Here is a 66,018-nt window from a genome sequence, read left to right as displayed (position 1 = left end):
ACACAATTGAACACTTATGGTAGATTCTGGAACGGCACCCGAGACAGCGTTTCCCAGCACCATCAACAAAACACCTAATGATGGAATTTCTCGTGGAAGAATGGTATCGCATCCCTCTAATAGAGTTCCAGACACTTGTAGAATCTAAGCCAATGCCTGTGGTGGCCCAACACCCTAGTAAGACACTCTATGTTGGTGTTTCCTTTAATTTGGCAATTACCTGTACATTCTAATGAACCAACAGACGCTTCTTTAAGGGTCACACAAAACCCTTTCAAGAATTTCATTTTAAACCACCAAGACAGAGAAATACAGTATCTTCCATTTATTTCAATATTTCCAGGAACATACAGATAAACACTTGTTCATCAGTTTTCTCAGAGTTCTCCATAGACTTCATTGTGTGGTGGTGGTGAAGCTTTAGCTGCTAAGCACATTTCTGGAGAGTTAGGTCAGTGGGCTCTCCGCTCTACTTGTGGTTTAACACGAGAATTCCGCAGCATTCTTGTCGTCGGTAGTCATGTGCTACATCCCAAATAGAACCCTATTCCCTACATGGTGAGATAATGATTGGGCCCCTGGTCAAAAGTAGTGCACTATATAGGGAATAGGGTGCCATTTGACATTCAGACATGGCTTTCTTCAGATGCTACCTCTGGTTCAGTCCTCTACCGCTATTAGCTAAGCTGCTAAAATTGCTCTAATTGTAAGTAGAGCTTTGATGTTGCTGAGAGCAGTTCCACCCGTCTTTCCCCATTTAAATCATTTGCCCCCCAGCGACCCCTTCAAAGCCAAAGTCATCTCAAAGTTACCTGTTTTATCCCCTAAACTCACTTTAACTGTAAACATTCCATTGAACAATTCTACTACAGCAGAATTAGCTCGAACGTACTCAAACGTACTAGAACACAGCAGTAAGTTGCATAATGATGACGTCTATTTTAGCAGTAATCTGTCACACTATACATTGACATAGGATATCGCTCGAGCACTTTTACAGATACGGGACACCTATGGGTACGGCGTTAGGGCATAACGTCAGGGGTTAAGGCATGATGTAATTGGATTGAAGTTGATACCTTTGTTACCCTTCTAGAAGTCTCGTTCCCATCCGATGCCTGTGTGTAAGTCTGGTCAAGTGAGACTACCTTTTCGGACCAGTCAGTCAAACACCATTTTGAGAAGGGCACCATCATGAGTTTGACATGGTCAACACGAGGCAGAGGGAAACATATTTGGTGAAAATAGAGCCTGCATCAAAGAGAGAGAGAGGAGAGAGGAGGAGAGAGGAGGAGAGAGGAGGAGAGAGAAAAAGTTAGTTGTCAATACACTCCCTATTCAACTCAAACAAACACCTAAACAAACTACTGAAATACATATTTACGTAATCATCAACAGCATGACTGATGCATTCCTTAGGAAAAAGCCATTTTAATCTTAATTGGTTTAGCAACAGTGGAATTCAATGCATCTGGCCAATATCTCTTGGAGATCCATTCCTCCTGAAAGTGGCAGAAGGGGGAGGGAGAGAGAGGGGCGGAGAGAGAGAGAGAGAGAGAGAGAGAGAGAGAGAGAGAGAGAGAGAGAGAGAGAGAGAGAGAGAGAGAGAGAGTGAGTGTGTGCCTACTACAGCAGGAAGATGTGTGACCTGTTGCCACAAGAAAATGGCAACCAGTGAAGAACAAACATCATTGTAAATACAACCCATATTTATGTTTATTTATTTTTCCTTTTGTACTTTAATTAAAGGGAAGTAGAAATACATTAAAACACAATAATGTTGAAGTAAAGACCCCTGCCAACTAATATCAACCCATATTGAGTTTGGGATAAATTATTTGCCGTCTGCAAGTTTAAGAAACAATGCCTTGTGCTTCGAAATTCCTTTCAAAAACCCACATACAGTATCTTTAAGATATTTTCTCATTTCAAGGCACAAGGCAAAGTTCACAGAAGTAACAAGTAAAGATAGACATACCAATTAGTTCGTGTTTTTACTGATATACATTTATGTTTATGAATTATTAAGTGATTAAAACGTGCAATTATTGAATTGGCTACAATGAGAAATCATAGTAGTCACAAACCATAGCTAGGTCACTTGCTACTGTCTTCCCTTCCACTGGCATACTGTTATGTTCAGATCCAGTTCATTTGACCTCTCCCGGAACTTACCAACGCCCACCCTCGCTTTCCATTTACTGTAACCAGCATCTGCACCCACTGAGCACCGACCGACACGGACATCCATGGACGTTGAAAAGTAGGTGAAATTTGGTCAGTCCACCCTGGCCTTAATTTCATTTCGACATCATTTTTTTGGTCCGGACCCGCCTTGATTTCAACGTCCACAGACGTAGAATGGTTTAGACCAAATCTGAACCAATCATGTACATCTATGTTTAATAATGGGAATTGATGGGAAATGATGTAAATATATCACTAGCCACTTTAAACAATGCTACCTTATATAATGTTACTTACCCTACATTATTCATCTCATATGCATATGTATATACTGTACTCTACATCATCGACTGCATCCTTATGTAACACATGTATCACTAGCCACTTTAACTATGCCACTTTGTTTACTTTGTCTACACACTCATCTCATATGTATATACTGTACTCGATACCATCTACTGTATGCTGCTCTGTACCATCACTCATTCATATATCCTTATGTACATGTTCCTTATCCCCTTACACTGTGTATAAGACAGTAGTTTTGGAATTGTTAGTTAGATTACTTGTTGGTTATCACTGCATTGTCGGAACTAGAAGCACAAGCATTTCGCTACACTCGCATTAACATCTGCTAACCATGTGTATGTGACAAATAAAATTTGATTTGATTTGATTTTTGATTTGATTTCATAAGTTTGGAAAGCACAATACAGTACAGTACAGGGAAGCACAGTGGAGTACAGTAGAGTGCAATACAGTAAAATAAGGAACAGTAGAGTGTAGTTCAGTGCAGTAGGCCTACAGTAAAGTAGAGTTCATTACAGTACAGTAGAGCACAATAGAGTACAGCATAATGTATTGTACTGTACTCTACTATACTCTACTTCAGTGGTTCCCAACCAGGGGTACTAGGACCCCTAAGGGTACTTGGCCTATCCACAGGGGGTACTTGAGAAGACTCATGAGACCATAGGCCTACTGGTAAAATGCACATGAGGGGGTAAATCAGGGGTACTCCAGGCAGAGCAAAATAGTTGGTGGTACAGTAACCGAAAAGGTTGGGAACCACTGCTCTACTCTACTGTCCTGTACTGAATTCTTCTATACTGTTTTTTTTATTTTATTTTATTTTTATTTCACCTTTATTTAACTAGGCAAGTCAGTTAAGAACAAATTATTTTTTACCATGAAGGCACACAGATTTGGTTGGTCCGGACCAGATCAAATCTGAACCAATCATAGACGTCTATGTTTCACAAGTTTGGACATCACAGCACAGCACAGTAGCTTCAAACATCAACTATCTGAGCAGCTAACCGATCGCTACAGCTGTACATAGTCCATCTGTAAATAGCCCACCCAATCTATCTACCTCATCCCCATACTGTTTTTATTTTGTTTACTTTTCTGCTCTTTTGCACACCAGTGTCTCTACTTGCACATCATCATCTGCTCATGTATCACTCCAGTGTTAATCTGCTAAATTGTAACTATTCGCTCCTATTTATTGCCTACCTCCTCATGCTTTTTGCACACACTGTATATAGACTTTATTTGCTTTGCTTTATCTTGGCCATTTCGAAGTTGCAAATTAAGAAATAGTTCTCAACTAGCCTACCTGGTTAAATAAAGGTTCAAAATAAAATAAAACAAATGTGGTCTTGTTTGGGGGCAGAACTCATTAGAACAATAGCATGTTTCTGGAATAATACCCATATATGCAAAGGAAGATATTGCATATTTCTCCCTTTGTGTACCTATTCAGGATACATCACCACTCCAAATTCCCAATCTGGTCTTCATACTGTACCATCATGGCCACCTAATCATCCCCAGTTTACAATTTGCTGATTCATCCCCCCTCCTCTCCCCTGTAACTATTCCCCAGGTCGTTGCTGTAAATGAGAACGTGTTCTCAGTCAACTTACCTGGTAAAATAAGGGTAAAATAAAATGCAGAGAATTCTATAATTAGGAATTTCTGTGTAGTACAGATCTGGGACCCATGATGTAATTCTGTTACCGTAATTCAGTTACCAAGTGAAATCCACTTCACTTACTTTACCAAGTATTTTCCCAGGTAAGATGAATCAGTTCAATAACCAAAATATATTTTTTCAAACTCAAGGTGTCATGTCATATAGCTGACACCCCATTCTTTCTGCAGACATCTTTGAATCTTAATTCAGGGCAGATATTTAACAACGTTTTTGGAAAACTAAGCCACATAGAACAAGGAGCTAGCTGTGTGACTGTGTGTGTCATCACAGAGAGTCAGAGGTGTGTGGCTGTGTGTGTCCTCACAGAGAGTCAGAGGTGTGTGGCTGTGTGTGTCCTCACAGAGAGTCAGAGGTGTGTGGCTGTGTGTGTCGTCACAGAGAGTCAGAGGTGTGTGGCTGTGTGTGTCCTCACAGAGAGTCAGAGGTGTGTGGCTGTGTGTGTCCTCACAGAGAGTCAGAGGTGTGTGGCTGTGTGTGTCCTCACAGAGAGTCAGAGGTGTGTGGCTGTGTGTGTCCTCACAGAGAGTCAGAGGTGTGTGACTGTGTGTGTCGTCACAGAGAGTCAGAGGTGTGTGGCTGTGTGTGTCCTCACAGAGAGTCAGAGGTGTGTGGCTGTGTGTGTCCTCACAGAGAGTCAGAGGTGTGTGGCTGTGTGTGTCCTCACAGAGAGTCAGAGGTGTGTGGCTGTGTGTGTCCTCACAGAGAGTCAGAGGTGTGTGACTGTGTGTGTCCTCACAGAGAGTCAGAGGTGTGTGGCTGTGTGTCCTCACAGAGAGTCAGAGGTGTGTGGCTGTGTGTGTCCTCACAGAGAGTCAGAGGTGTGTGGCTGTGTGTGTCGTCACAGAGAGTCAGAGGTGTTACTGTAACTGTTCTTCCCTGATGCAGATGTAAAATTCGGTAACAGAATTATGGTACAATCTCCTTTATTTTAATCTGTGGTTTTAGTAAAACACATGACTGCCACGTAGTGGCGGGGAGGAGGATATATTCTGTCACTCACTTAACTGTTTTTGGTCCTATGCAGCTTCAGCTTCAGTTTACAGTGGCAGAGAGTACACACATTCCGCAGGTTTTACATATTGTCCACATTGGAAGGCTAACTGTAGTTTGACGCGCTCTACAGATGTTCGTTCAACAAGACAACTACGTGGATTTACACATTCCCTATCATAGGCTGGTGGTTGGACCACGTGACATTTTCAAGCGCGGGAGATTTTCATGCCTTGTGTCTTGTCCTGTGACGCGGTATGCCAGTATCAGCAAGGCGACACATCACATGCAGCTTGCCAGCACAGAAGCAAAGATGAGCCATGAAATTAAGAACGAGACATCTCAACTGAATGGGTAACTTTTTTTGTTTTGTTTTTACTTTTCATTCTGAAGTTAGCAGCGAATTGTCAGTTGTTTGGTTGCGTGCGTTTCACGGTAGGACTAGCTAGCTAGGCTAAGTAGTAGTATCTAGCTAGCCAACTCTTTCAGTTCTTTGATAACACACAACGCTACAACGTCAATATATAAACATAGCTCGCGTTTGTTTTTAGCAGCATTTTCAGAAAGTCATTAATATAATAATAATAATATATGCCATTTAGCAGACGCTTTTATCCAAAGCGACTTACAGTCATGTGTGCATACATTCTACGTATGGGTGGTCCCGGGGATCGAACCCACTACCCTGGCGTTACAAGCGCCATGCTCTACCAACTGAGCTACAGAAGGACCTTATTAGACATGTAAGATAGATAGCTAGCTAAGTTACTGTACAGTGTATTGAAATAAGGTCACATTCAAGCTAGGCATTTAATGTATACATGCCAAAAAACTAATAACTGCATTGGGAACGTGTGTGTGTGTGTGTGTGTGTGTGTGTGTGTGTGTGTGTGTGTGTGTGTGTGTGTGTGTGTGTGTGTGTGTGTGTGTGTGTGTGTGTGTGTGTGTGTGTGTGTGTGTGTGTGTGTGTGTGTGTGTGTGTGAGACAGACTGGGGAGGGTTGGCAACTTCAACAGTCATCACATTCCGTGTGTGTGTCTCGACGCAAAGTCAGAAAAGGACTTCACACCTTAGAAACCACTGTAGCCATTCTCAGGATAAAATATCATCCTCTATCCTCTTCAGACATGATTATCACTTAGCCCCCCCTCCTGTGTCTGTTTTGTATTTAGCGTCAGGTAATATTCTATCTACTCCCCTTAGTTCCCTATGCCATCTTGGTGAAAGACATGGGGGCGGGATGTGTAAGATGTAGAATATGGATACTGCATAAGCTGTGACACACATACAGTTTCTCTTCAGCTGAAACGAGTGCAATATGAATCAGTGGCCCTCAAAAAGGGAGGACGTGTCTCCCCCCACTGTTGAGTGTGTGCCCATGGAATGGCAGCAGTGTTGGCACAGGGAATAAGCTAACGCGCAGGAGGGCAATGAGGACACAAACACACATCCCACACACTACTCCTAGTCCCAACCACACTGTCACTCTGACTCTGTGTCAAATGTCAAACACAAGGAGCACTCTAGCTCCACCCGTAACATGCCCTCAATCGTCTCGCACACACCTGGAGGGATTCCCGACACCCAGCAGAGTGCCAGGAGCCCAGAAAGGTGAAGAGGACCTGGGCCAACCCCTGTGGCCCCTGGCCCTCTTCACCACCACTTTAAGCTGGCTGAGGGCCCACTTTGGCTGTTTTGATCGCCCAAAATGAGCTGGTGCCTCCCAGGGCCTAGCTCGATAAGTCTCTTTCCACCGTGATTTCATGCTGTTATGAAGGCTTGAGTTCCGGATGTGGTTGATTGAAATCTGGATGGCATTTTGAGACTGGTTGCATCATGTTTAGCCTTCATCATAAATATTTTTTGTGTACGGCACACAGCTGTTCTCTTTTTACTAGTTCAGCCTTCAAATGTTTTCGGCTCTCTGCTCTGCTTACACTTGTATCACCTTCATTGATGTGAAGAATGCTTCGGCTAAAGGCCTATACCTTTTCCATGTCAACCCTCAGCCTGAACTCTTTAGGCTGCCTTCAGAGTAACTGTTGCTTGCCATCGAGTTGACAGTTTGGTCATGTTCTTCTGACCAAGCTCTGAGTTTGCATTCTCATCATTGCTGTGAAGAATGCTGGTGCTGAAGGCTAGGCATATAGGCCTGTCTATTCCATATCAACTCTGAACTGGTTGCAACCATAAATGTCCTTTTTAAATGCCTAATTCTATGGTAGCAAGCATAGGGTGCATGTATTCAGTTAGGTCGCGTACCTCTGACATTTCCATCCCCGTGCAACATGCATGTTGGCAAACTTGGCATTCTGAAGGGCCTTCCTGCCTTCCCTAATACGAATCACTATGTCGAGCGTCCCTTTCTGACCGGCTTTGTGCACTTTCACTAAACTAGGTAGCCTAATGCCTTAATTTTCTAAATTCTGTTCCCAGATAGAGCCTACGATATAGGGCCGAGTATAGCCAGGAAAAGTCCTATTTTGACGTGCTGCTTGGAAGTGTGATAATAGCCTAATCCTCCAGCTCATTAAGCCAATAAGGAATAGGCATTTGCGGGAATAATAAACCCCAGAAGGGAGAACGCCCAGGAAGAATTACCCCATGTCATGTTATCTCTTCTCCCAGCAGCTGTACGGTTGAAAATCCTGTTTTGGAAGGCCGACCACCGTTCTGCAGAGTGTAGGACCTCTATGACAATCTGGTGCTTGGGAAAGCCTGTGGAGCCCAGGGGAGCGAACACACTCATCTGTGTTTCATTAAAGGACTAATGTCCTGGGTGACACTGAGACCACAGCAGCAGCTGCCATTAGAGCAGTATAGGATATAATTAATATAACCATATAATTACAATGAATTGAACTTGAGCGGCATGCAATTGGGGAATGGAATGTCTGACTGTTTTAGTCATTGTAATTCTATGTCAGCATTTGAACATATGACAGCAGGAAGATTCCAGGCTTCTGAATGACCGTGTGAACACCACCAGGTGTCAGGTCTCCGGTGGGGAGATATTAAGGTTTGCGGCTGGTTCAGTGATGCTTTAATGAATAATGAGAAGGAAGGCCCTTCTGCACAAATTGATAACAGAAGACGTTTAAGCTACCAAAGCTTCCCCGGAGACCAATGCTTAATTAGATGTATCAAGGAAGAGTCAGACACTCCCTAAAAAGCTGGATCAAATTGAAGGTCTGTATTGGAATGTGGAGGCCTACTCAACCGAATGTGTTTCAATTCATGTTTTATTCCTCTCATCTTGTTATTAAACAGTTTGAACAAATCAAATCTACATCAACTGTAAATAATTTTACAACAGCCTCTCTAACTAGATCCTTTAGGCCTAATTAAATGCAATATGCCACATTTGATCAAGCCACAATGAAAAACAAACAAGCAGTTTCTTTGTCTTTTGCGCAACGACGGCCCCTCTGCCCTATGATGTGCACCACTTAATGCGTCCGAACGCCTGAATGTCACTTCGCTTTAAAGTTTGTCCCCGTTTGGCAGTCTTGCTCCGCATGCTGTCAACCATTAGCCAATTTTGAAACGTAGGGACGAGAGATCTCACAGTCCGAGCTGTGGAGGAGTTCAAAGGGTCGGACTCCAAACGCATCCCTCTTTCTCCCTCTCTCTTTGATCCCTTCATTTCTTTCTAGTCCAGTCGTGTCTGCAGGGGTATAGGCGAAAGACGTCACCGATCTTGTCTTTGTAGACAGGCAGTCGTCGTGCATTGCCGGACAACAATGGGTCTCGGTTGCCAACCTAGGGCAATAGGGCCACTTTCATTTCTTTGTCATGTGACAGCCAAGTGGGTAGGGTTTAATTGCCAGGTCAAACGCACGGCCGAGAGATCACACTCCAAACTGTGGAGGAGTTCAAAGTATCCCTTCCTCTTCTGCCGTCACTGTGTCTTTGGATCCACTCTAGAGAGTGCTTTGTAGACAGGCAGACGTGGCATCTAGGCCTAGATCTATGGCACGATCCGCCCTAGGTTGGTGTGACAGCCAGATGGGTAGGATTTAATTGCTGGGTACTGCTGCTTCAGTTTCCAAGGTGCTCCAGCCTGGCCCAGTGGGACTTTCTGCCACTGTACCCATAATAGCTCCCGGTTCCTGTGTCTGGATCTGTAATGGTGGGTGAGTGGCCTGGAGCACAGCAGTAAAGAGAGGATATAATGGTTTTCAAAACACAAAGAATGTATGCTGAGATAGTGAGGTCTCTAGATAGGGGTGTTGTAATTATAGGGAGTGGGCGTCTATTCTCTGTGGGGTTAAGACCCAGGTTTGAAGCCCTTTGAATCATCGCACTGGTGGCCTTGTGAGGATGTGTGTGTGTGTGTGTGAAGTGTCTGACTGAACTTGTGTTTGCGTTCACGCCAGCACGTGTTTTCCTTTGTAAAGCAAGAGGACGGAGACCGAGACTACATCATGCTGACCTCAAGTGAAACACGTGACCAATGCCACTGACTGCTCCTTTTTGACAAACGAGCCTTTTGAAGGTTCTATTTTTGTTTATACGCCATCCCTCACTACCTTGTCACTTTCCTTCTATTCTGTCTTGTCTCTCTGACTCCCCTGTTCTCCTTCCCTCCTCAACCTCTAACGCTACCCTCCTTTTCTCTTTCCCACTATTCTTTTGCCCATTTTTCTGACCTCCATTTTCTTTTGTTTTCATGTTTGTCTCTCTCCTTCTATCCTCCCGTTCTGACCTTTCTCCATTTTCTTTTCCTCTGTCCTTTCTTCCTCTCCTCTTTTCCCTCCATCAGGACCCCGGCCTCTGATCCTGCTCAGACGAAAAAGCGTGAGGACTACCTGGAGTGGCCTGAATATTTCATGGCTGTAGCTTTCCTTTCAGCTCAGAGAAGCAAGGATCCCAGCTCACAGGTAAACTCATATATATAACACACACACACACACACACACACACACACACACACACACACACACACACACACACACACACACACACACACACACACACACACACAACTCAAAGAAGCATTCAAGATCCTAGGTAACATCACCACCCCCTACACCCCTCTTCATTGACCCTGACCCTCCAACCACCTTTCTTTCCATTTCTCTCTCTACCACGGCTGTGTAAGGCGTCCACAGCCCCACCTGTTGTTACATATTAATCCAGATGCCAGGCCCTTCGCCCTCAATAAGGCCTCCCTGCCTTTCTGATCAGGCCCTGGCACGGACTCCTCTCTTTGACACTGCCGGTCAAGGCGGCGGCGGGTATTTGATTGAGTTCCCAGAGTTCCCGGCTGTGGGGCGAGCACCTGGTTTGGGTGGTGTGTTTCAAGCAGTTGGAGGCCTTAGCCCTTGTCTGCCTTAGTCAGGGATTGGTTTTCTGGTGTAGGCCTGTAAGCGCCAAGTTGGATGTCTGTTTTGATTTGTTTCGACACCTATACCCCCTGTCTGCACTGCGCTGTCTAGTTTGATGATCAACCTAGAGCTTGTTTTGAAATGGATTTCTGACTCACAGAAGTGGATGGATGGAGTGAGGGATATCAGTGAAATGGAGGGGGGGAAATGGCTACAGGTTTTCAATCCTAAAAATATTTGGTCAAAAAGAGATGTCTTGAGGGAAGTCTGGACTATGCAGGGTTTATTAGGGAATTTAAATCAATAAATTATTTGATCCAGATGTGTGTATGTGCACTTTAGTGTGTGAGTAAATCTAAAAGTCTCTCTCACCCTAGCCCCGCCCCCTGTCACTCAAGGAGTGCTTTTGTTGTTGCTCGACTACGACACTTGCATTCAGTAATATAAATCTTCAAACAGCTTGTCTCTCTTAGCAAGTTGTCACTAAATCGTGTTAACCGCTAATGCTAATCGCTAGTTATAGCTAGCTAATAAATGTACTGAGTCAGAGCAAAACTAGCTAGCTATACAAGCCTGATACCACGGTTTAGGCCTAAATCAGCATGTTCGTGCAACCAAAGAGTATTAGACAAAGCATGAGTATGTAAGCTACATGAAGTAGGTAAGATAAAAAATGTAATGTAGCAACTTTGGTTTCTACCCTGTCACAATAACTCCTCCCTGGCATTTTCATTCGTTGTCATGTAAAACACTATGCCCACTATTATATTCTAACTATTGATTTAAAATAATAATAATATTTATATGATTCCAACAGTTCACCCAAGTGTTTAAATCGCAAGTCAAATTGCAATTGCAACATTTGGTTAAAAAACACAATTGCAACATTTGCCAATAGAGTGCAGCGCTATGTGGAGTGTGGATATGATCTCAAATTAGTGCAGGAAAGGCAGACATTTATGAAAAATTCAGAGTTGAAGTTTAATTGAACAGTATAAAACAATCAAAATGGAGAGACTCATTGAAATCACTTGTTTCCACCCTTGGGTCATGCACTACTCATAAATAAATACAAATATTTATATTATTCAAAACTATAAAATAACGTATGAACCACAGCTAATGAAATCACTGAAACCCTTAAAGAGCTGCAATCTGTTTTGGAATGGGTGGCCAGTAATAAACTGGCCCTGAATATCTCTACAACTAAGAGCATTGTATTTGGTACAAATCATTCCCTAAGTTCTAGACCTGAATCTGGTAATGAATGTTGTGGCTGTTGAAGAAGTTGATTACTAAATTACTTGGTGTTACCTTAGATAGTTTACAATCACGGTCAAAACGTATCGATTCAATGGTTGTAAAGATGGGGGAGAGGTTTGTACGTGATAGAGATGTCCTGCAGGCTCTAGTTTTATCTAATCTTAATTATTGTCCAGTCGAGTGCTGTAAAGAAAGACTTAGTTAAGCTGCAGCTGGCCCAGAACAGAGCGGCACGTTCTGCTCTTCATTGTAATCAGAAGGCTTATATAAATACTATGCATGCCAGTCTCTCTTGGCTATGAATTGAATCACTTCTTTTTATTTAAAAAAAATGTCGAAAATCCCAAATTGTTTGCATAGTCAATTTACGCACAGCTCTGACACACATACACACTTACCCCACCAGACGTGCCACCAGGGGTCTTTTCACAGTCTCCAAATTCAAGAAGGCATACAGTATTATATAGAGTCATTATTGAGTGGAACTCCAGTCCATCTCATATTGCTCAAATTAAGAGCAAACCTGGTTTCAAAAAACAGAAGGCAACACCTCACGGCACATCTCTCCCCTATTTGACGTAGATAGTTGTATGTATTGATATGTAGGCTACGTGTGCCTATACATTTTTCACACGTTCTGTCCTTGAGCTATTCTTGTCGACTAATGTTCTGTACTATGTCATGTTTTGTGTGGACCCCAGGAAGAGTAGCTGCTGCTTTTGCAACAGTGGGGATCCTAATAAAATACCAAATACTAAAATATACCGTCAAACATTAGAAAAATACCATGATATGCTGGCCATATCATCCAGCCCTCGATGAGAGCTGGCTCTGCTCCTCTGTGATAAGCTCAACCCCAGGGGAAGGAGAGGGGGTGGGGGTGGGGGGCAGTGGGGCACAGCAGGGGGTCTACGGATCCAGTAATCCTCCATCCCTCCCTTCTGACTCCACACCTGCTGCTGGGAGTTAGTGCCTTTAGAAACTATTCACACCTGTTGACTTGTTCCACATTTTATTGTGTTACAGCCTGAATTCAAACTGGATTAAATAGATTTTTTTCACTCATTCACCCATTCAATTTCTTTTCATCCCAAAAAACTCCATAGTCCTTGCCAATGACAAGCATACCAATAACATGATGCCACCACCACCATGCTTGAAAGTATGAAGTGGTACTCAGATGTTGAATTTGCCCTAAACATAACGCTTTGTATTCAGGACCCAAAGTATATCTCTTTTCCACAATGTTGTGGATCCATCTTCAGTTCTCCTATCACAGCCATTCAACTCTAACTGTTTTAAAGTCCCCTTGGCTTTGTTCTGTGTGTGTGTGAGTGCACATGAGATGCGTGTCTAGAAAACCTCCCTGGTCTTTGTGGTTGAATCTGTGTTTGAAATTCTCTGCTCGATTGAGGGAACTTACAGATAATTGCATGTGTGGGGTACAGAGATGAGGCAGTCATTCAGAAATCACGTTAAACACAATTATTGCACACAGTGAGTCCATGCAACTTACTGTGATTTGTCATAAGGTGAATGCACCAATTTGTAAGTCGCTCTGGATAAGAGCGTCTGCTCAATGACTTAAATGTAAATGTAAGCAACATTTTTACTCCTGAACTTATTTAGCTTTGTCATAAAAGGGTGTTGAATACTTAAAGAAGAAAAAAACGTACATTTCAGCTTTTCATTTTTTAATGATTTGGAATTCTACTTTGACAATATGGATTATTGTGTGTGTGTGTGTGTGGGCCAGTGACCGAGAATCTAAATATAATCCATTTTAAATTCTGGCTGCAACACAACTAAACGTGGAAAAAGTCAGGAGGTGTGAATACTTTCTTTCGGCACTAGTTACCAACCAGCCCAGAAAGAACGAGAGGGGGGGGGGGGGGGGTGGAGATCAAGAGACAGAGGGAAGCGAGAAAGAAAGGGAGGAAATTTCAACAAGTCTTCTCTAATGACCTCTCCTTTCTAAACTAGTTCAGGATGTTGTCTTGTCTCCACCTCGGGGGGAGAGAGGGAGAGGTGGAGGCGATGGGGATTAGAAGAATGACAGAAGTTTTTAAACCAGCCAAGCCTTCCCTGATCAAAACAGTGTGAGGATGAAACAGTGGGTTTGGAGCTTTAGTCGTCTATCCTTTATTTTATCCTCTTTCCCTCTCGGAAGAAAGGGATATCTGGCGCCGTTTCATGTCTCAGTGGCGGGTCCTCGCGAGGCCTCTGTTTACAGACTGGGGGCCGAAGGACGAAGCTTCCGCCTTCCGCTTTTGCCACAATTCCCCCATTGATATCTGACCACCTTAGTTGACGCAGTCCACCAACAAGAAAGGATGGTAGCTTGTCCCTCAGTGGGCTCTCTCTCAAGAAGCCACTTTTTCTTAGCCCCCCCCCTTTAGTTCCCTCTGTCAATGTGGTTGTGTGTACGCTACAGCCTCGGTTTTAAGGCTCAGCTCAGCTCTCTAGTCTCTACCCTCGTCAGATGTATCCTTCAAATAAGCCCCCTACATTAATTCAGCAATGCTCTCTAGACAGGCGCATGTGTGCACACAGCACAAATCCAAGGGGACGAGAGTCGAGACTGAACTTAATTTGATCTGTGATCTGAACAGCTACACTACGTATCATCTTCAAGCTTCGTCTGACTTTGTCTTAGTCAGTCCTATGACACCGAGAAGGACCCTCTATCATTTTGCTCTCTCTCGCTCGTCTTTTTGTCTCTCCCTCTCTGTCTCTCTGGCTGACTTCGTCTTTCACACATTTCTTTGACACACTTTTATCATTCTAACATATGAGTGATGGAGCTGGGTGGAGGGTGGGGGAGGGTTTATGTATTGATGGATGGGGTAAGGCTGGGGGGGTGGGGCGGGTGCGTGGGTCTTTTTAAAGTGATAAGGAGCCTGGCGGAGCGTTTCTAGCCCTGATCAAAGCACAGCGTCCTGGGGAGAGCCATGGCGGGGGGGTGGGCTCTCTAGGTCGTTTGATGTGTTGGAGCTATGCCAGTTCACCTGGAGAAAACTAACAGTACAGTGAAGGGCATACGGTACGGTTCTACCGCCGCACCCTCATTGCTTAGATGACCGATCATTATTAGCCAAGAAGTGGTTAGAAAACTTCTATGTTTTTGTGAGTTAGATTGGTTGTTCCCTCCTGATTGGTTGTTCCACTGTGTTCGTTATGGTGGAGTAGAGGTTTTGTGCTTTCATGTGATTCCTGATAAGTTGATGTCCCCACCCCCCCCACTCTCATCTCTCTCGCTCTATCTCTAATTGGCCTAGCTCTCAGCTGGAGAGCCCTCTCTTCTCTTTCCCAACTCTCTAAACCACTGAACATTGACCTCCACCCTTCATGCCAAGTTGCTCTGCCTCTACTTACATACACAGTGAGATCCAAAATGACTGGCAATGCATAAACAATATAATTATAGAAACTCAAAATACCAACATGTGAGAAATACTGTACTTTATTAATGTTTCAATGGAACCCACCAAAATCATTTATTGATTTAGTTAAAAATCAATGTCTTCCAAATCAAGGTTTCACAATGAATGGCACCCTTAAAGATGATTGTAAATTGCATCTACCAAAATGAAACCAGAAATTTAATTTAATTAATTTAAGTCTCAAGGAACCATATTGAGCCATTATGCCCCCCCCCCCCCCCCCAGGATAGGGAGGAGGATGGCGAGAGAAGCAACAAAACCCCCAGAATCACTGGGGTCACCCAGGTTTCAAAAAGCACCATCAGACGCCACCTCCACATCCACAGGCTCTTTGGAAGGGTTGCCAGAAGAAAGCCCTTTCTGACCCCAAGACAGACGCAAGTGCTTGGAGTTTACCAAACGTCATTTAAGTTATGACCGGAAGAAGGTGCTCTGGTCAGATGAGACCAAAATAAAATGTTTTGATCAGATACAGCATCATGTTTTGCGTCAACAGAGATGCATACAAGGAGAGGCACCTCCTACCCATGGTGAAATATGGTGCTGGGTCAGTGACGTTTTGGGGCTGTTTTAATTCCAGAGGTCCAGGGGCACTGGTTAAGATTTGATGGCATAATGAATTCCACCAAGTATCAGGCAATTCTGGCTGACAATCTGGTTGCCTCTGCCAGAAGGCTGGGACTTGGCCCTAGGTGGACTTTCCAACAAGGCAATGACCCAAAACGTACCTCCAAGATCCACACAGAAATGGTTCTGTGACAACAAAATCAATGTTCCACCATGGCCATTTTGTATTAAATAATTGTATGATTTTGGTTGGTTCCATTGAAACATTAATAAAGTACAGTATTTCTCACGTTGGTATTTTGAGTTTCTATAATTATATATATATATATATTAAAGTATTGTTTGTGCATTGCCAGCCAGGGGTGCCAGTAGTTTTGGAGCCCACTGTATACTTGCATACATGTTAAACTCTTAGGCCTACATGCTAGGCTAGATTGGGTATAAAAATATCTTCTCACCCAAATACATAATGTTTTGCCATTTTAGTTTTTGAGGGTGACCAATGATACGCCCAGTCACATCTTCTAGTCTAGATGCAACACAGTTGAGAAATAATATGCGCACTCTGTCTGAACTTTAAATGATCTCTCTCTCTGCTAGGTTGGAGCATGTATTGTTAACCAGGAGAATAAGATAGTGGGCATCGGCTACAACGGAATGCCCAACGGCTGTGATGATGACCTGCTGCCCTGGTCCCGCTCTGCTGACGACAGACTGGATACCAAATATCCCTACGGTAGGATCTCCCTACCAACATCCCTATAGTACCACAGTCCACTACCAAGTATCCTTATGGTAGGATCTACCTACCAACATCACTATAGTACCACAGTCCACTACCAAGTATCCTTATGGTAGGATCTACCTGGTCCCGCTCTGCTGACGACAGACTGGATACCAAGTATCCTTATGGTAGGATCTACCTAGGAACATCACTGTAGTACCACAGTCCACTACCAAGTATCCTTATGGTAGGAGCTACCTAGGAACATCACTATAGTACCACAGTCCACTACCAAGTATCCTTATGGTAGGAGCTACCTAGGAAAATCACTATAGTACCACAGTCCACTACCAAGTATCCTTATGGTAGGAGCTACCTATAGTACCACTACCTACTATCCCTGCGGTAATATTTACTTTAATATCACCACAATGAGGAACCCTAGGTTAATGTGAACTACAATATACACAGTGTACAAAATATTAGGAACAACTTCCTAATATTGGGTTGCACCCCCACCCAATTAGTTGAGGCATAGACTCTACAAGGTGTCGAAAGCATTCCACACGGATGTTGGCCCATATTGACTCTAATGCTTCCCACAAACAGGTGCGTCTGGCACCTACTACCGTAACCTGTTCAAAGGCATTTCAATCTTTTGTCTTCCCCATTTAACCCTATGAATGGCACACATACAATCCATGTCTCAAGTCTTAACAATCCTTCTATAATGTGTCCCCCTTCCTTCCTCTACACAGATTTTTGAAGTGGACTTAGCAAGTGACTTCAATAAGGGATCATAGCTTTCACCTGGTCAGTCTGTCATGGAAAGAGCAGGTGTTCTTAATGTTTTGTGTATGCTGGTTCCATAACTTGACGTAAGTCGGAACTAGGTTAAAACAGCATGAGCTTTCTTTGAAATACTTGGAGCACCATATGAGCGATGTTAGCATTTTTGGGTCTATTCCATTGGTTCCAATGATCCAAACAAGGCCAATCAATCTTAACTAAAGCATTTGAAGGGTTGAACCCAGGCCTGGGCAACATGCCGGCCATTTCAGCAGCTCGTGAACTGTGAACCCCAACTGACATGCCGCTAGGCCATAATCGCACTAGCCACTTGAACAGTACTAGCCAGTCCAACATGTGAAGTGTGTGCGGTGATTGACTTCTGCTTTCTCACCACCCGATGCCCGGTCTCTCTCGCACTCACAGACGCTAGGCTCCATCTGTCTGGGCCTGCTTTTTCCTCTCAAGACCACATGGTGCTCTTTTTCACACTCATCCTCATTTCTCTCTCTCTCGCCTCACCTCATAGCTGCCTCTCATTACAGTGCACAACCTCTTTCAAACCAGACAAGCCCTTAACAATAAGCAGTAGTCAATCCCCTGTTGTTGCTAAGGCAGTTGTTTGACGTCGAAACAAGCATAACCCGCGCAGACAACACAGCTGAGGCCAACAAAGAAGAGAGGGACTACTCGGCAGCACAGATGGGGTTTTAATGTAACACAGAAGATGGAGGCCAGGTGCTCTTAACCCCAACGAGCGGGAAAGGAAAGGAGAGATGTTTTTGTGCAGTTGTCATGGAAACCAGGTAGTTTGAGGGTGAAATGAGAGCAGGTGGCACACTGGAAAATAAATGCATTTCTGGGAAAACGATAGAATAGCTGGATGGAAGGTGGAATGCTCTCCTGTCTCCAACTGCTTGCTTGTACTATCAGTTATTACTTCTGAGAGAGAGCGTGTCCTTGTGAGAGTGAAAGAGCTTTTACAGTGAAATGATTCAGTAGCTATACTTCTGTTCTACAAGGACATCTTGATTCTTGTCTCAGTCCTTGGAAGTCTGAACTAGAAGTGACACAGTTTCACCTGAAGAGGGCGCTGGACACCACCTTCCAGTTATTTTCCTTGTCCTCTCAAAACTCAAGAGTGAATGTACACACACCCTAGAGGGAACTTGCTAGTAGTGTTTTCTCTCCCAACTTCTGATATTGATGATATTAGACCCAACTCTGCCAACCATGACTGGTGTATTTTCAACGTTTGACTTGTAAGCCTTGAGAGCTCATGATAGGTAATCGGACCAATGGGGGAGGTTAGTTTGAAGTGAAACAAGTACATCCCTAGTACATAAGTACTTACTAATCATATGCAATTATAGCCTATTAGAGATACCTAGGGTGACTAGACGTCCCCGTTTTCCACTGCCATTCCCCAGTTTTGGTAGCCTGTCCACGAAAGATGTCCTTGTTGTCCCTTTTTTATAACGGTTTGATTGGTGATGCACTGTAACCATCTCATGAATAACCATGGCTAGAAAGTATCTCCAACAGCATAGGCTACCAGACTTGGGTGGTTTTTGAATTACTAGATGGGCTAAGATTAAGTGAACTGGAGGGATAATCCTGTGTCTTATAATTAATAAAAGTATTGGAAAGAACTACAGCGAAATTTGATAGTTAAACATAGTTCCAGGGCATGCCACTTTTTTTATTTTTTTTATTTTTACTTTTGCGCAGCTATACCCAACACCTTCCCGTAAAAATAAATAATTACATTCCCAGATTTTCATTTCCTAAATCCGGTCTCTTTACCTAGGGCTTTTCAGAGTCATACTTTTTACTGCAACCACATACAGTAGGACACTGACACATTGAATTGTTTATATACAGTGTAGGCCACTCTGGGGGGAAAAAGCTAGACTATTCTGAATGGGTTTAGGTATGGAGTTTAGAAGAGAGAAGGGGGGTGGGGGAAGAGTGATCGAGAGGGCTGAGGGCACAGCTGGCAGACTGTGGGCAGCAGATGCCAGCGTGGGAGACTATCAGCGGTTGCCATGGTGAGGGTGTAAAGAGGCAAAGCACTAAGAGCATTTTGTCAATTTTTTTGGGAGGTGTTGATCTTTTAAACTCTTCCTGACCCCCCCCCCCTTACAAATAGTGTCTGTCAGAAATGACATTCTACCTTTTTATATCACAAGATGTTGCATTGTCCCACTTTGTTTAACTAGAGGGAATGTATGATCATACTGTAATACACAGAGAAGGACAGTATATTTAACACGACTAATACTGCGTCCACCCTTTCTACCTTTTTCTAACAGCTCATTCAGAAAAGCCTTTTCTTCCTCAGTAACTATTGTCTCTCTGTTCTGTAGATGAATCGTTCTTTAAGTACTGTTAATAATGAGGAGAGGAGAGGAAGTTAAACCGCTCCCTTGGCAGTGACATACACACTCCCTCCCTCAGCAAAACGATCCAGGAATAATAGAAACTCGGTCCTCAGCCCGTAGCCCTGTCCTGCTCCCGACCCGGTTCATTCCTAATGCCTTATTCAAACCCATTCATTCCCTACTAACACACAGGAATAGCCATGTAATTGCTTGAGCCGATGTAGCAAAGTTAACGGCCCTCTATTTGTCTGCTGTGTCGGTCGGCTCTACAGCCTCTTTCCCACTGGGCACACTCTTCTTTTGCTTTTGATCTCCCTCTTTCTTTCTCTCTCTCTCCCTCCATCTCTTTTCTCTGCCTTCCCTCCCTATGCCCTCTCCATCTCCCCACCCCTCCCTATCTCTAGTCTCCTCAGGGTTGTGATATCTCTGGCTAGGGGCCAGGCACTCTCTCTGGTGTTCCCTGGCAGCCGAAACAGAATCTGTTCCAAATGACTCCCTAGTCCCTATTTAGTGCATTACTTTTGACCAGGACCTATAGGGAATGGTGTGCAGTTTGAGACGTAGACAGAATCTAGAGGAGCTTTAGAAGTCACATGACTCGACAAGCCTGTGGGAATCAGGAAAGACATGCGTCTCAATCAGAGTGACTGGCTGTATAGGCCATAGGCTGTAGTGCCTCAATATTCTATTTGTGCTGCAGTGGTTATATTAGCACATTTGTTTTTTGTGTGAGTGTGTTGACTCTGGGAGAGAGTCTGAATACCCATAGATGTGTCCTAAATATTTGTCTGTTTTGAGTATGCAGGAAAAAAATGAAATTTAATGCTATGGGACATTTTGAAAATGGAGTATACTTTAAATGTCCAGATACTCGTGTTGGCTTTGACAACCGCTGATCAATTAGATAAGGGGATAAAACCGAAAAGCGTGAAACAGCGCAAAGACACATTCTCAGTAAACGAAAATAGAATGTTTTATAGTATGTGAATTTTTTTTAAAAACATTTTGATGGTTTAAATGCCAGGATGTTATACTCATCTCAGCTCTTTATCTAGTAGAATTAGATGCACACTTCCATTGTGATGCATTGGAAGAAGTGAGATGCGAGTGATGGGCCCCGTTTTCTTTGAGTAGCCAAACAACAAATCTAAGCTACTTAATTGGGAAGATGCCGAATAGCGAAGCTTCTGTGGGGGTTTTCAAATGTAAGCTATACTAGGCTGTTTGATTTAATTGAATGTTACAGCACTTTGGTTTCACTAATAAATATGTTCAAGTGGAAAATATTTACCTACGGTATAGGTTGAATGTGATGGTCTGCTTATAACCAGCCTGAGTAGGCCTATAACTCCATACCTATTCCATTCAGAGTTTAGAGAAATTAATCAAATTGGAAGTGAGCTATTATCAGGCTGGTTAATGTGATGCATGTTTGTTAAATTTTTTAAAATCCACCTGCACTCGGCCCCACCCCACTTACTCAACCAGTCAGGCAGGAGCTGCTACTGCGTTGCGGTCGTGGCATACTGCATACTTTTTACTAAACTGTGTGCGCTAAATGGTATGTGACGATGAGTACATGCATTGTATGCAGTTTAAGTATGTAGTACGCTAGTATAGGTATTCGGACATGGTGCGTTTTCTTTTAAGGAGCATGCAAATACAAGACTCCATGTCAGTTGACAGGTGGCCAATCTTGACCTCTGACCTCTAAATAGTTTCCTTAATTGGCTACAGTGGTCAGAGCACCTAACTGACCATCTGCCAGAACACACACACACACACACACACACACACACACACACACACACACACACACACACACACACACACACACACACACACACACACACACACACACTTTGCATGTGTACAGTTTATTTTACCTAATAGCCCAAGGCCTACTACTACAGATAATACAATTGTAGCCTTAGAAACTTCTGCAGGGCTTTATAGGTTGGCAATGTACAGTCCTAACCCTTCAGTGCACTCCAGTCTATCCTTTCAATTCCAGACCCCTCCCTCTGGCTTCCTACAGAAACCCTATACACTATTCTATTGGGTCACAGGCAGCCTTAACATCCACATGCAATTGGCTACAGGTGTAGCCAGAATATTCCATTCCAACATTCCCAGACATAATGTATGTAAGACTCGTCACTGTTTCATCACAGCCGTTTCTAATCGCCACGGGAACCAGATAATTAATCTCCTGAGTTCAGGAGAGAGGGTTCCATGAAAAATATGGAAAGTCAAACTAACTGCCCAGTTAATTTTTGAAGGAGTTCTTTTCGAATTCTTTGTTTCATCAGTAATTGAAAGCAGTTTGAGTTAAGACCTGAAGCTTTGTGTGTGGAGATACCTGATGCTTTAAGGATGTCTCCAGTTAATATGCAGAGCTAGGGAGAGCGAACCGCTGAAAGTAAATGAGTTGGAGACTATCCAGGTAGCCCTTTTTTACATTCAAAGGATGTAGGTCTATTTCTTCCTCCAGTCCACTTCAGAATAATTTTAGAAGGGTTTAGAGAAACACCCTAGTCTTTCCTGTCTAGTTTCTCCCTACCTATCTCAAGCTCTTTTATAAAGATACGTTTTTGCAGATGGAATATATTGGGCAACATATTGTGCTTAGTTGTTCCCAAGTCTTCTTGTGCTGTTAGCAAAGCTTGGTGAAGAATCACTTATTTCCCCTAATCTATTTCTCACCCACTCTTTCTGGCCAATGGGTGTCTCTCTCCCTTCTTCCTCGCTCTTTCTCTTTCATGCACTCGCTCTATCCTCTTCTTGTTAGAAGGAAGAATCTCATTATATTTTATCTTCAAACACAGGATATATTCTTCACCCCATCCAGGGGTATCCTAAAAGCCCTCTTAGGGTTGCCACTACCCAGGTCCTTGTGGAAATTTGCTGCCTAGGTCATAGCATAGCGTGGCACAATGTAAAGTAAAAAAAAATATATATATATATATATATATATATATATATATATATATATATATATATATATATATATATATATATATATATATATATATATATATATATATATATATATATAGGCATTTCTTTGTAAAACTGGGTAAAGGGAGGTGGGGGGGAACCTTGTAGATGTCTAATCATCTTCAAAGGGAGATAATTGGCTGTAATAAAGGCTGTAATATGCAATTACAAGGAACAGCAGTCTTGTTAGCCAAGACCACACACACGAACACACTTTCTTAACATCCCTCTTGTCCAGAAGGTCTCATGCTTACTGGGTATAATTGCCCTCTACCTGGGAAGGCCATTCTGGTAAACTCAGCTGATTAAAAAAAAAAATTACGAGCACAAATGGGTCATTTAATTACCTGTTTTTAAGTAACTGACTCTGCAGCTAATTGGGACCAGAGAAGGCTTTTGTGAGGTCCACATTATTAGTCAGTTTCAGGAGCAGTTTTAAAGGGGGGTTGGCTGTTGGGTCACAGTGCGGATCAGTGTTCATTAACGCTATTCACCAGTGGTGGTAATGGTAACTACCACTGCTCTAATAGTAACTGAGACCAGTGACTGTAACATTAAACAGTGCTCAGGATAATATTTTATGTTCCCCAACAAATACATGTTGCCATGACAACCGATTGCACAAATTTTCCAGGTGAACCATCCCATGGCTCTTTCTCTCGAATGGGACTGATCGTATGAGTTCTGCCTGCTTGCTGTGAGAGCAGTGGACCAACGTGCATGTCGTTGCTCTGTTGTGCCAAAGCAAATCGGCGAGGTTGGCTGGCTGGCTGGCATGGGGCTAGTGAGGGGATATGGTAATCACACTATAGTTTGACGGGTGGTGGTGGTGCTCCGTAATCGGCCACCGTCGCTGATGGGGCAATTAATTTCCCATAATTAATGTTAGGAATGAGTCATTTTATGTCTGCCATGGTGGAGGAGAGAGAGGGCATCTGTTCAACTCGGCACATTACTTTCCAAAGTGTAAAGTGGAATTTCTGAACTAGGATCAGTTTAACCTTTTTAGATCAATGAATTAATGAGATTATATGGACAGGGGGGGGAACTGATCCTAGACCAGTTGATTAGTTGTATGTGGCTGTTGGAACTAGGAAACCTCTATCTGCATATTGATACGTCTCAGTTTTTGATTCACTGCCACCCCTGGTGGGTTTACTCTCTCTCCCCCTCTTTTCCTCCCCCTCTCTCCTCCAGTGTGCCATGCGGAGCTGAATGCAATCATGAATAAGAACTCAGCGGACGTGAAGGGCTGTTCCATGTACGTGGCTCTGTTCCCCTGCAACGAGTGTGCCAAGCTCATCATCCAAGCAGGTGAGACCCCACACGCAGATGAACACACACACACATGTGCAGATGAACACACACACACGTGCAGATGACCACATGCGCAGATGAACACACTCCTATCTATACCTCTTCTCTCAGACACACACACTCCTCCCTCTCTCGTCCTTGACTCAGCTATTCACAGCGAGACACCTGTCCTCCTTCCACCAAACACATCCTTTATCTTTTCTCTCTATACATCCCGGTTGACAACCACAATGCATAGATGTTTAGCTCCCGCGATATTGTATTTAGCCAAAGTACCATACAGTATTCACTATATAGTATCAGTTATGCAGGTGTTAGACTAACGCTGACAGGATAGCTTTGATGGATGGGCAGACACACAGCAGCCAGATATCTGCTAGTCTTTCCCTTTTTGATTTAGCTTCCTCCTGTACTGGTGTTTGTTTACCAAATGGCAGTCCTATATAAAAAAAAAATTAAATACTAATTCAACTGCAGTTATTGTCCCGAGAGCAATCTCGACAGATTGTCAGCAGAGTGTGTTGGGTGCGTTTGATCATCGACGCCTCTCGTGCATGTGCCGTGGGACAGTCCGTGTGTCAAGGTGATTCCGACAGTATGCTCGGCGAGGGAGCGACGTCACACGGGGGATTGGGGACGACCCCTAACGGAGCACAAGGTTTCAAGGGGGGGTACAACCCGTACCCCTACCCCCCCTTTTGCTCCCTCCCACCTACGATAGAAAGCGAGATGATTATACTCCACAGCCTCCGCCTTTTTCAAACAACAACAAACAGCAAGCGGAGCTTCTTTTTCCTCTTTCTCCTTCGCTCTTCCTCTCTACCGCTTTCTGCCCTTGCTCGAAAAACTTTCCCTCCCCCGTTATCTTCCCACAAACCCCTGCTGTTGCTCCTTAGGCGAGAGGCCCTCCTGGAGCTGCATACGGAAGGAAGTGAGACACGCAGGCACACAAACACTCAACTCCTACACACACACACACACACACACACACAGAGCTATATATACTGACATGTATGCAGGCATGCATACACATACTCATAGCTCCGACACTCACCTACTCACACTATTTCACTCTGATTACCTTGCCAGGCCTTCTCCTCTCCCCGGCACAGTGGGGTGTAAGCTCCTTCTCCAGGCTCCTACTTCATTAAGGAGGGAGTTTATACACCACTTCCCGTTCACCTGCACCTTCAAGAGGAGGAAACTTAACGGCAACAAGTGGCGTGCTTCACAAAGGTGGCGTGTGATGACTGTTCACTCCGCCCCGCCACTAGAAAAAGCTTTTTTCCCTCTCTGGATCTCTTACTAATTCTTTCTTTCCCTTTTTCTCCCCAACTCTCTCTCTCCTATCTATCCGTCTCACTGTTATAACAGCATGAGGGGAATCAGAGGATTTAGCAATAGATGTGTTTAGATGTGTTTGCTATTTACCGTGAAACATGTCAGTGAATCCGATAGGCCTACGGAAGGCAGTTGGGCTCAATTCCACAGCGCTCCTTAGCGCTGCACCTGTTCGTCTGGTTTTAGTCTCTCACTCTAGAAATGGGCTTATTTCCATTCAGCCTTGATTAGAACTTCTCCGTGTGTGGTGTCAAAGAGAGTGCGTTTCAACCGCTGAAACCTAGGGAATATTTTAAACTACAGCGTGGGCGGCTCTCTGTGTGTTTGTGCGCCATTCTGCCTGGCCGTTGGGTCGTTTGTGATTTAATAAATGCACCTCACGTACCGACGAACAGCTCAGCTCTCTAAGAACGGTAAGGGATCCTCCGAGTCCTTTTTTAAGTAACGTTTGCAAGGCCTTGAACGTTAGCCTCTCGGCCCCTCAACGTGTGTTGGTGCGCGCCTTGAACGAAACCCTCTTGGCCTCTCAATACACAGGCTCTTCAGATGAGAGATGGAGGGAAAAAGAGGTGTACTCTTTTGGCTTTAGGGGGCACTGTGGTCTTATCATTCTCACCGCTCCCCCTCCTTTTCTCTCTCCAGCAGGACACCCATTCAATCAACGTTTGAACAAATCTCTCAGTTGGCTTATTTTTGGACTGGAGTTCAAATGGTTACTGAGAAGAAGCACAATTCGTGTGGAGCCACCCAGAACTCTCTCTCTCCAATCTCTTTCTACCTTTTTATCTTTGGCTTTTTTCTATCCTGTTTTTCTCCCATTTTCACTGGCTCTCTTATTCACCCAATTATTTACTTTTACTCCCCCTCTCTCTTCCACCCCTCCGTTACCAGACAGTTAATGGTACGTAACTATTTTCAGTATAAATCAGCCTCATCTGTTATATTCTCAGCCAGTCTCAGTTCTAATGTGAGGAAGCTGCTGCTGTAGCCTGGCCTGACTCCCGCGCCGGTAGTGCTGTAGCCTGGCCTGACTCCCGCGCCGGTAGTGCTGTAGCCTGGCCTGACTCCCGCGCCGGTAGTGCTGTAGCCTGGCCTGACTCCCGCGCCGGTAGTGTTATGTCTTTAGTCCTGAACGCTGTCTTGGTGAAGTGCGCCAAACTATCTCTTCCCAATCCTCAGTTCAGTTATGCGTTGGTGCATTTAGCCTTAACACCTCAGTATGGGACTTTGAATTGAGGAATCATTATCCATCTTAAGGTCGTTGTACAGAATGAAGAATATTTATGTTGACAAGCGGACGGCACTGTCCTAACAATGTAATTACAACCTAGCAGGTTATCCGTCCTCTGAGTCTACGTAGCTAATTCACTGGTTGCCCCTCTTCACCCCTCTCCTCCCAGTGGCCCCGCTCCCATTGTATTCCCATTAGCTAATCTGGAGGACCTTTGTTGCTTTCCTAATCCCATTGGAATGCTCCTCCATAGTGTCTCCCTCTCCTGTTTATCAATGGCCCATTACAAGACCTGCTATTGTAAGTCACTTCAAATAAAAAATCTAACATTTTATTTGCCAAATACAACTCTTGTAGATTTAACTGTGAAATGCTTGTTTTACAACCCCTCACAACAATGCAGAGTTGAAACATTGAATGGTAACACACGAGGAATACAATACAAGAATGGAGCTAGATACAGGGAGGCCCAGTACCAGATTAATGTGCAGAGGTAGGAGGTATTTGAGGTAGATGCACTATATATGCAGTGCTGTTATTATGGAGTGGAAACGTCTAGCAGCAACAGCTCACGAAGTGGTAGGCCACACAAGCTCACAGAACGGGACTGCCGAGTGCTGAAGCTCGTAGTGTATAAATATCGTCTATCCTTGATTGCAAACCTCACTACAGAGTTCCAAACTGCCTCTGGAAGCAACGTCGGCACAACTTTTTGAGAGTTTAATGAAATGGGTTTTCATGGCCCAAATGCATAGTGCCAACTGTAAGGTTTGGTGGATGAGGAATAATGGTCTGGGGCTGTTTCATGGTTCGTGTTAGGCCCCTTAGTTCAAGTGAAGGGAAATCTTAACGCTGCAACATACATTCTAGACGATTCTGTGCTTCCAACTTTGTGGCAACAGTTTGAGGAAGGCCCTTTCCTGTTTCAGCATGACAATGTCCCCGTGCAGAACGCAAGGTCCAAACAGAAATGGTTTGTCAAAGATCGTTGTGAAGGAACTTGACTTTCCTGCACAGAGCCCTGACCTTATGTAGTTGTTAAGTAAACCCCCTCTGAAGGATGTGTTTTAGACTAACTTGTTTAATTTCATCCCATAAATAACGAGAGGTTGCTTTCTTCCTCACCTCAGATTTCCCTTGCCTTCTCACTCCTCTGTCTCATTCGGTCTCTCGACTGCCACGTATTAGTCTCCCCTCCCCTTTTTTCCTTTTGCTTTCCTCGCCTGATATTGGTCTCTTTTCTCTCTGTCGTAGCTGGTCAAACGGATGCTTAAAACATGGATTCATGGGAGCATCTTCAGTCTACTGGGCTTGGACTGACTCCCCAGCGCCTGCCTGCCTGCCATCCATCTCTGCCATCTTGTCACTTTGGGATGTGTCTGTCACAGGCACATGATCTCACAGGCATGCACACACACACACCAACTTCCACTACCACTCTTGTGAGAGTGGGATGATTTGAAATGTTCTAAAGTTTTAGTCTGGTCCCAAATGGCTAGCTACCCCCTCCTTCCTCTCTTCTGAATTACTTAACTTGTTATGGCTGCAATCCCAATACCGGGATTGATGTGACAACTACCAGTGAAAATAGAGGGCGCCAAATTCAAACCACAAATCTCATAATTACAATTCCTAAAACATACATGTGTCATATCATTTTAAAGGTAATCTTGTTGTTAATCCCAATGTGTCCGATTTCAAATAGGCTTTTCAGCGAAAGCACTACAAACGATAATGTTAGGTCTCCACCAAACCACAATAAGCACAGCCATTTTCCAGCGAAATATAGCATTCACAAAAAGCAGAAATAAAGAAAATAAATCACTAACCTTGAATTTTCTTCATCAGATGACACTCATAGGACTTCATGTTGCACAATACATGCATGTTTTGTTTGATAAAGTTCATATTTATATTTTAAAAATCTTGAGTTTACATTGGTTTATTAGATTCACTAGTTCCAAAAACATCAAGTGATTTTGCATAGCCACATCGTTTCAACAGAAATACTCATCATAAATGTAGATGATAATACAAGTTATACACATGGAATTATAGATATACCTCTCCTTAATGCAACGGCTGTGTCAGATTTCCAAAAAAGTTAACGGATAAAGCAACACATGCAATAATCTGAGACGGCGCTCAGAACAGAAGCCAAATTAGCCGCCATGTTGGATTCAACAGAAACCAGAAAATACATGATAAATGTTTCCTTTGAACTTCATCAGAATGCAGTCCTAGGAATCCCAGGTCCACAATAAATGCTTGATTTGTTCGAAAATGCCACAATGTCCAAAAGTTCCGTCAGTAGAAACATGTCAAACGATGTACTGAATCAATGTTTAGAATGTTGTTTACATATATCTTGAATAACATTCCAACCGGAGAATTCGAATGACTTCAGACGACCAGTGGAACGCAGCTGCTTCCCCTTTGAACGCGCATAGTGAATGCATGGTCAACTCATGGCAGTGGTGACTATTTCCTGTGTCATTTGACCCCCCCCCCTTCACATTAGTCATCAGACAAAGTTCTATTGACATCTAGTGGAAGGCGTTGGAAGTGAGAACTCATCCATGTCTCGCTGTTATTTCAATGAGAGCTTGGTTGATGATCTGCCACCCCCAGAAAAAATTCCAAACAGGAAGTGGAATTTCTTAGGTTTTTGCCTGCAATATGAGTTCTGTTATACTCAGACATAATTCAAACAGTTTTTAGAAACGCCAGAGTATTATCGATCCAATATTACTAATAATATGCATATATTAGCAACTGAGACTGAGGAGCTGGCCGTTTACAATGGGCACCTTTTCATCCAAGCTACTCAATACTGCCCCTGCAGCCACAAAAAGTTAAGCTGTCCTCAGTGGACAAGTCACTGTTGTGGAACGTTCCAGAATGGTGCGTTTTTTTAAACTACTCAAACGGTCTCTCTGGTTCCAACTAGTTTTCCATCCCAGCATGACTGTTTACTAGTTTTCCAGTGTTTCTGGTTAGTTTGATAACAATATTAAATAATGTTTGATTTGTCACATGCGCCAAATACAACAGGTCTAGAATGAAATGCTTGCACACTCTTATTTCATTAACAATGAAATGCTTGCACACTCTTATTTCATTAACAATGAAATGCTTGTTTGCGAACCCTTCCCAACAATGCAGAGTTGTAAGAGTGTGCAAAGCTGTTAAGGCATAGGGTGGCTACTTTGAAGATTCTCTAAAATGAAATATATTTTGATTAACACTTTTTTGGTTACTACATGATTCCATATGTGTTGTCTTCACTGTTATTCTACAATGTGAAAAATAATACAGATAGTCCGGGTAACTATTTAGCGTTCTTAAGGCTTGGGGATTGAAGCTGTCTCGGAGCCTTTTGGTCTGTGATCCGGTGACATTTTCCAGACGTTAGCAGAGTGACTTTAGTCTTTGGCAATTTCAGGCCTTCCTTTTACACCGCCTGATCTAGAAGTCCTGGATGGCAGGGAGCTCGGCCCCAGTGATGTACTGGGTAGTCCGCACAACCTTCTGTAGCGCTTTGCGGTCTGTTAGCAGTTCAAATGTATTGTTTCTCAGTCTTCAATCTACAAAATGTTTTTTCTTTTTTGCAAGTGTTGTCTTGGCAACGGCTAGAGATGGATAAAAGGCTTTGTTTTTTTAGACATGATAAATTACAGTGTGCCGTGCAGGCCTTTTCTTTTGACAGTATCTACAGAGGAATCAGTTTTCTAAAAGGTTGGGATGTGCATATCACCTTCAGTATACTTCACAATAAATAGATATCTCCCAGACGCAGAGAACAAATTTGCTTTATTTAAAGATATTTTCCTTTTTTACGTTTTTATATTTAAAATATGGATCTGTTTTCCTCTGTTGCTTCACTATAGATCAGTGGAAAGAAGTCGTTGTGGGTGATTTTCAATAGTACATTTCTTCAATTCTGCACTTTTTTTTTTAAACATGACTACTACTGGCGTCTCAAGCTGTCAGATTCAGAACCCCATCTAGGAACTTCAGATTTTGTCATCTGTTTTTGGACAGCACCTGGGAAAAGGGAGACCGATAGTAGAAGCATAGGCAGAAGGTGGCTGAGACTGGGCTGGCTCGCCGGGGGGTGGGGGTTTGAGTCAAGACCGCTAATGCTTGACCAGATTCCGACACTCAGATCCCCATCTCTATGGTCGTTAAGCAACCCCCCCCCCTCCAACTTGGCTCTGAAGGATGTGTTTTAGACGGACTAGTTTAATTTCATCCCATTTGCTTTTAAATTGTGTGTCGGCTATCGTACACTAGACTAAAGGTCTTGTCCTTGGCGACTTGTAAAGCTCCCCGTTTGATGCAGAAGGTTATCTGAAACTGTCTCAAGCAGTGTGGATGTCGAGTCTTTTCTCTCTTGGAAGCAGCGCTTTCAAAAGGAAATACACCACTTCTCCGTGCTACAGCCTGTTAACTCAAGGCTGTCGATTGGGCTGATCTTGGATGCTCTACATGCTTTTCCTTCTTATTAGAGCTGTGAGGCTGTGAAGCCCCACTTCATAACCACTGCACCCCCAAACGACACACAATCCCACTCTCACACACAACCCGCCCGCGCCTTCCTTACACACATCAAAACGAAATGCCCAGTTGCCCAATTACATAGTAAGGACATTATTCACACACACGATTCTGTGCCAAAATAAACCAGTGTAATTTCAAGCCATCTCCCTGATTCCCCCTCTGTGCTACTAAGACTCATTTTGGTCTGACAGCATGAGCACCACCTTCTGCTGGAGCCCCGCCTTTACCATCTTCACATCCAATCATTATATCCCTTGGAGTTCAGCCAAGCGCTAATGCCAAATCCTGCAGAGCCCTCACCAGGAAATATTGACAATGCATTTTTATTCATGGTTTGTTTAGTGGCTATACATTTGGAACACTGTCATTATCCCCGTTCAGAATGCTACCATATGTAAACTCACACCCGGACATTACTTCAGTAAGTAAGCAAGTTTGATTAAATGTGTTTATTTGCAGTTATTTATTTTTGCGGGGAACACTTTTTTTTTTATGTGTACAAGTTCTTCCCCAGAAAGTCATAGGTTGTGTGTGTTAATGTATGTAGATTCACGCTCATTGCATCTGCTTTTCCAAACCAATACACCTAGGAATAAGGACAATGCCTTGTATGCAAATCTAAATATCAGAGATATTATTTTCAGCGGGTGATTTATGAATAAAGGAGCTCGCCCCACGTACTGTGTCTGCACTCTGTGGCCTTCTACGCCTGCAAACAATCCGACCATAAAGGTCTTTGTTACTTCCACTTGGGAGAAGTGACGCTTTGCGTTTTATTTATTTATCTGATCCATTGTTAGCCCAGGCAGCGTCGCTGCACACATTCAGATATGCTTTGTTGTTTTTGTACATATTTATTCGCTGCTAATGTTTCTTTTGAATAGTCGTCTGTATAGTTGTTGTGAAGTAGGCTAAACTCTTGTAATTTAGAGCAGTGTTTTTTTTTTTAAAGATTCTGGGGACTCAAAGGGGTGCATATTTCTGCACTACACACCTGATTCCACTAGTAAAAGGTTTGACGATGAGTTGAGTAGAATCAGGTGTGTTGTGTTAGGGCAAAAAAAAACCACACATGCACCCTGGATTACCAGAATTAAGAACCACTGGATCAGGCTGTAGCTTTACTGTAATTACAGTTGGATTTCAGTAGCAAAACATGCTGGCATTTCTCACCCTTTTATATTATCAGCGATCGGAGTAGTAACTGTACAATTACGGATGTGATACGAAGAGAATATGATGAGCATAACAGTCCAGTCCATACCAGGTGAGTGGATATTATCACCACTGTTTGTCTACTAGAAGGGGTAAACCACTATGCTAGAGGCTAGCCTGTCTTTCACTCCCTGTAGAGCTGGTGCTGCTAACAGTAACACCACCAGCCAGTCCTATAGTCAGTCGCTCTTTATCTACTGTGGTGAATAGAATTCACTCTGCGTGGTCTCCCCTCAGCGGATCACAGAATAAATACCAGCTCTTTCACAGTTTCCCGCAGATGAAACTGTCCGATAATACAGGGCAGGTGAGACTGGGAAGCCATGCTGGGTAAAGCTGAGCCGGATTGAGCCAGCGGCTCCTAAAGCTCTGATGATGCGGGGAAGATATCAGGCGGGCTCAGCACAGAGCCATGGGGGACAACCAATCCTATCTCTGCAGTTTAGGGGGGTTTCAGGGGGTGTTGGCAGATAAGGCGGGCACCCGCTGTATGTGACCTTTTGCCAGAGTGAAATTGTGTGTTTGTGTAGGAAGCTGCAGACCTCCCAAGCATGATGGTACGGTAGATATACTAATCGAGCCAGGCCCTGTTATAGTGCTTAGTGTCTCTCTCACACACACACACACAGACACACACCTCCATTAAGTTGGAAGGGGGTGCTTTTAAAGATGACAGCTGGAGTTGGTAGATTTCCTGTTTCGTCTTTAGTTCTCGGTATTGGACTCAGCCTGCTGTTGAGGGTTTATCGACCGCCTCCATACTGTGTGTGTGTGTGTGTGTGTGTGTGTGTGTGTGTGTGTGTGTGTGTGTGTGTGTGAACACACACTCAGAATTGCACCCCTCATCACTCCGCAGGGTTTACTGAGGCCGGGTTTACTGAGGCCTCCCTCCCTCCCTTAGTCACCGCTCACCATCATCCCGAGCCTGTCCGATAGATAATTGACTCTTTCTTTCCCTTCATTTTCCCCTCCCTCTTTCCCCTCGCTGTCTCTAACCTACAGGTATAAAGGACGTGATCTATTTGTCAGACAAGTACCACGACATCCCTGAAATGACTGCCTCCAGACGGCTGCTTAACTTGGCAGGGATCCAATACAAGTGAGTCTTCTGAGCCACCGTGTGTGTTGCCCCTGGATGGAGGGACGAGGATGTTATGATGTCAATTAAGTCATCTGCCAGCCAGAGAGGGCTGACAGTTTTGTGTGAAAAGGTTTCCAAACAAACAGGGTTGGGGTTTAGATGGCGCTCCCCTCAGAGTTACATGTGTCTTTGAACCTGTATTTCAGAGGGTTTGCGGGGTGGGGTTAGTGCCTGGATATGGTTGTTTCGGGGGTGTAAAACCTACCCACTAACTACCTGTCCTGGGACTACTGGGGGGTTCAGCAGTGGAGAGTGATTAAGGGGTGGAGCGATGGCTCTTAGGGGAGGGGATGAGAAGGGGCGGAGAGTGAATGGTGTGATGGAAGGAGCAGGTAGATATTTTGGTAATGTTGTCTCTGTCTACATATTCTATACTGAACAAAAATATAAACACAACATGTAGTATTGGTTTCATGAGCTGAAAAATACCCCAGAAATGTTCCATACTAACGAAAGCTTATTTCTCTCATTCTGTGCACAAATGTGTTTACATCCCTGTTAGTGAGCATTAATCCTTTGCCAAAATAACCCATCCACCTGACAGGAGTTGCATATCAAGAAGCTTATTAACCATCATGATCATTACACAGGTGCACCTTGTGCTGGGGACAATAAAAGGTCACTAGTCACACAACACAATTCCATAGATGTCTCAAGTTTTGAGGGAGCAGGCAATTGACATGCTGACTGCAGGAAGGTCCTCCAGAGCTGTTGCCCGAATTTCTCTACCATGAACCGCCTCTGTTTTAGAGAATTTGTCAGTAAGTCCAACAGGCCTTTTATGGGGAAGTGGTTTGCTGATGACAATGTTGTGAACAGAGTGCCCCGTGGTGGTGGGGTTATGGTGTGGGCAGGCATAAACTAGATACAACTAATACAATTGCATTTTATTGATGGCAATTTGAATGCACAGTGATATCGCGATGAGATCCTGAGGTTTATTGTCGTGCCATTCACCAACCGCCATCACCTCCATGTATGAGAATGCACAGCCCCATATTGCTCAAGTCTGTACACAATTCCTGGAAGTGAAAATGTCTTCCAGTTCTTCCATGGCCTGTGTACTCGGACACTGAGCATGTTTGGGATGCTCTGGATTGATGTGAAGCAGCGTGTTCCAGTTCCTCCAATATCCAGCAATGCTCTGGATTGATGTGTACGACAGCGTGTTCCAGTTCCCGCCAATATCCAGCAATGCTCTGGATTGATGTGTACGACAGCGTGTTCCAGTTCCCGCCAATATCCAGCAACTTCGCACAGCCATTGAAGAAGAGTGGGACAACATTCCACAGGCCACAGTCAACCTCCTGATCAAGTCTGAGAAGGAAATGTGTTGCGCTGCACGAGGCAAATGGTCACACCAGATACCGACTGGTTTTTCCTTTTATGTAAGGCATCTGTGGCCAACATATACATATCTGTATTCCCAGTCATGTGAAGTCCATAGATGGGGCCTAATAAATGTTTTTCAATTGACTGATTTCCTTATATGAACTGTAACTCAGTCAAATCTTAAATTGTTCCATGTTGCATTTATATTTTTGTTCAGTGTATACATTTGAGAAATTCATATACAAACATTGGAAGCATTTAATGAGACAAATATACAACTCTCGTTTGGCATCAGTCATGGCTGCAGCATTTCTTAATGACCAAGCCCAAAAACTAGGCCAAATCATGACGTTCAGCCCCCCTTTAAGAATGATATCTTCATATTTTTACAATGCGATGTGGCACATTGCCAAAGATCCTTCTACAGGCTTTCTTATTACCAAATGAAAGCCTATAGCCGACAAATCAAAGTTTATCACATGCGCCGAATACAACAGGTGTAGACCTTACAGTGAAATGCTTACTTACAGGCAATAGTGCGGAGAAATCCTTTACATTCAATGTTGTTTAGATAATCAAATAGTTGAATTGAAACCTAAATAATTCCCAGAATCAAATGGGCTATAGGCTGCAAAAATAGCCTTCATTTATTGAGTAGGCTATTGGCTACTTTTACCAGATGCACAGGTTTAAACTGGCTGTGAACGGTTGAATTGAACAAAAGTCTGAATTAATGTAGTAATCAACTGAATTATCGGAAATGCATACCTGTTGCACTTTTGCAGGCTGTGCATCCATCTACTGGGTTGTCCTCCTTGTCCACAATGACTCCAAACTGACGATTTCAGTCGAGCAGCACCAGGTGTATTTCATCATCGTAACCTTTGTTTTTATTTCTCCTGTTATGTTACCCATTTTCACGTGAGCTAGGAGTCAGGGAAAATAAACTTTGCAGCGTAATGTCACGTGGCAGGAGGAAACGCAAGCTCTGCACGTCGACAAATTAGGAATGTTTTTTTTGCGGAACCGTAGGTATCCGACCCCGTTGCAGGACTTTAACACACTATAGACCTCGAACAACACATTCATACTAGTCTAGATACACATATACACACGGGGAAAAATAAATTCACCCACAAACATCTATCTGTAGGTACATGAATAAACAGAACTTTTTCATTGATTCCCATTTGAAATGCCCTTTGCTACTTAACACACACACACACACACACACACACACAGTAGGCATGGAAATCTCCCACTGAGCCACATTAAATACACAGGGTTGCAGCTCAGGTATTTAAATACAGTCTTAATACTTCATCCTCGACAGATCAACTAAGACTTACTGTTGGAAACAGGAAACCAGAGGAGACAAGAAATAGGTTTTGTTCCAAATGGCACCCTATTCCTTATGTAGTGCACTACTTTATGGCACTACCCATAGGGCTCTGGTCAAAAGTAGTGCACTGTACAAGGAATAGATTGCCATTTCAGATGCACTTACACTGATTAAATTTTTTAAATTTTATTAATATAGCAATATTTGAAGATTTCATATGGGCTACCAGTCTATGGAGGTGTAGAGGTTAACTCCACTAGCTGGTTTGAGGATGTCCTCTACATGCGCACACACACATTCAGGTTGTCCTCAGCTCAGGGTTTCCCATACTCATGCTTTGATTATTTTAATCAGCTGTATAGTGCTAGGGCAAAAAAACATGTGCACCCAGGGGGTCCCCAGGACCGAGTTTGGGAAACTAGGCCAAATCCCCGAGCTAGCTGATCATGTACTTCCTCCTACACGTTTGCAATGACTATTTTATTCCTCTCCTTTCCGACCTCCCTTTTTCTTTCCGTCTCTATCCATCTTCTCTGTCCGTTGGCGTTTGGACCAAAAGCGTGTATTAAATTGGACTGTTAACTGGATCTCATACTCAATAGAAGTTTCAAGGGACATTTTTGACCTTGAGGAAAATCAATGAACGAATGTCTGAATCAGTGTTGACGTAGTAAAACCAGTTGAAATTGCCCTTAGTATTTGCAGATAGGAATTATTGCCTTTGTTGAAGGCTGAAACGTTTCTTTTAACTCCACTTAAATAAAACACATTTGTGTTGAGCAAGTGTTACGCCTTATCCTTTTTTTTATTAGAACCTCGACTCACGTTGGTTGAGCGCCGTCCCATTGCCATAGATAAGAATTAGAGAAATAAAATTTACTGTAATTTGTCAAATGTTGTGGACTGAACTGTAGCCTTTGAGAATTCGTCTGCGAATGGATCATTCGCCTTAATCATCTCTTACTGGCTAACGCGTAATCCTTGGAGAATAAAGTGGATGAGCTCCGTTCGAGACTATCCTACCAATGGGACATTAACTGTAATATCTTATGTTTCACCGAGTCATGGCTAAACAAGGATATGGATAATATACAGTTGGCTGGGTTTTCTGCATCGGCAAGACAATAGCAACCTCCGGTAAGACGAGGGATGGTGGTTTTTCAAATTTGTCAACAGCTGATGCGTGATCTCTAAGTTTTAAGGTTTTGTTCGCCTGAGGTAGAGTACATCATGATAAGCTGTAGACAACACTATTTACCAAGAGTGTTTATCATAAACCGACGCAGGGACTAAGACCGCACTCGACGAGCTGTATAAGGCCATAAGCAAACGAGAATGCTCACCCAGAAACGGTGCTCCTAGTGGCCGGGGACTTTAATGCAGGAAATCTTAAATCCTTTTGACCTAATTTCTACCAGCATGGTAAATGTGCAACCAGAGGACAACTCTAGAACACCTTTACTCCACACATAGACAAATACAAAGCTCTCCCTCTCCCTGAATTTGGAAAATCTGACCATGATTCTATCCTCCCGATTTTTGCTTACAAGCAAGAACTCAGGCAGAAAGTACCAGTGACTAGCTCATTACGGAAGTGGTCTGATGCAGATACTAAGCTACAAGACTGTTTTCCCACTATGCCGTCCGACAAACCGTCAATATGGGACTAAGATGGAATCCTACGACATCGGCTCTGACGCTCGTCGGATGTGGTGGAGCTTGCAAACTATTACGGAATACAAAAGAGAATCCCAACCGCAAGCTGCCCAGTAACGCGAGCCTACCAGACGATTTAAATGTATAAATTGTCAAATGCTCCTGCCACCCTAGTCAGACTGTCCTCTCTGCTACCACACGGCAAGTGGTACAGCTTCTACCTCCAAGCAATTAGACTAATGAACAGGTAATTACCCAGACTATTTGCATTGACCCCCCCCCCATTTTATTTATGCTGCTGCTACTTCCTGTTTATTATCTATGCATAGTCACTTTACCCCTGCCTACATGTACAGTATCAGTTAGTTTGGATGTTTATTATCTATGCATAGTCACTTTACCCCTGTACCTACATGTACAGTATCAGTCAGTTTGGATGTTTTATCTATGCATAGTCACTTTACCCCTGTACCTACATGTACAGTATCAGTAAGTTTGGATGTTTTATCTTTGCATAGTCACTTTACCCCTGTACCTACATTCAGTATCAGTTTTTTACTCATTCATTTTTTTTATTATTTTTTCTATATTGTAGAATAGTAAAGACAAACTATAAAATAACTAATGTAACCAAAACAAATTAAAATATATTTGATATTTTTCAAAGTAGCCAACCTTTGCCTTGACAGCTGAGTGTGCAAAGCTGTCGTCAAGCCAAAGGGGGGCTACTTTGAAGAATCTCAAATATATTTTAAGTCGTTTAACAATTTGTTTTGGTTACATGATTTTATAGTTTGTCTTCACTATTCTACAATATAGAAAATAGTACAAATAAAGAAAAACCCTTGTTTCCAAACCTTTGACTGGTACTGTACATATTACCTCGACTAACCTGTACCCCTGCACATTGGCACGGTACTGGTACCCCCTGTATATAGCCTCATTTAATTTTTTTAGGAGGTAATTCTTTCTTTAAAAAAAAAATCTGCATTGTTGGTTAAGGGCTTGTAAGTAAGCATTTCACGGTAAGGTCTGCACCTGTTGTATTTTGGCGCATGTGACAAATGATATTTGCGTGAGAACATCTTTGGCCTTGGGATTTAAAAGCAGGTTTGCAAGCAGCATTCATTCCGTGTGTGTGTGCGACTGAACAGACTAAGGGTGTGTCTGTGCAGGACGATGGGTCTGTCTTCAGAAAGAAAGGTGTCCTGGAATGCTATTATTGATGGCATTTTAAAAGGCAGCAAGGTTTTTAGTGTGTCGTGCAGTGGTGGACTGTGACGCTACAGTGCCTCTTCTCTTCTGCTTGGGCACGTACGCTATGACAAGGTGTTAAGAAACTGCTTTATAGAAAGGTTAGTGGCTTGCCATTTCACTGCAGTAATGGTAGCTGTTATGATACAAAACTTTGTTTACGTCCCGAATGGTACCCTAGGCACTGGTCAAAAGTAATGCACCACATAGGGAACAGGGTGCCATTTGGGATGTAGCCTGTGATACTCTATTGCGCTTGACCCACAGAGGCATAAGAGTGATTAGGACAGGAGGAGTCTGCTCTCTGCTGGTGTTGGGGACCTTGGCAGGGGGTTGAGGTGAGGGGCGATAGGGGGGAAGAATGCGCCCCTGGTCCTGGTCATTACCTCCTAGAGTGGGCGGCCGCTCCACCCTACACCCCCTCTCCCTCTCCCCAGGGGGCTTGTGGGTAATTGGACCCCCCCAGAGCTCCTTCCTGGGCGCAGGAGGATATTAAGTTGAAGGGTGGGGAGAAATAATCTGAAAGCTGAGTTTCTTCTTAACTGTCTCCCCTTCATCTTTGTCCCTGCTGCCTCTCCCCCTATTGTCTCTCACTCAAAACCAGCCCCTGTGCTGGAAAAGTTCATAGCTTCACAAAAAGTGACTTGCTTTTTCTCCTTTTCTCACCACGCTGTTTGTCTCTTCCCAGGCAGTTCAAGCCCAAGCGAAGCAAGTTTGTCATCGATTTTAATTCTATTAACTCTGGGATGTTCAACGGAACAGGCTGAATACACTCACCTTGAGAAAGAGGAGAGGGAAAGAGTGGGTGCTTTGATGTCTACTCCTCCCCTCAACCTACCACACCTAGAGGAACTCAAGTATGTCTACTGTAAAAAAAATCATATAGAAACATTAATTGGAAAGGTTTTTCTTTTGTTTTTTACAGTGCAAAAAGTGATTTGAGTTGTAAATTTTCACATTGGGTCTCATGGAGTTACTTTTACTCTGGTCTCGTTAAAAACATTTATTTAAAAAATCACAATCAGGATACTCTTCCACTGAGTTTTACGGTTTTAGACCAACTACTGATTTTGTAGTTCTAAGTGTTAGACTAAATGTATTGGTACCATATTAGGTCAAATGTTGGGCTACTGAAACACTAAACCATATCATATTATGTGCTGCAATGTCAACCAAATAAAACTGAGGAATGTTATAAAATCATTCAAGTGTACAGTCTGTTTATGCAAAAATATAGAAACTGCTGTAGCTTTGTCTCGTAACTTTGAATAGAAGAGCAATCAGCTGGTAGAAGTACTCTCAACTTCGAGGAATTGGAGATTTTGTCAAAGTACAGACATATCTTTTGGGTGATATCCAAGCATAGATCTGCTGGACATGAAGTTGTGCATGTGTGTAATACTGTGAATATGCAATATGCAGGTGAATTCAATACCCCACACTAAACTATGCTGTTCAATTTCACTGGACCCCACGTTCTCCCGAGTAGCGCAGCGGTCTACGGTACTGCATCCCAGTGCAAGAGGCGTCACTGCAGTCCCTGGTTCGAATCCTGAATGCATCACTTCCGGCCGTGATTGGGAGTCCCATAGGGTGGTGAACAATTAGCCCAGCGTCATCCGGGTTTGGCCGTCAACGTAAATAAGAATTTGTTCTTAACTGACTTGCCGAGTTAAACAAATCAAGCTGGTGGTTGGACCCAGACAAAGTGGGAGAGAAATGGAATAGAAGGATAACTCCATATTAGATGCCTTTTAGGTGTGCTGCTCAAAACAGCCTCCATGTAGACATGTATACAGAATTTGAAATCGTTCCCACTCACACCTGACAAAAAGGCAGCGAGTGAAGTGGTAATAAAATAACCTGGCATTTCCATCTTTCCCCCAGCCTTGAAACAAGTGTGTGATGAAGAGGAAGGTAGAATGAGAAGGTAATTGATTAGCCTGCGTCTGATCTAGAGGGTGTTGATATGGTGAGTCTCAGAGGGTTCAGAGGTCTGTGGGACACCACACTCAAACACTCTTTCCCCCGACCTCTTTTCCTCCCTACCCTTCATGCTCTAATAGGTGTCATCCTCTGAGGTGCTCTATCCTCCACAGATTAACACGGGGAAAGACTTCTGACGGAGGTACATCGAGAGAGACTCCTGTGAGTTCAAGAGCTTTGGAAAGGAGCAAGGCAGTGCATGCACATCTTACCCTGGTTCCCCCAGCTTGTCAGGGCCTCTGTTGGCCAATAATCCCTGAACTCAGCCACTAAACGTTTTGTTGGATGCCTCCACTTTACAATCGCCTGTCAAGTCTACATCTCATCTTCCCCGAATCGCCTTACTAGTATTACCTGAACTGCTTTTGTCCTGCATGCTCACATCTGATTTTGACATGAGTGTCTTAGGTTTGCCAACCAGCGCGGACGGCATGAGTGATTGCTGCAGTCAGTCATCGTATATAAATGACACACCGGCCAGCCAGGGGGGGAGGAGAGAGGGAGCATGGTGCTGTAGTGGACCCACATTTATAGCGAGCTCCATGTGGACAAGCCAACAAGCAATCACTCTGGTTTTGTCACTTCCTGTCTCTCACTTTGTCTGATTAAAGAAAAATATACATTTAAAATATATTTAGGGGGATGCATTTTAGGATACAAAAATATACATTTGTAAATGTATTTGTAATACACTAATGTTCAAGTTTGGGATCACTGAGATTTTTTTTATTTTTAAGAAATGCACATTTTCTTTCCATTAAAATAACATCAAATTCGTCAGAAATACAGTGTAGACATTGTTAAAGTTGTAAATGACTATTGTAGCCTGAAACGGCTGATAAGCGTTCAGAGGCCCATTATCAAAAATCGCCACTCCAATGTTCCAATAACACGTGTTAGCTAATCCAAGTTTGAGAAACAAGACGCCTCACAAGTCCTCAACTGGCAGCTTCATTAAATAGTACCCGCAAAACACCAGTCTCAACGTCAACAGTGAAGAGGCGACTCCGGGATGCTGGCCTTCTAGACAGTTCCTCTGTCCAGTGTCTTATTTTGCCCATCTTAATCTGTTCTTTTTATTGGTCAGTCTAAGATATGGCTTTCTTTGCAACTCTGCCAAGAAGGCCAGCATCCCGGAGTCACCTCTTCACTGGCATATCAGCACTAGAGAGCCATTATTTTCCTATCCGTGTGCATGCCAGTCTGGGACGATGGAATCCGATGTGAAAGGACATATGACACCATGCAGGAGCTTGTCAACAACGTGTGAAATTGTCACCTTGGCGATAGGGACAGAAACAGGAAATTCAGTGTAGAATGAGCCTCCTGCTTGACATAGATGCTCTGTTTATAAATGAGCTATACACACATGCTAAGAGACTGGTAGATGAGTAACAGAAGCCGTTGATGGAAAAACATGCAAGCAAGCACCCACACACAATCAACAAAAGCTACCTCGACAGGCCGTTGATTGCATTCGCTGACTACAGATCACCACCGAAGCCTCTGATTGGAAAGAACAGATCATCCACAAACGTCTAAAAGACGTGATACTTCACGACAAATCACAGCTGGGCCAGTTAAGGGATGTGAAGTGGATTTCTGGGAAATAGCATATTACTGATCCGGATGCCTCACCTCCCATCTGCTTTTCCCGAGTGGGAAACAAGCTAAATAGTTCACAGCTGGACATACTATCTTTGATTAAGAACAACGAAAATAAGGGCTAGGGTGGAGAATGACAGAAGACAATACGTTTATTATTTTTAACCGGAGGCGTCTTGTTTAATATTCACTCCACTGTATGTCAACACATGAGAGCGCAAACGCTGATAGTTTTGTGAGACGATTTGCGCGCACCTTGACATTGATTTACAGTGTATACTACAGCAGATGGAGTGTACTGAACATGGCTAGAAACAAAAGACATCTTCAGCTGTGTGCTGAATGTGTCATGTTTAAGTAGTTTTACGTTTCATTTCAAAGAGGATAGTTTTGACAGCTTAATGAAAACGGACTATATTTAAAGATATCACATTCATTATGTTTACCCGATTGGAATATAGAACAAAGAGATTTGTTTCAATTTATGTTTAGACATGGACTTTTTCCCACGGTCTTCTTATATTTATTCCATTTCAAACAGGTAAAACCACATCTAATCTCAAACTACAATGTAAACCTTTTTCATCCGCCAAACATTCACACTCTCCTTATCTATATATCTATTTACCCATCTCTTTATTTACCCATCTATATATCTATTTACCCATCTCTTTATTTAATAATCTATTTACCCATCTCTTTATTTAACAATCTATTTACCCATCTCTTTATTTACCCATCTATATATCTATTTACCCAGCTCTTTATTTACCCATCTATATATCTATTTACCCATCTCTTTATTTAACAATCTATTTACCCATCTCTTTATTTACCCATCTATATATCTATTTACCCATCTATATATCTATTTACCCATCTATATATCTATTTACCCATCTCTTTATTTACCCATCTATATATCTATTTACCCATCTATATATCTATTTACCCATCTATATATCTATTTACCCATCTATATATCTATTTACCCATCTATATATCTATTTACCCATCTATATATCTATTTACCCATCTATATATCTATTTACCCATCTATATATCTATTTACCCATCTATATATCTATTTACCCATCTCTTTATTTACCCATCTATATATCTATTTACCCATCTATATATCTATTTACCCATCTCTTTATTTACCCATCTATATATCTATTTACCCATCTCTTTATTTACCCATCTATATATCTATTTACCCATCTATATATCTATTTACCCATCTATATATCTATTTACCCATCTCTTTATTTACCCATCTATATATCTATTTACCCATCTATATATCTATTTACCCATCTCTTTATTTACCCATCTATATATCTATTTACCCATCTCTTTATTTACCCATCTATATATCTATTTACCCATCTCTTTATTTACCCATCTATATATCTATTTATCTATTTACCAAGCTCTTTATTTACCCATCTATATATCTATTTACCCAGCTCTTTATATACCCATCTATATATCTATATATCTATTTACCCATCTCTTTATTTACCCATCTCTATATCTATTTACCCATCTCTATATCTATTTACCCATCTATATATCTATTTACCCATCTCTTTATCTATTTACCCATCTATATATCTATTTACCCATCTATATATCTATTTACCCATCTCTTTATTTACCCATCTATATATCTATTTACCCATCTATATATCTATTTACCCATCTCTTTATCTATTTACCCATCTATATATCTATTTACCCATCTATATATCTATTTACCCATCTCTTTATTTACCCATCTATATATCTATTTACCCATCTCTTTATTTACCCATCTATATATCTATTTATCTATTTACCCAGCTCTTTATCTACCCATCTATATATCCATGTATCTATTTACCCAGCTCTTTATTTACCCATCTATATATCTATTTATCTATTTACCCATCTATATATCTATTTACCCATCTTTATTTACCCATCTATATATCTATTTACCCATCTCTATATCTATTTACCCATCTATATATCTATTTACCCATCTCTTTATCTATTTACCCATCTATATATCTATTTACCCATCTCTTTATCTATTTACCCATCTCTTTATTTACCCATCTATATATCTATTTACCCATCTATTTATTTACCCATCTATATATCTATTTATCTATTTACCCATCTCTTTATTTACCCATCTATATATCTATTTACCCATCTCTTTATCTATTTACCCATCTATATATCTATTTACCCATCTCTTTATCTATTTACCCATCTATATATATCTATTTACCCATCTCTTTATCTATTTACCCATCTATATATCTATTTACCCATCTCTTTATCTATTTACCCATCTATATATCTATTTACCCATCTCTTTATCTATTTACCCATCTCTTTATTTACCCATCTATATATCTATTTACCCATCTATATATATATATTTACCCATCTCTTTATATATTTACCCATCTCTTTATCTATTTACCCATCTATATATCTATTTACCCATCTATATATCTATTTACCCATCTCTTTATCTATTTACCCATCTCTTTATTTACCCATCTATATATCTATTTACCCATCTATATATATATATATTTACCCATCTCTTTATATATTTACCCATCTCTTTATCTATTTACCCATCTATATATCTATTTACCCATCTATATATCTATTTACCCATCTATATATCTATTTACCCATCTATATATCTATTTACCCATCTCTATCTATTTACCCATCTATATATCTATTTACCCATCTCTTTATTTACCCATCTATATATCTATTTACCCATCTATATATCTATTTACCCATCTATATATCTATTTACCCATCTATATATCTATTTACCCATCTATATATCTATTTACCCATCTATATATCTATTTACCCATCTATATATCTATTTACCCATCTATATATCTATTTACCCATCTATATATCTATTTACCCATCTATATATCTATTTACCCATCTATATATCTATTTACCCATCTATATATCTATTTACCCATCTCTTTATTTACCCATCTATATATCTATTTACCCATCTATATATCTATTTACCCATCTCTTTATTTACCCATCTATATATCTATTTACCCATCTCTTTATTTACCCATCTATATATCTATTTACCCATCTATATATCTATTTACCCATCTATATATCTATTTACCCATCTCTTTATTTACCCATCTATATATCTATTTACCCATCTCTTTATTTACCCATCTATATATCTATTTACCCATCTCTTTATTTACCCATCTATATATCTATTTACCCATCTATATATCTATTTACCCATCTATATATCTATTTACCCATCTATATATCTATTTACCCATCTATATATCTATTTACCCATCTATATATCTATTTACCCATCTATATATCTATTTACCCATCTATATATCTATTTACCCATCTATTTATATCTATTTCTACCCATCTATATATCTATTTACCCATCTCTTTATTTACCCATCTATATATCTATTTACCCATCTCTTTATTTACCCATCTATATATCTATTTACCCATCTATATATCTATTTACCCATCTATATATCTATTTACCAATCTCTTTATTTACCCATCTATATATCTATTTACCCATCTATATATCTATTTACCCATCTCTTTATTTACCCATCTATATATCTATTTACCCATCTCTTTATTTACCCATCTATATATCTATTTATCTATTTACCCAGCTCTTTATTTACCCATCTATATATCTATTTACCCAGCTCTTTATATACCCATCTATATATCTATTTATCTATTTACCCAGCTCTTTATTTACCCATCTATATATCTATTTACCCATCTCTTTATTTACCCATCTCTATATCTATTTACCCATCTCTATATCTATTTACCCATCTATATATCTATTTACCCATCTCTTTATCTATTTACCCATCTATATATCTATTTACCCATCTATATATCTATTTACCCATCTCTTTATTTACCCATCTATATATCTATTTACCCATCTATATATCTATTTACCCATCTCTTTATCTATTTACCCATCTATATATCTATTTACCCATCTATTTATTTACCCATCTATATATCTATTTACCCATCTCTTTATTTACCCATCTATATATCTATTTATCTATTTACCCAGCTCTTTATTTACCCATCTATATATCTATTTATCTATTTACCCAGCTCTTTATCTACCCATCTATATATCTATGTATCTATTTACCCAGCTCTTTATTTACCCATCTATATATCTATTTACCCATCTCTATATCTATTTACCCATCTATATATCTATTTACCCATCTCTTTATCTATTTACCCATCTATATATATATTTACCCATCTCTTTATCTATTTACCCATCTCTTTATTTACCCATCTATATATCTATTTACCCATCTATTTATTTACCCATCTATATATCTATTTACCCATCTATATATCTATTTATCTATTTACCCATCTCTTTATTTACCCATCTATATATCTATTTACCCATCTCTTTATCTATTTACCCATCTATATATCTATTTACCCATCTCTTTATCTATTTACCCATCTCTATATCTATTTACCCATCTATATATCTATTTACCCATCTCTTTATCTATTTACCCATCTATATATCTATTTACCCATCTATTTATTTACCCATCTATATATCTATTTACCCATCTCTTTATTTACCCATCTCTTTATTTACCCATCTGTATATCTATTTACCCAGCTCTTTATTTACCCATCTATTAATCTATTTACCCATCTCTTTATTTACCCATCTATTAATCTATTTATCCAGCTCTTTATTTACCCAGCTATTTATCTATTTACCCATCTATATATCTATTTACCCATCTCTTTATTTACCCATCTATTAATCTATTTACCCATCTATTCATCTATTTACCCATCTATTCATCTATTTACCCATCTATTAATCTATTTACCCATCTATATATCTATTTACCCATCTATTAATCTATTTACCCATCTATATATCTATTTACCCATCTCTTTATTTACCCATCTATTAATCTATTTACCCATCTATTAATCTATTTACCCATCTATTAATCTATTTACCCATCTATTATTACCCATCTGTTAATCTATTTACCCATCTATTAATCTATTTACCCATCTATTAATCTATTTACCCATATATTAATCTATTTACCCATCTATTAATCTATTTACCCATCTATTAATCTATTTACCCATCTATTAATCTATTTACCCATCTATTAATCTATTTACCCAGCTCTTTATTTAACAATCTATTTACCCATCTATTATCTAGAAATTCAGAAATGGCAAGGCAAAGCACTGATGGTGTTCAAACAAATCTACCTTACACTCTTAGAAAAAAGGGTTCCAAAGGGGGTTCTTTGGTTGTCTGTATAGGATAACCCTTTTTGGTTCCAGGTAGAACTCTTTTGTGTTCCATTTATAACCCTCTGGGGAAAGGGTTCCTTCAGAGGGTTATCATATGGGGACAGCCGAAGAACCCTTTTAGGTTCTAGATAACACCTTTTTTTCCAAAGAGTTTAGGAAAAGATGATCCAGGCAATCTGTAGCAGACACACAAACGCAAAGACCCATCCATCCACCGCCCTCCTTACATTCCGACTAGGACGGACGGGCAATTTGTGACACACTCCATAGCTGTCTCCTCTGCTGAAAGACAGGACAGGAGAGTGTGGCCAAATAATAATCATTACACACTTGTCTCTTCCCATTAAGTCAGTGTGCTAGACTAATAACCGCTGCGGAAATAACTACTGCTTCGCAGGTTGACATTTTTAGGGATGAATCATGTTCTGGAGGCAGCTCTGCCCCGAAGGAAAACGCATGCGATTGGTTGAAGTCAACCTGCTACTGCTTCTCTCCGACAAGGAGGGTCACGCTGGTCTCCTAGCTAGCTGACAAATATCCTGGGTGGCTGTGGAAATGGTATGTGATTGCACGGAGTTCCTTCACGCTTCTGTAGATGTCAATCAGGCGTTTTGGGGAGAAACAGAGTGCTGAAACACGCTGGAAGACATCTTAGTTTGTGTTCATGGTCAGAGAACAGAGGTATGCATGGTTGGTGTCAGTGGGACGTCAACATCGCTGTTGTAGAGAATATCCCCCTTCCTGCATTACAAACCTATTCCCACCGGTAGTAGACAGCCAACTCCATCTAATACTCAGGAAATGAATAGAGATGAATGAGAGACATGATGAGATCCGTCCGTCTGTGGGGTCCTAATGATATCTCACAGGATAAATCTATAAAACACTTTGCTCTCTCGACCTGAGCAGATGTAATTGACTATTCACAGAGCTGTCCTGTCACGGTGCCTGTGTAAAAATAGGGTCTCAACACTCCCACCTGGGAATAATATAACATTCCCTGGGTAACATCTTATCTCAAGAAAACAATGTTGTGGAGAGGTTCAATGACCTCTCACGCACAACACAGACACACACACACAGGAAGAAAGATAGAGTTGCTTTTCTTTAATAGTCAGTGTTCTCCTCGCTGCACCAACGTGTAATTCATTATTGGTAATCTAGTCGAGGGGAAGAGTTGTTTCAGCTAAGAATAGGAGAGACAATTAGAGTGACAGAGGGAGAGAGAGAGAAAGAGGGAAAGAGGGAAGGGCTATCTATGTATCCCTTCCATATTACAGGTTGTAGGAATCAGGATGTGCCACAGTCGGCCAGCAGAGCCCCCAGGTCTGGGATTTTGGATTTCCTGCTCCGCCACACACACACACACACACACACACACACACACACACACACACACACACACACACACACACACACACACACACACACACACACACACACACACACACACACACACACACACACGGTTGTCCTGGGAGCTTCTCTAATTGCTGTGGGAGCTGGTCAGAAGCAGTGATGGGTGTGCATTTTACTCATGAAAGACTGAGCTGGCCATGGGCTAAATAATAAGTAACTCCTAAATACACACACACACACACACACACGGTTGTCCTGGGAGCTTCTCTAATTGCTGTGGGAGCTGGTCAGAAGCAGTGATGGGTGTGCATTTTACTCATGAAAGACTGAGCTGGCCATGGGCTAAATAATAAGTAACTCCTAAATACACACACACACACACACACACACACACACACACACACACACACACACACACACACACACACACACACACACACACACACACACACACACACACACACACACACACACACACACACACACACACACACACACACACACGTGTGCAAAGGCCTACACACCCACACACTCTTTCTCACAACTCTGTGTGCGTGTGTGTGTGCGTACTGTACACAGATTTATCATGTCCTCCCTTAACCTCCCCTGCACTACAGAAGCTCCAACTCCTTCAAAAGTAGTGCACTATATAGGGAATAGGGTACCATTTGGGACGAATACAGGGTACAGTTAATAGTTACACCATGCAACAGTAAAAGGGAAAATAAAGCCCAATTCTTCACATTATGTTTGGTCCATCTCCCAAATGAGTAATGGCCTATGCATACACAGTGGGCTCCAGCACAATTTCAAGCTAAATAGCTTTCCTATTATCCGCGGGAAGGAGCAATGCTGGTTGACTTCTTTTCCAATATAATTCAATGGGGATGGAATCTTGAGTGTTCGAGTGATACACTTTATGCACAACGAAGTTCATGGTGGTGAAATACGTTCTTCCCGATGCCATTCACACCCACACACACACGTACACACACACACGTACACACACGCACACGCACACACACACACACACACACACACACACACACACACACACACACACACACACACACACACACACACACACACACACACACACACACACACAGTCATTTTCAGCAGAATCTCCCACTTATTGCATCGCGCTAGTCGCCAATTATTGGTACTTTGTTCACTTCCTCCTCGCCCGGCTGTCATCTTGTTGTTAGGCAGGGTGGGCGTTTGTTGCTGTTCGGCAAGGGGAGAGCACTAGCTCTGAAGTGGAATGGCTCGTGTCCAAGTCTTTGTTATTTCACAAATTTCTGTTTTCATTTAGAAGATGAAAAGAGAGTCAACTGCATTTTAATCAGGCTTTTTCTCAACACCCCTCAGGGGGAAACAGCACACACATTCCCACCCGTGGCTACACTGACTGGAGGTGTTGGGTGAAATACATTTTGTTCCCCCACGTAGAATCCTGACATGTGGCCGACTAAAGGCCTACCAGTGGAGGCTGCTGAGGAGAGGACGGCTCATAGTAATGCCCTGAGTGGAGTGAATGGAATGTTATTCATCCCCTCAGCAGCCTCCACTGAGGCCTACTGTACAATACTTGTAAAAAGCAGTCATTCTCACTGACTTCTTTTCCAATGTTATTCAATGGGGATGGAATCTTGAGTGTTCTCTCAATACAGTTTATGCACAGCGAAGTTCATTGCGATGAGAGAAACTTTTCACGATGCCGTTCACAGCGAGAATGAACACACGCGCACCACACACACACACGTGCACCACACACACACGCGCACCACACACACGCACCACACACGCGCACCACACACACACGCGCACCACACACACACACGCGCACCACACACACACGCGCACCACACACACACGCGCACCACACACACACACGCGCACCACACACACACACGCGCACCACACACACACACGCGCACCACACACACACGCGCACCACACACACACGCGCACCACACACACACACGCGCACCACACACACACCACACACACACACACGCACCACACACACACGCGCACCACACACACACGCGCACCACACACACACGCGCACCACACACACACGCGCACCACACACACACACGCGCACCACACACACACACGCGCACCACACACACACGCGCGCACCACACACACGCGCGCACTCCACACACACACACACGCAAGTGCCACAATCTCCCACATTGTGATAGTCGTCAATTATTGGCCGAGCCGCCCTTCCTTAACTTCCTCCTCGCCCGCCTGGCTGTCGTCTTGTTGTTAGGCAGGGTGTGCGTTTGTTGTTATATTTGTTCCTCCCTGGTCAATTCCTACAGACGAGCTGTTAAAAGAGGAGAGTCTTCGTTTTTGAGCTCTGAAGTGGAATGGCTTGTGTCCAAGCCTTTGTTATTTCACTCATTTCTGCCTTCTCAAAACACACCTCGGGGGAGGAGGCCTGGGGAGGCCACACACATTCCCACTGTGACTAAACTACAGTACACCATACCGTCAGTTTATCTTGTGGTCAGTCTGGAGATATACCCCCCCCCATGTAGAATCCTGACATATGCCTGACTGAAGGCCTACCGTTTAATACTTATAAAAACCTGTCAGTCTCACTGCCTTTTCTGTCAGTCAGTCCACAGTGTATAAGACAGAAGGGCGATGACACTAGACACCGAGGACTTGGTGTCACCACGTCCTAACCCCGGAGTGACCTTAATATATAATAATAAATAAATAAACCTTCAGAGGGTTTCAGTTAAGGGTCACCTTGAAATGTTCTTAAAGAGATCGTCCCTCAGGATAGCTTGACAACTGACCATGCAGATTGAATATTGCCATGGGCTTAAAAGCAAGTACACAAGTTGCTTTATTGCTGCAGGATGGAGACACACGAGAAGGAAGCTGGTAAATTAGAAGTAAGACGGCACACACACACACACACACACACACACACACACACACACACACACACACACACACACACACACACACACACACACACACACACACACACACACACACACACACACACACACACACACACACACACACACACACACACACACACGCTCGCTCGCTCGCTCTAGGCCGACGGCAGGAAATGAGAGGGTTTAAAAGCTTGACCCAAGAGGCCTGCTGGTAATCTTTTGGCAGACTCAGGACGCTCTCCTGCTAATGTGCGGTGTGTGTGTCCGTGTGTCCATGTGTTCGTGTGGGTCTCTCGCTTGGAACACTCAGGACGCTCTCCTGCTAATGTGCGTACCGTGGCTCATGCTTATCTGCTGTGACATTTGGATTAAAGAATCATTCAGCAAGCAGCGCTTGACCTTCTCAAAGATAAATTGAAGTCAATAGTGCCACACTTAAAAGTTGATCATTTTTTTATAGACAGCTCCTTGATATATATTTCATTTTATGTAGTGTCTTTTGAAGATGTCATCAACTTTTGGGAGGGGTTATTTGGAGACTGCCAATTCATGTAGGTTTTAGGCTAATAGAAGGAAAAAAGCAAGGGTTTTTCAGCGGCTTCTCTCATTAGTGTGAATGAAGAAACTGAAATGAACTGGAAAATAAAAGGTCTTAATCTGTACTGTCCAGATGGTGATATTGCTTGAAATAATTAACTTTGAATCGCTTTTGGATAAAAGTGCTTCTTGTTGACCATATCATCATTAGGCTACTACACCGCTCCAAACCAATATCATTACTACATTACTACACCTCTTGAAACCATACAGCCTTAACTAGGTCCATCTTCTGACAAGTAAGAAAAACACAAGGTATATTGGTCTGGTAAACCAAGTAGTTCTGTATGGGCCAGTTTCCCTGACACAAAATGAGCATACTTTTTAGTCCAGGACTAGCCAAAATCTGTGTCTGGAAAACTGGCACTTACCCACTGGTTGAATCAATGTTGTTTTAACATCATTTCTCAACGTATTGTGATTTGGAAAATAATTGGATTTGAAAGAATACATCAACGTAAAATGTTTTTTTTGAGGGGGAAATTACAACCACGGGATCATGGTAACCAAATGGCAATAGAGATGAACCTCTAAAACAACGTCAGATTGTCCACGTTATACCCAAGATCAGAAGGGGAAAAAACGATATGCTGGGCAGGGCCTCCTACTGGAGAATGTGTCGATGTACAGCTACCCTTTGATCTCCCATCCAGGTTTTTTTTAACCAATCCCAGCCCTGCTTAGCTATGATATTTGTCACTGACTAACCAATGTGCTATCATCAGAATGATCGTTGAGAGATCTCCACTTAGACATGAAATACATTCACTGTTGCTATCGAAGACATTCCAAAGGGAAGGTTAAACAGAGCAAATGAAATGTATCCATACTTTATCACTTATATATAATCAAATATACTATTTGTTTATTTATATTTCATGTTTAAGTGGAGATCTCTCAACGATCATTCTGACTTGTGTTTAGCTGTCAACACAACCAAATAGCAACATTTAAAAGGAGATGAATCTTCTGCTTGGATAGTTCCATCTGAGCCACTGACTTAGTCTGGCTTTGATTCCAGTTTGTCTACAAATTGATAGGTTGGATTCACGTCTCCTTCTTAACCAAAAATCTAAGAGTAGTGAATATAATTAAATCAAACTTTATTTAAAGTGTATTTAAAGTTTTATTTCATTTATTCCTATTCTTTAACTTAGATTCTTGGTTGAGATGGAGAGTGAGTCCAACATCAATTATCAGCTGTCCGGGGGGCTGGTCCCAGGCAATCCTGCAGGTGAAGAAGCCGGATGTGGACGTCCTGGGCTGGCGTGGTTACACGTGGTCTGTGGTTGTGAGGCAGGTTGGAGGTCCTGGGCTGGTGTGGTTACACGTGGTCTGTGGTTTGTGAGGCCGATTGGACGTTCTGCCAAATTCTCTAAAACGATGTTGGATGCAGTTTATGCTGGAGAAATGAACATTCAATTCCCTGGCAACAGCTCTGGTGGACATTCCTGCAGTCAGCATGCCAGTTGCACGCCTCCTCAATACATGAGACATCTGTGTCATTGTGTTGTGTGACAAACCTGCACATGTGGTCCTTCTGTAGCTCAGTTGGTAGAGCATGGCGCTTGTAACGCCAGGGTAGTGGGTTCGATCCCCGGGACCACCCATACGTAGAATATATGCACACATGACTGTAAGTCGCTTTGGATAAAAGCGTCTGCTAAATGGCATATATTGTTATTATTATTTTAGAGTGGCCTTTTATTGTCCTGCTCAAATGGGTAGCCTAGTGGTTAGAGCGTTGGACTAGTAACCGGAAGTTTGCCTGTTCCTAGGTCGTCATTGAAAATAAGAATTTGTTCTTAACTGACTTGCCTGGTTAAATAAAGGTAAAATAAATTTAAAAATTTAAAAAACAAGGTGTACCTGTGTAATGATCATGCTGATTAATCATCTTCTTGACATGCCACGTCTGTCAGGTGGATGGATTATCTTAGGCAAAGGAGAAATGCTCACTAACAGGGATGTAAATACATTTGTGCACACAATGAGAGAAATACGCCTTTTGTGTGTATGGTACATTTCTGGGATATTTGATTTCAGCTCATGAATCATGGGACCAACATGTTGCGTATATATTTTGTTTAGTAAACATTTGATCGTAATATTACCTGGTCGACAAGTTAACAAAATGACAAGCTGGATTCTCTTCACCAACTCAACTACAAATAAAAGTTCACTGTGATTAAGCCAATGTCTCAGCTCATGACAATACCCAAAGCAGTAGATCTCCTTTAAAATTGAACTATTGTAACATCCAACCTAAACATTTGGAGGTAACTATACATTTCTTCTTGTATGTAATCATATAAAGCCTGCATGTTTAAGATAATATGCGTAGGTCTGTGGAGATCTTCACACTTGCTGTAATAAAAAGGCCATGCATTTTAATTAAATGTAATCTCAACTACAATCCAGGTCATTTTTTTTGCTGCTATCACAGTGATAACATGTTCATCTGTTGTACAAATAAACAAAATATCTGACATTGTATTCCCATTTTAACTTTGCTGTGGTGGTTTTAAAACGGTTGAAAGCGCAGTGACAGATATTTGGGTGACAACTAAACCAAAAATCAAGAAAAGAAAAAAAAGCTGGAATTTGGTTGTGCTTTTAGCTGGTTGAAAACCATGGTGATAACATGGTGATAACATGGTGATAACATGGTGATAACACAATGGAAATTCAACTAACTTTTGGCTGTCCTTTTGAGTGGATGAATAATAGGTGGTAATCTCATTGATCAAGGTCTCAACCAAATATTACCCAATTATCCACTTTGAAATGACGTGTTGTTCCCAGTGGGTACTCCTTTATTGGATTGGGATAGTTGGGCCTACATCTGCCGGGTTTGACTGACGTAAGGCCATCTCCCTCCCTGTCGCGAGAACGGGGACGACAAAACAAAACATTCAAATGACATTCTTGACAGTCTCTCTAGCTTTCAGACTGTGCTGCTTGGCATCCTTTTATAGTGTCTGTGATTGACAGATTACAAACCAGGGTCTGTATTCATAAAACGTCTCAGAAGAGTACCGATCTAGGATCAGGTCCTCTCCTGTCCATATAATCTTATTCATCATGATCTAAAAGGCAAAACACTGATCCTAGATCAGCACTCCCACTGAGACGGTTTATGAATACGGGCCCAGATAGACACAGAGAAAAGAATGGAAGAGGAAAGTTAAGAATGTGTATCTTGGCATCCTCTTCTGCTTAGTGTAGTGACTTTGATTGACAGCTTAAAACCAGATAGGCATTGAGGGGGAAAAAATGGAAGAACAAAATGAATAGCTGTTTCCTTCGTAATCTCAGTGTGTAGATTTTAGACTGTATACAGTCAGTTAGATCACCCAGTGTTTAATTATTATAGAAACTGTCACCCAAAAACCCAGTGAAATATAAATGAAACAGGGGTTTAAATGTCCCCATAATACAGTTGTGTGTCCCTAGGGGACTTATAATCTGCACTCAATCTCTTTTCTCTGTTTTTTTCCTCTCTAGCTATTTTTTCTGTTCCATTCTCTCTCTCTCTCCACCCCCCTCTCTTTCTCTTCACTTGAAGCCAAAACTCCTCTGCACCTCATTGAAGGCTGAAAGCCTAAACCCCGTTTGGGAGATATCAGACATTTTGGCACTGAACCTGCCCTGAGTGGTGGTTCTTTTTCTAATCCGACATTAAGACACAGCTTTGACAAAAAGCTCTGACAAAAACGCTCGGAGAAACAACTTCTTCTTCCAGCACACTGAGAACACACAGTACACACAGAACACACAGTACACACAGAACACACAGTACACACAGAACACACAGAACACACAGTACACACAGAACACACAGTACACACAGAACACACAGAACACACAGTACACACAGTACACACAGAACACACAGAACACACAGTACACACATAACACACAGTACACACAGTACACACAGAACACACAGAACACACAGAACACACAGTACACACAGAACACACAGAACACACAGTACACACTGTACCAACACTAAATCTAAACGTTAGTCATTAGCATTAGACCTTGAAAAATGGGCACAATTGTTTTGTGAAGGCTCCATTAAAATGAGCCATTTAGTATTCCTATTATAGAGTAATACTGTAACACAACTGAGCTAAACCAAGCTGAGCTGTGCCGAGCTGTTCTGGTGTTGGCCTGGTTACACATCCACCATAGCTACTGGAAAGAATAATGTGAAAAGAAAATAACAGAGCCAGTACAGTTCGGGTCGGACTTATAACGCAAACCAGGCATAACACACTGGTTGAATCAACATTGTTTCCACGCCATTTCAATTAAATTATTTTAAACCAAAGTGTAATAGAATTGATGTCTGTGCCCAGTGGGACATCTGTCTGGGTAAGGCATTCCTCTTGCTGTTTGCTGGGCCAAAGGCATTCATTTTGTTCCTCCAGCATCAGTACAAGTCACTGGGCAAAAACCGGCTGAATCAACGTTGTTTCCACGTTATTTCAACCTCAAAAATCTATACGATGACATTGAATCACCGTGGAAAACCGATTGGATTTGCAAAAACTAACCTGTGTCCAATGACATGTTGACATTTCTTGTCGATTTCACGTTAGTTGACCACTCAATCAAATGTAAATCCAAACTAGACGTTGAACTGATGTCTATGCCCAGTGGGAACTGACTGAAAAGACCTGCTGTTGTCTTTTATACCAATCTGCTGTCTCTCACCTCTCTGGGGGTAATGGGGAGTCTGGGTCTGGACATATGCAGTGTGTGTCGGTGTGTGTGTGTGTGAGATTGTGTGAGTGTCCATTTGTCATTACTCCTCTCCAGCCAGTCTCTCTATGGTCCTGTCCATTGTAATGCATCTGGACAGCTGGACAGCGGCAGGGGGCTCGGGAGTTTAAATTGCTCCCCTAGCAGCTCTATGACCGAATAGAGCTACCATGATCACTGACAAACTCATACATCTTGCTGTTGCAGCACTCTTCACAAGAATCTGAACTTTTCTCACACAGTCTGAAAAGTTAGGGATTCGTGAATAGAGGCTTACTGAGCTAATTTCAAGCGGAGATTCTATTTTGAAGGCAAATATGATGTGCCATCGCCATGCACTATTACGATAGAAGAATAGAGTTGGCCTCAGCACATACGCTATAGTATGGCTTCATTCAAGGCTACAATAAAACCCAACCACTGGGAAAACAAGAATCTTTGCTACTTTTGTACCTTCTTAGTTGGGATGTAAAATGTGGTGTTTTCGGATCGACTCCACACTCTTGGAAAGGTTTTGGCTAAAGGAGCATCGTCACAAACAGAGACATTTCCTTCTGACTTCTAGATTTCTGATTGATCTTTGCGTTCAGAGGAAGTGGCGGTAAACAACGATTAAAGTCTGGCTGATTAATCAAAAACAATCTGTCCCTCTCTCCCGTCTCCCTCGCTCCCTCCCTCCCTCCCTGTCGTAGACGCGTGACAATGCAGAGTGATGGGACGGGGAAAAGCCATCAGAGAAACTTGGATGGATGATCAATGTCAACAGTTTGTTAAAAGGGAAGACAGCAGCCATTTTGTATGGAAAGCGATATGATGTACTAGTTTGTTTATCCTGTGCTACAATCATGAATTAGTTCAAAGAACGTGCTGCAGTTAGAAAAGGAACCATTTATGTACATTTACTATTTGATTATGCAATTCGGAAATATGCGAGTCATTTAATTGCAACAAACTACACTTTACAGAGGCAGCCATTGATGCAGCACTGACTGAGAGTACATGATATGCTCATTGTCACCTTACAGTCCATGATGTGGATTCTCTCCCTATGGCTAAATCACAATGTCACCTGCCAGAGGCTAGATGAGTGATGCTGAAAATACCTGGAGATTCAGTGCTGTGATGTTGATATGAAAAGGCATCTATCTACACGAGGTGCCTGACGGTACCAATCCAGCGTAAACGTGCATCATGGGAGGAATATCCGACCCGAGTTAATGGGACATAATTCCCTTTTTATTCCAGTTTCCCCTTTAGACGTATTCTGACCTTGAACTTAAGCAGGAGACTAGCCTGTTATTCACCCACTATTCATTTGGGATGGAGATCAAAGATACTGTATGAAGGTGTGGCGGAGGTGTGTCTACAGATTTGCAGTATTCTGACCTCGGCTTAGTTCCGTCATACTTCTACCACCTTTAGGCGCGATGACATCGCGAACAAGGTCAAGCAGCCTGTCAGTTCCTAGTGAAACAACATCTACTTCCGTTTGCCCCAATAGTAATAGCGCCATTCTCCATGCCCTGTCATTTACAAATTGATAAAGCGTTATTGATAAGAGAAAGGTAAATGAGTATGCCGTTTGGATAAGGGGATTGTAAATATAAATGACGATTGTTTAAGATCTATTTTACCTTATGATCACTGGAGAGAAAAAAAATGTAGAACCAGTCACATGGCAGCAAACTGAGGCATATCAACATATCACCTTTCCCACAGTGACCTAACGAAATACTGGCCTTATAACTTGCAAGGATGATATTTGGAAACCCATCACCACAGATCCTGGTTCGATTCCAGGCTGTATCACAACCGGCCGGGATTGGGAGTCCCATAGAGCGGCGCACAATCGGCCAGCGTCGTCCGGGTTTGGGTTTGGCCGGGGTAGGCCGTCATTGTAAATAAGGATTTGTTCTTAACTTTTATTTTTTGTAATTTAATTTCACCTTTATTTAACCAGGTAGTTGAGAACAAGTTCTCATTTACAACTGCGACCTGGCCAAGATAAAGCATAGCAGTGTGAACAGATAACAACACAGAGTTACACATGGAGTAAACGATAAACAAGTCAATAACACAGTAGAAAAAATTGTCTATATACATTGTGTGCAAAAGACATGAGGAGGTAGTTTAGCAGATTAACACTGGAGTGATAAATGGATAGATGGTCATGTGCAGGTAGAGATACTGGTGTGCAAAAGAGCAGAAAAGTAAATAAATAAAAACAGTATGGGGATGAGGTAGGTGAATTGGGTGGACTATTTACCAATGGGCAATGTACAGCTGCTCAGATAGCAGATGTTTAAAGTTGGTGAGGGAGATAAGTCTCCAACTTCAGAGATTTTTGCAATTCGTTCCAGTCACAGGCAGCAGAGAACTGGAAGGAAAGGCGACCAAATGAGGTGTTGGCTTTAGGGATGATCAGTGAGATACACCTGCTGGAGCGCGTGCTACGGGTGGGTGTTGCCATCGTGACCAGTGAACTGAGATAAGGTGGAGCTTTACCTAGCATGGACTTGTAGATGACCTGGAGCCAGTGGGTCTGGCGACAAATATGTAGCGAGGGCCAGCCGACTAGAGCATACAGGTCGCAGTGGTGGGTGGTAGAAGGTGCTTTAGTAACAAAATGGATGGCACTGTGATAAACTGCATCCAGTTTGCTGAGTAGAGTATTGGAAGCTATTTTGTAGATGACATCGCCGAAGTCGAGGATCGGTAGGATAGTCTACTGACTTGCCTAGTTAAAGAAAATGTGAAATATTGTTGTTTCTAATGTAGGCCTACATGGTTTCTTTCATTCATTCCCAATGTTCTGAAATTCTCTCCATATATTCTAGTGAGTCTGTCGAGAAAATGTGAACTAAATCGTACAACGAATTTAAAAGGGATGGCTTTAGACAAATTAACTGAAAATCCGATTGGAATCGGGCCCCATACGCATACATAGTTATCCACAGTCAACACAGCAAGTCCATAGGTAATGATTGTGAGATTTTGTATTCTTTACAACTGAGAACCACATAGGGAAACTTGTTTTATTGCTTTGATGTCCCCTGGGCCCTAACATTATGGCATATCTCAAATAAAATCAATCAACCAATCAGTCCATCAATCACAACCACAGACAAAGTTCTATAAAAACAGTGTCTGGAGTTCTATGAAACGTCTGTGTGACTAGAACTCCAGCTCTGGCCGAAGCTCAGTCAGAAGGAAATGACAGATGCAGGATTACAGTCGTGAAACTGGGCAGCTGGACTGTAGGTTGAGTCCTTGGCATGTCTGTGGTGGCCATTTTGTCTCTAATGTTTGCCACTGAGATCACTCACTCAGTTGGATGAACACAGAGCCTCAGAGACTCTCTGATGTTCAGCCAATGGACATCAGTGACCATTCATCTGCTCTACTATAAGTTAAGTGGACATGGTCTGTCTGTGGAGTGGCGGCCATTTTGGCTCTAACGTCACAGTGGGATGTGTGTGAGGTTACAGATGGAGATGTGGTCCCAAGGTTCTTCTAGCTATTCATTTCTCTCAGTTGATTCTATTCTAACAACATCAACCCCATAGGCAATGCAGTAGACATGGAGTACATCAATTGAATCCATACTCAATGGTCATTTCACTGAACCACCGCCACGCCACATACAGTACAATGTAGAAATATGGTCCCCTCCTAGAACTTCCCTCTTCCTAAACCTGATGATAAACTGAAGATAAACCTGTTTGTCCAGACCCATCATCGCCTCGCTGCACTTCATGCCTTCACAGGGTTAGTGCGTTGGTCATCTCACACACACACACACACACACACACACACACACACACACACACACACACACACACACACACACACACACACACACACACACACACACACACACACACACACACACACACACACACACACACACACACACACAGAGCTGTATTACATGCCCCTACAGGGCTAGAACAAGTGGTCTGTCGTTACATTGAGAGTTACCCATTAGACTGAGGAGGTGCTGTGACATTACGCTGTAGTTAAAGACCAGACCAGAGGCCTCTGATAGAGACAATGCCAAATCTGGGGCTCCGTTTCCCCCCAAATAAGCACAAACCAGAAGCAAAGAACCATACAAGATTGATCTTACCTGTTTAGTTCTACTCAGTCAGTAAAGTCATCAAAATAAAAGTAAATTCACAAAAGAGGGATGTTATCTGAAAAAGATACCAAGTAATCCAGTCATCCTCAGAAAACAGCCTGAGTCTAAACATGATGTCCAGATGAATAAACTGTGAATATAACGCCACAAGCATTTATGATGCATTTCTCCTCGTTGTCCCCCTTCCTTCCTGACACACCCCATTACCTATTTGACTCTAACGAAGTAAACGAGGAAGCCGCTATGGGTTTTGGCTGGGGATTGACTGGGGCCCACAGCCTAATTAAACATTCTAAGGAACCATGGACATTTGTGGGTTACAGTTAGTCCCGAAAATCAAGACATGCCACTCAAACCTAGAACCCTGTTTGGTCAATGCCAGTAACGGCTCATTATGAGACGGCAATGTTGGAATCAATTCACACATCAGTGGGGCCTGCCAATTGGCCGCAGGAAAAACATTGTCCGGTGTTCCACTGTTGCCTTGGCTTTACTAATCATCACCCTCATTAGAAGATTAAAGAGAACATCTCAGAGGACAAGACCCCATGGATGGTAAACTATCAATGAATGGTAAGGCAAGATGGACGCCAAACCTAAACTCTACCAAACACTGCAAAAAATATCCCCAGATAACTGTAACAGAGTTTCTTCTCATCCTCTGAAATCAATGCTAATGTACCTACACTCCCCCTCCACCCGTCCAAGCAAGGCAACCAAACCGCACAGAGGGACACAGGGGTGTTAAAAACTAAACAAGGGACCCAATGTTGTATATCATATTGATTCCCTTAAAATTGCTTCAAACTATAAAAAAAACTTCCAGTCGGGACAACCCACGGGGAAATAAGAGCAAACATCATGCATCAATACAGTGGGATCCCATAGTTCTTTTTGGCATTGTCTACTTCCCCCTATGGACTGGAATCATAGTCTTTAAGATGTTTTTTAGTCTAATGGTTGTGTTATGATTGTTTGGGTTTCCAAATGGAACTTATACAATAACACACACACACACACACACACACACACACACACACACACACACACACACACACACACACACACACACACACACACACACACACACACACACACACACACACACACACACACACACACACACACACACACAGCTGTATTACATGCCCCTACAGGGCTAGAACAGTGGTCTGTCGTTACATTGAAAGTTACCCATTAGACTGAGGAGGTGCATCAGTAGGTGACATTAAAGACCAGACCAGAGGCCTCTGATGGAGACTATGTCCGATTTGGGGCTCCGTTTCTCAGCGATACCCCCCCCCCCCAAATAAGCACAAACCAGAAGCAAAGAACAATGATTGATCTTACATGCTTAGTTCAGCTCAGTCATTAAAGCCACCAAAAGGAAAGGAAATTCACGACAGAGGGATGTTATCTAAAAAATATACCCCTTCCTGACACACCCCACTACCTATTTGACGCTGCCGAGGTAAACGAGGAAGCCACTATGGGTTTTGGCTGGGGAGTGACTGGGGCCCACAACCTAATTATACACTACATGGCCAAAATTATGTGGACACCTGCTCAACAAAAATCTCATTTCAAAATCATGGGCATTAATATGGAATTGGTCCCCCCTTTGCTGCTATAACAGCCTCCACTCTTCTGGGAAGGATTTCCACTAGATGTTGGAACATTGCTGCGGGGACTTGCTTCCATTCAGCTACAAGAGCATTAGTGAGGTCGGGTAGTGATGTTGGGCGATTAGGCCTGGCTCGCAGTCGGGGTTCCAATTCATCCCAAAGGTGTTCGATGGGGTTACGGTCAGGGCTCTGTGCAGGCCAGTCAAGTTTTCCACACCGACCTCGACAAACCATTTCTGTATGGACCTTGCTTTGTCCACGGCGGCATTGTCATGCTGAAACAGAACTGTCGCCACAAAGTTGGAAGAACAGAATAGTCTGTAATGTAATTGAATGCTGTAGAGTTAATATTTCCCTTCAATGGAACTAAGCGGCCTAGCCCGAATCATGAAATCATGATTATTCCCCCTCCACCAAACTTTACAGTTGACACTATGCATTGGGACAGAACGCAGTTGACAGAACGCATTTCCACTGCTCCAATGGCAGCAAGTTTTACATCACTCCAGCTGATGCTTGGCATTGCTCATGGTGATCTTAGGCTTGTGTGCAGCTGCTCGGCCATGGAAACCCATTTCATGAAGGTCCCAACAAATAGGTATTGTGCTGACGTTGCTTCCAGAGGCAGTTTGGAACTTGGAAGTGAGTGTTGCAACCGAGGACAGACCATTTTTACGCACTACGCGCTTCAGCGGTCCCGTTCTGTAAGTTTGTGTGGCCTACCATTAAGCGGCTGAGCTGTTGTTGCTCCTAGATTCCACTTCACAATAACAGCACTTACAGTTGACCAGGGCAGCTCTAGCAGGGCAGATATTTGATGAACTGACTTGTTGGAAAGGTGGCATCCTATGACGTTAAAATTCACTGAGCTCTTGAGTACTGGCCATTCTACTGTCAATGTTTGTCTACGGAGATCGCATGACTGTGTTAATAATTTTAATACACCTGTCAGCAGCAGGTGTGGCTGAAATAGCAGAATCCACTCATTTGAAGGTGTGTCCACATACTTTTGGCCATGTACTGAACATTCTAAGGAACCATGGAACTTTGTGGGTTACAGTTGGGACCCAGTGTTATATACCATATTGATTTCCTTAAAATTGCTTCAAACTACAAAACTTCCAGTCGGGACAACCCACAGGGAAATAAGAGCAAACATCATGCATCAATACAGTCAGATCCCATAGTTCTTTTTGGCATTGTTGTTAGTCTATTTCCCCCTACGGACTGGAATCATAGTCTTTAAGATGTTTTTTGTGTTATGATTGTTTTCCCCGTTCTGGGTTTCCTAATGAAAGTGACACACACACACACACACACACACACACACACACACACACACACACACACACACACACACACACACACACACACACACACACACACACACACACACACACACACACACACACACACACACACACACACACACACACACAAAACGGAGAAAGTTCTACATTTGTACCAGCTAAGATTGACCTGACAAGGGAGAGTGATGGTGAGAGATCCCAGTTGGCAGGCCCAGACGCATACTCAATAAAACAGAAAGAGAGAGAGAGGAGGAACGAGAGAGAGAGAGAGACAGAGGGGGAACGAGAGAGAGAGAACGAGAGAGAGAGAGAGAGATTGGGGGAACGAGAGAGAGAGAGAGAGAGAGAGAGAGAGAGAGAGAGAGAGAGAGAGAGAGAGAGAGAGAGAGAGAGAGAGAGAGAGAGAGAGAGAGAGAGAGAGGGGGAACAAGAAAGAGAGAGAGGGGGAACGAGAAAGAGAGAGAGAGATTGAGGGAAAGAGAGAGCGAAAGACAGAGAAAAAGTGAGAGTGACTGAGTGAGAGAGAGAAAGCGAGATTAATGATATGTACAGTTGAAGTCAGAAGTTTACATACACTTAGGTTGGAGTCATTAAAACTCGTTTTTCAACCACTCCACACAATTCTTGTTAACAAACTATAGTTTTGGCAAGTCGGTTAGGACATCTACTTTGTCCATGAGACAAGTAATTATTCCAACAATTGTTTACAGACAGATTATTTCACTTTGCCTTTAAACAGCATAGAAAATTCCAGAAAATGATGTCATGGCTTTATTTCAATGCCTACCTTCAAACTCAGTGCCTCTTTGCTTGACATCATGAGAAAATCCAAAGAAATCAGCCAAGACCTCAGAAAGATAATTGTAGACCTCCACAAATCTGGTTCATCCTTGGGAGCAATTTCCAAATGGCGGAAGGTACCACGTTCATCTGTACACGACAATAGTATGCAAGTATAAACACCATGGGACCACGCAGCCGTCATACCGCTCAGGAAGAGATGCGTTCTGTCTCCTAGAGATGAACGTACCTTGGTGCGAAAAGTGCAAATCAATCCCAGAGCAACAGCAAAGGACCTTGTGAAGATGCTGGAGGAAACGGGTACAAAAGTATCTATATCCACAGTAAAACGAGTCCTATATCAACATAACCTGAAAGGCCGCTCAGCAAGGAAGAAGCCACTGCTCCAAACCGCCATAAAAAGCC

At 42.3% G+C, this 66,018-nt stretch overlaps 1 protein-coding gene across 1 annotated transcript; it reads left to right on the top strand.

Annotated features, from left to right (window-relative positions):
• Positions 1 to 5,377: 5,377 nt before the first annotated feature.
• dctd (dCMP deaminase) lies at positions 5,378 to 40,274 on the top strand. Its single transcript, XM_046327461.1, has 6 exons — positions 5,378 to 5,533; positions 9,945 to 10,062; positions 16,383 to 16,518; positions 23,877 to 23,993; positions 33,349 to 33,445; positions 39,760 to 40,274. The coding sequence occupies exons 1-6, from the start codon at positions 5,466 to 5,468 to the stop codon at positions 39,836 to 39,838; spliced, it is 615 nt and encodes a 204-aa protein (XP_046183417.1). The 5' UTR covers positions 5,378 to 5,465; the 3' UTR covers positions 39,839 to 40,274.
• The last annotated feature ends 25,744 nt before the right edge of the window (positions 40,275 to 66,018 follow it).

Source organism: Oncorhynchus gorbuscha, linkage group LG24 (assembly GCF_021184085.1).
Source record: "Oncorhynchus gorbuscha isolate QuinsamMale2020 ecotype Even-year linkage group LG24, OgorEven_v1.0, whole genome shotgun sequence".
Classification (NCBI taxonomy): Eukaryota; Metazoa; Chordata; class Actinopteri; order Salmoniformes; family Salmonidae; genus Oncorhynchus; species Oncorhynchus gorbuscha.
This window is presented reverse-complemented; position numbering and strand designations above follow the sequence as displayed.

Coding starts and splice junctions, on each gene's coding strand:
- dctd (XM_046327461.1), top strand. CDS start 5,466: ATGCAGCTTGCCAGCACAGAAGCAAAGATGAGCCATGAAATTAAGAAC. Junction 23,994..33,348: donor CAAGCTCATCATCCAAGCAG/GTGAGACCCCAC, acceptor TCTAACCTACAG/GTATAAAGGACGTGATCTAT. Junction 33,446..39,759: donor TTGGCAGGGATCCAATACAA/GTGAGTCTTCTG, acceptor GTCTCTTCCCAG/GCAGTTCAAGCCCAAGCGAA.